Raw genomic sequence first — 71,711 nt, forward strand, 5'->3', positions numbered from 1 at the left:
TGTACTGTGAAATATGCACTCTGGGGAACTAAGTCTGAAACTGGGCATGGAGCTGTGTGCCTGGAATCCCAGCTACTCTGGAGAACCGAGTGTGGTAGTTTGAATAGGATTGACCCCCATAGGTATGCGAATGCTTGGCCCATAGGGTTTGGCACTATTAGGAGGTGTGGCCTTGTTGAAGGAGGTGTGTCACTGTGGGGATAGGCTTTGAGATCTTCTACGCTTAAGCTCTACCCAGTCTACAAAAGGGATTGTCTACACAGCAGCGAATTTCTGAGCAAACGGAAAAGACCTGGAAGGGTTCCCACATGTCCGCACATATGGTTAAGGATTCCTTTGGTGCTTGCAACTAGGCACCAGGCAACCCTGAGTAGCAGACCTCGGGGGCTCGCTCCGCCCTAGCCACGCCCACTCATGTTAGCGCCTAGGCCAACTTTGCCTTAGGACTCGCTCGCCCCGCCCACATAGCTCCGCCCTATATCAAGCCCCGCCCGAGTCCGCAGCCCTGCGTTCTCCCCGCCCCACCAGCGCGCCGCCGCTGTGCCACTCACTTCCTCTCGCGAGGACGCCCTGGCGTCGGCGCCGGAAGCTTCCTCTGAACGCGGAGGGCGGAGTGAGAGGGCGGGGAAGGCCGCTGGCTAGGAGTAGGCCTAGTTTGCGACTCTGGCAGGTACCGCTGCTGTCAGGACTTTGCGCCAAAGCTTTGTGGCCGGGTGCTCCGGCGGCCTTCCCGTGAGCGTCGTTGCAGGGCCGCACCCATGTTGCGCTTTCCGACCTGTTTCCCATCCTTTCGGGTGGTGGGAGAGAAGCAACTGCCACAGGAGATTATTTTCTTGGCCTGGTCACCCAAGCGAGACCTCATTGCTTTGGCCAACACTACAGGCGAGGTAAGTGAGCTGGTGAGAGTTCGCCTATGCTGGAACCCTGGAGCCTCAGTTTCCCCTTTCGCAGACATGGTGAATCACACATCTAACCTGTCCCTACATCTCAGCGTGGCTGTTAACTTTAAGAGACAATGTAAAGGACCGTGCCTTCCAAACATGATGTATATTCCATTTTCTGTATGGCCAGAAGAACAGATTCCCTCAAAGTTCTGCACACCCAGGTCTCCATGGATTGATTTGGCCAGGGATGCAACATCAGACCCCACCCAAAGTTGACTTTCAGATTAGTAGAGAATGAAGATGAACTGTCAAGGCTAACTGGAAATGTGTTTGTGTGTGTGCAGTTGCTACGGAGGATGTTTGGTTCCGAGTTCTTACATCTCTGTTGCGTCTAGCTATTTAAAAGATCTGTAAGTTGAAAGGCTGATGCTTCACAGGATTGCAGACAGAATGTGTGCATTGTCAGTTAGCATCTCTCACATTAGAAACGTGAACACGCGTTATCAAGTAAAACCAGAACGTACCCAACTTTCTGTGGAGGCTTACTATTGCCTGGCAGCCATCTTGAAAGGGACCCTTCATCCGTGCCACTTAACCCCCCTCACCTATGTAAAACTAGGTGGTAAGGAAGTCCTAGCATCCAGGGTAGTGTGCCAAATTGCATTATCGTGTTGTGTGTCATGGCACTGTCTCTAAGATCCATGGCTGGTGACATAGCTAAAGCATGGGCTAAGAAGTGCGGTCATTGTTGTTATTTTACTATGGCACAGCTACCTTTTGGTACTGTTTGTGTTACTTCTTTTATTTGTTGGACAGGCTTCTTAACCTTTTCAAAAAAGTAAGTTTAAAAGATATGAAAGGGGCTGGAGTCGTGGCTCAGCCATGAAGGGCACTTGCTCGTCTTATAGATGACCTGGGTTTGGTTCATAGCACCTTGCATGGGTGCTCACAGCTGTTGGTAGTTCCAGTTCCAGGGAGAACTGATGCCCTCTCTGGCCTCCTTGGGCACTGACTCCACAAATGTGGTACAAATATATACATGTAGGCAAAATACTTGTACATGTACTTTAAAAAAAGTGAAAATGGTAGAGTACAGGGCCAAGTTGGGTCTTCTGAGTTTACCCATTTCTTTGAAAATGTCTTACATTCATTTGGACACCGTTGTTCTGTAGATAGCTAAATACGCAAAAGTAGTAATTAAAATTTTTGTTCTGTGGGTCTAGGTTCATTTTATTTCTGCAGATGAATTTGTAGCTTTCTGCTGTCATATCTTTTCATCGTAGGTTTTACTGCATCGCCTTGCAAGTTTTCATCGAGTTTGGAGTTTTCCACCAAATGAAAGTACAGGAAAAGAAGTGACCTGCTTGGCCTGGAGACCAGATGGCAAACGTATGACAATGCTACAAACATCTATCTTTTATCTTCAAAAAGTATATTCTAAAGAGTACATTTTTCTTGGTATATTTTAGAATTACGTTTTTGTTTCTGTCATATAGGTCTTACTATATACTCGCTATGTAAACCAGGCTGTACTAGAACTTACAGAGATCCACCTGTTCTGCCTCCTAGATGCTAGGATTACAGACATGTGCTACTTACCGTATCTGGCCCTATATTAGAATTATAAATACTACTTTGAGACATTTTTTCTTTTTAGAATGTTTAAAATATTTTTCGTGAAGTTTGTTGTTGGCAAGGATAACTCTCTAAATGTGGAGTTAGGATCAAAGTCTGGTACATTGACAGAATACTTGGCCTTGGTTCTCTCTGCTCTTTTGTCCTACGCTATTTGATCCAAGGACCGTTCACCATCATGAGTCCATTCAGTGCCATCACAGCCTTTTTCTCCCCCAAATTCAGCTAGTACTAAATGTGAGGTTCATAAATCTTCTCTACGGAAGCAAGTTTACCACTCCTAAGGAGCCACGTGCCGTGACTGTCCGTTTCCAAAAGGTCTTTTCCTGCTGTCGTGGCTCAGATCATTCATCTTCTCTGTGTGTGTGTTCTGTTTAGTTTTTTAAATTGATAGTTTCTTGAGCAGTTATTCGCAGTGTTAACAATGGTAAAATGCTGTGGGCTGCATTGAAGTTTATCAGGGTGTCCAGCTTGTGGTCTGTAAGTCACGTGAGGCTCTGGATAACAAGGAATGTGGCCCATCACTAAAGTTTTAACATGCTCAAAACATTGGGGGTTTTGTTTCTTTGTTTGTGGAGGGTTTCTTTCTTTTCCATTTTTTTTTTTTTTTTTTTTTTTTTTTTTTTTTTGGTAATGTAATTGCATAGTCTTCTAATGTAAACTTCATAGTTAACAACATTATATCACTGTGGCAAAAGGTTGAGCAAGCCTGAAGGTACTTTAAGAAAAAAATAAATTATTTTTTATAAAATGAGTCTTTTTTTTTTTTTTTTTTGATAAATATAAGTACTTAAAACTTGTTTGAAAGCATGTCACCTAGAGATAGCTGTTTTGGTGAGCAGGTCTGACAGTACGCCCTGATACAGTGTGCGTACAGATGTATTTGTGTACTTTGATCTGAATTCATGCTATTTCGAAAGGTTATGTTCAGGCCAGTGGAAACAGATTTGCCGTGTTGAATGCTAAATGAACACGAACCACTGTGTCTCCATATTGTAATTTACATCTGTTGGCCATGATGCTTATCTCATTGCCAGCTTTCAGCTTTTATTAGCTTCGTGTAACCATTCTGAACATGTGGGTTAACTCCTCAGAATAATCCCTAAACATAGACTTTCCAGGAATGCTTTAAGCATAGCCATTCTCTACTCCTTTTTCTCAGAAGATGAATGGAGCATATAAAATAAGAGGAATGTGGGCCAGCAGGCTGCCTCTGTGCAGGTTACAGTGTTTGCTGCCAAACCTGAAACCTGAGTGTGATCTCCAGCAGCCACATTGTGACAGAGGAGAAATGATTCCCATAGACTATCCTCTGCCCTCCCACATGTGCACAGCACACACTTCACCCATAAGCACTCACAAATAAGAAAATAAATGTCATAGAGGAATTTGCCACCACCACCACCCCCTTCCCCACCCCCCCCCCCCCCCGGGTTAAACTTGCCGCCTCCTACATGCTCTTTTATTTTACTAATAAAAGAAAATAGCATTTTACTGATCTGAAGCTCTGAAATTAGAGGTTTTGTTATTGTTTCGTATTTTGAGATAGGGTTGCAGTTTGCAGTTTGTAGCCCAGGGTGGCCTTGGGCTCATGACAGTCCTCCTTCCTCCTACCACAGGATGCTAGGATTACAGGTCTAAGCCATCAGACCTGACTTATAAAAAATTTTTTTTGAGTAACATTTTGAGGACTTTATTATTCATCTAAAAGTATAGGATGCCCTGGAGAAATCATTAAAACCAAATGTGTGTTAAAATGTGTCTCATATAAACAGAATGTTTCATGTTTTTGTTAAAAAGCAATCTCTTCAAGTGTTTTAAGTTTTTTGAGAATGGTGGCTGGAGCCCTGCCTGGTGGTGTGCAGGTCTGTATTTGTAATGGTGTGGCAGGAGGATTACTGACTCTGAGTCTGAGGGATATAGCTTAGTAGTAGAATGTATGGCAGACTCTAGATTCAGTTTCCAGTACAGAAAACAAACACAAAACCATAAAAGAAAAAAAAAAGTCTAGTGTAGCCCCTCTCCTCAGGCAAAGTCGCATAGGGCTGTGAGGTGAAACTCACTGGTCAGCTGCATTAGGATGATAATGACTTACACAGGGGAGCTAACCAGGTGTTTCAGGCACATCAGAGGACAGATTCATAGCATTCAGTTATCCTGCTTCTTAGCATGGGATGGAATAAAGAGAATAAGAAAACTTCAAGAAAACAACACATGGAGCCCCTTTCTGTCTTGTAGGCTGTTTATGGGGTGTCTCTTGGTGATAAAGGGATAATCTTCTAGGACCTGTTAAATAGTTATTTGTTGACAGAAGGTCCCAGACTAGAGACTTTGTGGTGCAAGTTAGTAAGTAGAATCTGTGGGAGGGTAGTAGACAGGTGCGTTCATTTATTTATTTATTCATTCATTCATTCACTTTACATCTCAGTACCAGCCCCCCTCCTACCATTTCTCCCTCCCTTTTTCCTCTGAGAAGGGAGAGGCCCCCTTCCTGCCAACACATCAAATCCTGCAGGACTAAGCACATCCTTTTCCACTGAGGCCAGATAATGTGCCTCATTTAGGGGAACAAGATCCATAGGTAGACAGGTCATATTTGAACACTTTACAATAAGCTTAAATAATGAGTTTAATTGTATGCTTAGATCTCTTAGTTTTTAAAATCTTATTACGGGAATAGACACACTCATAAAAGTCTCACAAACATAGCTGCTTAAACAGGAACTGAACAAAAAACAACAATAGACCTGTTAATATGGACAGGGGAAGCTCAGGAGGCCTTTAACCTCTCATGAAGAACTATAGGCAATAAAGAATTTGAGTGCAGAAGAAATATCTTCCCCAGAGAAGAGCACACAATTGATTATCCAATACCAAATGGTCAGCCCTGAAAATGTACATGCGAGTAACATGTAGATTGAGCAGATTCTATTTATGTATTTAGGGGTATGTATGTATTTATGTAACAACAATTAATAGAAAAAGAGGCTATGAATTTGGAAGAGCAGGGAGGACTCTGGGAGGATTTGGGGGGAGGAAAGGGAATGGGAAATGATGACATAATATAAGCTCAAAAAAAAAAAAAAAGCTTCAAGGCAAAAGCAATTGCTTTAATTACATTTATTTCTGATGTGTGTAGAGTGCCTGTGCCATAGTGTATGTGTTACATCAGAGGACAGCCTATAGAAGTCTTTCCATTCTTTCACCTTGTGGGTCCTGGGGGGACTAAACTCTGGTTGTCAGGCCTAGTGACAAGTTTTTTCAGCTTCTGAGCCACAGGCTCTCAAAGAAGAATTTTTAGGTAGTTAGAATGTATTTGGAATAGAAAACTGGCTAATAAGTGATATGCCCAGATAATTTTCTATAATATTTTTCTAATTTATTCTGATTATTTTCTTACTTTGTAGTTTTGGCCTTTGCTCTTGCGGATACCAAGAAAATTATTTTGTGTGATGTAGAAAAGCCTGAAAGCTTACATTCTTTCTCTGTGGAGGCTCCGGTGTCTTGTATGCATTGGATGGAAGTGACTGTGGAAAGCAGGTAGAGTACCCCATGGTGTGGGTGGGTGTGTGTGGACGGGGGTGGAGGTGGGGGTGGGAGGTGATAGATTCGGGATGGCTGGGGAGGTTTGCAGAGCTTGTTTCTTACATTATTTCTCAGATGTGTCCTTGCTGTGTGGCTAGACCACTCTCAAACTTGAGATCTTCCTGCCTCTCAGCCTCCCGAATGTTGTGGGCATAGTAGACATATACGGGTACTTGCAGCCAAAACTTTCATTGTTTAGAATAGCCATGAGTGCTTGCGCTGGGAGTGTGCACACATTGCAACTGTGAGTGCTTGTGCTGGGAGTGTGCACACATTGCAACTGTGAGTGCTTGTGCTGGGAGTGTGCACACATTGCAACTGTGAGTGCTTGTGCTGGGAGTGTGCACACATTGCAACTGTGAACACAAATTGTTTGGAGTGGCTTTTCCTTGATTCGTGTAGACAGGGAATGCTTGGGTTGTAGTGAGGACAGTCCGAGGCCCCAGTGACACTGGCTCATGTTGGAGACAAAGGGTTTTGAAAATATTTCTTTTTTCCCAATAGTATTTTCTTCCTGATTCTCACTAAATAACTATCAAATGAAGTTAGAAATCATGAATTTTAATTGACAGCTTTCTTAAGTGGGACCTAACGGGGGGGGTGCGGGGGGGGAGGAACAGATGACAAGGATTTAGCCTGAGGTCTGAAGTTCATTATAGAGAAACCAAAGTGATCAGCATGTCTTCAAATAAGCAAGGCTTGCAAATAGTTATCTATTTGCAAATAGTTTTCTAGAAGGGAAGGAAACAAAACATGTCTTGTGATTTGTGTCCTAGCCCAGGTACCTGTTTCTGAACCAGTGCATTTCTAAAGGCTTAGGAATGTTCAGGGAGGTTCTAGGATCTCTTAGGACAGTACTGTGTGAAAAACATGATTTCTAGGTTGCTACTTTTTCACTTTCTCAGCCATTTATTTCCAACTGTATTTGGGAGTGGAATTGAGGAAGAGAAAGCAATAAAGATATTTCTGATCGATACACGGTGGTACACACCTATCACCCCAACTGAGAAGCCTGTTTTAGGTGCTGGAGCGATGGCTCAGCACAGCAGTTCAGAGCACTTGCTGCTCTTGCAGGGGATCTGAGTTTGGTTCCCAGCATCCACATGATGGCTCATAACCATCCATAACTCTAATTCCAGGGATCTGATGTCCTCTTAGGCAGAACATGCATACACACAAATAAACCCAAAAGAATTAAGAAATTACAGAGTATTTCAAGATTAATGGTATACTTTCATATACCCCCAAGGCTGCCACATCCCCAAGTCTGCATTAGTCATTAAGTGATACAATAATCTCAGTTGTTTTAAATTACTCTTAGTACTTTGTTTTCTTAGATTAGAATTCAAAAATTATAAGTTCTCAGTCTACCTGAATATTGAATACATACAAATATACTTCATTGGCTGACAAAAGCCATTTATTAATATTCCTCCATATGTAAAATGAGTAGACCAGTTTGTCATTTTGTTTTGAAACAAAACAAGAAAACCAAAACTTGCATATAAATAAATAGGGTGTCCCAGCCCTTTCTGTTTTTATATGGGGTTGTTAACAGTGTGTGTTTTACAAGGGTAACATATTTTTTTACATGTATTTATGTGGTAAAAATTCTACTAAGAATCTTTTCTAATTGCACTTTTAATGGGAAGAGAATTAGAATCTTTGCTGTTGTGTAATGCTTGGCTTCTGTTTCTTTTAGTGTTTTAACATCATTTTATAATGCTGAGGATGAATCCAACCTTCTCTTGCCTAAGTTGCCCACATTGCCAAAAAAGTACGTATCAGTTTTATTTCTTTGAAATGAGCCTTGCCAGTTTCTCTTCTGCTTTTAACATGGTACCAGTTTATGCATTTCTCAAGAGTATACCTTATCTGTTTTCTTCTAGTTACAACAGCACCTCAAAAATATTTAGGTAAATATACTTTTCTTATTTTCAAACAAGGTGGTCTTTTATTATTTGAAAGTTAATATTGAAGAATGACCCAATTTATGTTTTCATTTTAGTGAAGAAAATTCTGATGAAATTATTAAGCTCTTGGGAGATGTCAGGTAAATCCTATAGATATCTTATTTGATTTCTTGAAGCTAACATTTTGTATCTGAGGCAGTTTTCAGAAATGAATAGTTGATTCTTCATCTTATTACTTCACTGTTGGCATTGAAATCTCTGAACAGCATATGGATGGCAGTGTCAACTGTATGACCATTGATTTTTCTGAATTTTAATAATAATATAGTGTATCTTAAGAGGATGGATGTACTAGAGTTTTTAGATCTAATTTAAAATTTCTAAATTATTAAAGCCCATTTAAAGTAATTTTTATTACCTTCATGATGGAACTGATGGCACTTTGTGTTAGCTGGCAAAAGGATCATTTTGTTAGTGATTGCTGGTAAATAGAGTTGATGCCATATAATTTTATTATAAACAGAATTTTTTTAGGCTCTTGGAAATTTGTTATTCTTTTGAAAAAAAAAAAAAAACAAAAAACGAAAAACAAAGTAACAGGCCTTAGTAGTGGTGGACTTGCTGCTGTCACATCTGTGTATAGTGCAGCTGTAAGCGTAGGTCAACAGTCCTGCCTTGGGTTAAGAATGTATCCCACTTTGCTGTTGGTTGGGCCTCAGTTTGTTGCATTGTTCTCAATTAGGCTGAACATCCTTGTCCTTGGAGGAAGCTCTGGATTTATTGAGCTTTATGCTTATGGGATGTTCAAAATTGCCCGAGTCACAGGGGTAAGTTCTTTCAATTTTTCTGTTTGTGTTAGAAAGTAGCAGCTGATGACTTACAGAACAAGATGAGAGCAGGTTGAGTTTGTGGTGTTGGTGGTGGTTTTCATGAGTTCATGTTGAAATGTTCAAAGGTTAATTTTAGTAACATAGAATTAGTTTTACTGTGTTTGCAGCAGTCAGGAGCTATTGGTAGAAATAGTCAAGTGTTTTGCCTTTTACAGAATGATTAGATGGGCCATTTGATTAAGATTTACTGGTTTTTAACCCTGCAGGGGGCAAGCGTTGAAGTGGGTGTTGGGCATGAGAAAGCAGTCACAGACGCAGCCCTAAGCTCGAGTCTTCCAGTGCTGTAACTCAGGAAGGGAGAGAATATTTTGGATTCTATGGAATATGTTGGTTCGTCAGTATTTGATGTGGGTCCCCTCATGGGCAGAGGACAGACATCAGGTTACTGGTGTGTTCTTGGACCACTCCATAGGACAGTCAGGAGTCAGGGCTGTGCATTTCTACTTTTTAAAGTTCTGTGTGAGTTTTTGCTTCCATTGTTACAGGCAGATGCAGCTGTCAGTAATAGCAAATGTCTCTGGCATGATGGTAACTGTTTTGCAGATTGCTGGTACTTGTATTGCTCTGTGTTTATCAAGTGATTTGAAGTCATTATCAGTAGTCACAGAGGTTTCCAGTGGTGGCGAATCAGAAGTTTCGTATTTTCAGGTGAGTATTATAACTATCCCAGTGTCAGGTATATGACTTATAGAGCTTTCCCCTGGTGCTAGGAATTGAACTCATGGCAGCGCATGCTCTCTGCTACTGAGCCATACCCCAGCCCTTATGGGTTTTAATTACGTCACTGAAGTGTAATGAGTGAAACATGAAGGTCTCCTTGGGATTTCTAAATCTTGTACATTGAGTGATATTATAGTGAATGTTATTACTTGTACACTACAATTAGTTTGCATAGTTAAGACTGTTTTGATAGTCTGTTATCACCTTACTAATTGGTTATTTGACCAGCTTAGCTTTATACTGAGGTTTTTTGTTTTGTTTTTTGTTTGTTTGTTTGTTTTGTAGGACTTTGTCTCTCTTAGTAATAAAAGCTTATATTTATTGGTCACTTAATGTGACAAGTACTTCAAACACAGCAATATAATGGATAGGTTGTACTGTGTCCTAATTTGTAGATAAGACCGGGCAGAAGAGGAACTGTAGAGCTCACTGAGTTCTGTGTGTCATCACAGAATTGGAAAGTCATGCTAGGCTTTCTGCTTCTGGTCTGTCTTCTCAGCACATTGCCACATGGATTAAATGATCACTCAGAATAGGGAAAAATCTTTTTTTAAACTGTGGCTTGTGTTATAGTGTTATAGACTAGGATACTGCCTGGGCTTTTATATTTATATTATAGCTTTGCTTTGATAGGAAATCTTTCCAAGTATTTCTTCTGAGCTGTCCCAGTGTTTTAACTTAAGTATGTCTGAACTCTCAGAAGGAGGACCAAAAGAATGTGTGGTGTGGTATTTACACAGTCTGTTCAGAACATCAAAGAGCCTGGGACTATGGCTGTTTGTATTTGCTCTTTTTTGTGAGACTGAGAAACTGTTGATTAACAAGTTTGCATCTGAGCTCTAGTAAAGTGATTTTTTTTTTTCTGTGAGGTTTGTGATAAATTTGTTTTTTGTTGTAGTTTTGAGTTTGGTCTCATGAAATGTATGTAGGCTTGCCTTCAACTCACTGCATATAGTTGAAGATGACCCCCCATTCCTCTTCCTCCTCCTCCTCTTCCTTCCTCTTTCTCCTCCTCCTTCCTCTCCCTCTTCTTCCTCCTCCCTCTTCTTCCTTCTCTTCTTCTTCCTCCTTCTCCTCTGTCCTCTTCCTCCTCCTCCTTCTTCCTCCTCTTCCTTCCTCTTCTTCCTCTTCCTTCTCCTTCCTCTTCCTCTTCTTCCTCTTCCTTCTCCTTCCTCTTTCTCCTCTTCTTTCTCCTCCTCCTCCTGCCTGTACCTTCCAAATACTGTGATCACGGATCTTTACCAAGCTCAGACACAATGGATAATGACAGTCTCATTGAAATATGACGTATGCTACTGGTAGTCATGTGTTAATCCATAACCTTTGCACTAAGTTTTTATATTAATCTGTGGTCATTTTTAATGTTGTCATAATGGTGCTGTAGGTCACTGCATTTGTAGCTACAAGGAAGAGGGGATGACTCGGAGTTGTACTCTGGTTGGAAGTCCTGACCTACTGGTCAAGGGGCAGAGCTCTGGATTTTTCTGGCATGTATTCAGATAAAGACTCTTAGTTAAGGGCTTGTTTTTGAGCTGGATGTGAATAATGTGTCTTCAAAAGAAGTAAATGCTCCTGTGATTCATTTTATTTACTGTTTTATTTTGTAGCTTGAAACAAATCTGCTGTATTCCTTCTTACCTGAAGTAACTCGGATGGCCAGAAAGTTTACTCACCTTTCAGCTCTCTTACAGGTATGCATCCATAACCTGCTTTATGTTAGCCCTTTTCTGGAAGCTTCTGACTTCTAACTTTATGGAAAGCTTTTCTTCCCATAAAGAAAAACCATCGAAAGTTCATGTTGTAAAGCTACCTACAATAGGAGTGCTATAAACTAATCTTCTTATAATATTTATTAAAATGAAAGCAAACATTTAATTGAGGCTTTCCTGTCCAGCCCTGTTAGCTGCCTCCAAAAAAAAAAAAAAAAAAAAGAAAAGAAAAAAGAAAAAAAAGAAAAAAAAATCCTGTAAATCTCCTAAACTATTCATAATGAGAATGTAACTTAAAATTTTTTTAAGAAAAATTATTGTGCAAAAAGTGTCTTCATGGGCTGGAGAGATGGCTCAGCGCTTAAGAGCAATGACTGCTTTTCCAGAGGTCCTGAGTTCAATTCCCAGCAACCACATGGTGGCTCATGACCATCTATTTTGGGATCGATATATTCTTGTTGTGTGTCTGAAGATAGTGACCGTGTGCTCACATACATAAAATGAATAAGTAAATCTTTAAGGAAGAAAAAAGAATCTTTATACAACTCAGCTTTTTTTTTTCATAATAAATCTATCCTAAATTTGTTCATGGTTCTGTACTTGAGTAGTTTGGGCTAGGCTGATCCAGACGGGTCTGTTGATCTGTGCCTGGTGTAGCTCACCTTAAAGAAACTGGCCATGCAAACAGATAGGGTTCCAAGGCTAGAATGGCTGTGTCTCTGCTCCACATCCCTCATCCTCTAGCCAGCCTGCCCGCCGTGCTCATGCACAGGGTGATAGCTGCAGGACTCTCAACAGTGTGTGTCTAAGGATGCAAGACTTTGAGGCCTTGAGCTCAGTTTCTGCTGTGTTCTGTTAGAACAAGACACGGGCAGGCTAGGCTGTTTTTCCTGATTGAGCACCTGAGTACTGATCTTTTGTCTGCTTTATAAACTAAAGTCTTTATTTTGCTTGATGTTGAAGGTTTCTAGAGGTTTGTTTTTTCTTAGGGATCCTGTCTGACAGTTGAGTACCTAAACAAAGCAGCATTGTGACAGTATGTGTAAAATATAAAAAGCATCTTTCCCAGATACAAACTTGGGAGTGTGTTATTGTAAATTTGTAAGAATCACTGGATAATTTAGTTTCTTAATTGATTACCAAAGCTTAAGTCATGTTTTTCTTTTTTCCTATAGCTTTATTGAGTTAAAAGAGTAATTGAAAGTAAATTCTGCCAAAAAAGAATGCAATAGTGTGTTGTTTTGGTATTTTTTTACTGTACTTTTCTTTTTGTTAATAGTATATAAATTTGTCACTGACATGTATGTGTGAAGCATGGGAAGAAATTCTGATGCAGATGGACTCCCGTCTCACTAAGTTTGTACAGGTAATGTACTAATAACTGACCTTTCTTGTGGAGATACTGAGTGCATTTTGTCTGTATTTAGTTTATGAGATATATGAGTGTCAGAACTGGGCATAGTGGCTCACTCTATAATCCTAACACTGGAAAAGACAAGACAGAAAGTTTGCCACTAGTTCAAGGTTGATGTGGGCTACAGAGTGAGACCTTGTCTCAGAAAAAAGGTGGCAGGCTGGAGAGATGCCTGAGTAGTTAAAAGCATTTGCTGCCCTTGTGGGGGGGGCCCAAGTTTGAATTGGTTGGCTCACATCCAATGGTAATTCCAGCCTTAGAGGGATCTGATGCCTTTAGCCTTTGTGGATACCTATACACCTGTATTCATGTACGTGTGTGCATGCGCACACCCACCCATACACTTTAAAATAAAAACTTAAAAAAAATTAGTTTGATTTGCAAAATGCTATGGTCTTTATTTCTTTTGGGTGGTTCAGTACAACCTTAGTATTTAGGGGCGGAGTGCAAAAAATATATTAGTCAGTTTTCTGTTGAAGTAAGAGTACTGTGTCTTGTAATACATCAAGAAGAAAAATTTTTTAACTCTCAGTTTTAGATTCTGACAGTTCAGGTTATGTAGCATCATTTGTTTTCCATATATTGAGGAGTGTTCATACCAGGTGGCTTCATGGCAAGAACATGTTTCATAGGAGTCACACTAACACAGGAAGCCAGGTGGTGTGGTTGGGTAGTCTCTTTCTAACAATCACTCTTGGAAGAACTAACCATCGTCCCCAGAGTGTCAACTTCATTTCTTCCCACTGACTCACCACCTTCCATCTTCAGCTACTTCTTACAGTGTCTATCATGTCAGTGTCATCACGCTAAGGACAAGCCTTCAGCAGAGAGTCCCTGGGGACAAACCACATATTCAAACAGTGGCAGATTCTTTATTTCCCCTTTGGTACAGCTGGGTGGAGCTGTACTAAATTATGTTCCCATAATTTTGAATAAATATTATATTTATTATTATATGAATATAATAATAAATATATAAAATATAAACATTATATTTATGAGTATAAAATATGTATCTTTTTTATTTTGTCTAGGAAAAAACTACAACCACATCAGTGCAGGATGAGTTCATGCACTTACTGTTGTGGGGGAAAGCCAGGTGAGTGCACATAGGTGATCTCAACTTGACTTTCTTTTCTATCTTCTCTTGACAGTAATTATTTCAAGGTAGTTATTTCCTTTATAAAGATAAAATATAAAATTCTGGTAGAAAACCTCTCCCCCCCAAAAAAAAATGTATGTGAGTTTTTGGGATTTTTCTATGCACTTTTTATATAAATGTGATCATTTTGTGTATACATGTGTATGTATGTGTGTATGTATAAAAGTTGCAGAACTTTTATGTAGCCAAGATAATCTTTTTCTTCTGGCACCTTGGGTAAATTAACTACCCAGGGTACTAATTAGTATTTCCTTCTTGATGTTTAGAAGTGTTTAGTTCATTTATTTCTGGATTTTACTGTGACATTTCTCTCTCTTGATGGATAAAATACAATCCTTATTTGATTGATGCTATTTCTTCATGTTTATTTTGTTCCAAAATCCTGTTTGTACTTTGAAATTTAGGTTTCAAATGGCACATTCAGAGGTTGAATGGAGAGATTACCAAAATACTTTCTCTTTTTGTTATAGTGCTGAACTTCAGACACTCCTGATGAACCAGTTAACAGTGAAGGTGCTGTTAAAGTCTATATTTGTAAATGGCTGTGAACACATTTTTAATAGTTTTCTTTTTTGGGGAATGATATATAGTATCATAGTTACATGCTAAATGTATTTTCTTCTCTTAATTAGGGCTTAAAAAAGCTTGGCCAGTCTATAGAGTCATCATATTCCAGTATACAAAAATTGGTTATAAGTCACTTACAGAGGTATGGAAGTGATGTAGAATTTTTTTGATACTGCATTCATACATACATGGGATTGGTCATATTTCTGCTTCCTTCTCTCCACTGTTTGACATTATCTTTTCAAGCCTTTTCTAGCTTTTTGCATTGACATATTAGGGAACTTGGCATACCCAAGATTGAAGTCAGTAATGACAATTTTTTTGTGTGTGTGAAAATAGTTTTCTAACACTTTTAACCAGGCTGGACTTTTTGAGCATTTGGGCTTTTTTCTTATTTAACTATAAAATAAGCCACATAGCTTCTAATATTTTATATAGTTTTTCATTTAATATCTTGGCAGTTTGTTCTTGTCATCTTCATTTCACACAGGAGTTAGTTATGTGGCTGGCCCAGTGTTCCTCAATATTAGGCCAAGGCTTGCTCCTGGGTTTTCCAGGTCTCCTGCTGTTTCTGTGCATAGCAACTTGAGTGAAGTGGTTTGTAAGTGGCTGCTGAGTGTGTATTTTGACAACTCTTATGCTAGGTTTTTAGAGATACCCACAGTCCCCTGAGCTCCCTGAGTACCCTCTGCTTTGGCCTCTCGCACACCGCACTGTGTCTGTTTACTTGGCTTTACCCACTGAGTGTTACGTTCCTTAAAACTTGCAGTAACTTTGCTTTGGCCTTGAGCATGTCTGCTTCTGCTTTACCCATGCTCGGTACCTTTTGGTTTTCCAAGCTTGATAGCCTGTCTTCCACTCATGGCTCTCTCCCACCCCCACTCTCTTTTAAATAAATGTCTTTCCTTTGATTTGTTTATTTATTAATAATGATGCTGGGAATGGAATCTAGGGTCTTGGGCATGTTGGATAAACAAACTCTACTATTGAGTTCTGTCCCCAGCTCACCCAAGGACTTACACAACCTTCCTTTCTTCCTTTTTGAAACACTCTTACCTTCTCTTTACTTGAGTTCCTCAGTTCCTGGAGCAGATCAGGATCTTCCATTTCACCTGTGCATTTTCCCTCAAGGCCCTTGGGTTAGTAGGAAGATGTACTGTATGGCTGGTTGTAACTAACTCCCTTATTACACTAAATGCTTCAAGGACCTTATTATTTTCCACTGTGTCCCAGATCTGGAGGCTGACATAAAGTAAGAGCTTAAAAATATTTGTGAGGACAGGCTAGTGTCATATGTCTTTATTCCTAGTACTCAGGACGTAGAAGCAGGTAGATTTCTTTGAGCTGGAGGCCAGCCTGGTTTGCATAGTTCTAGGCCAGTCAGGGCTACACAGTGAGAGCCTGTCCTATAAACAAAAGTGTCCATTGTTGAACAAATGTCCATATGGTGAAGTGCCAGGGTTAGGGCTAGAGGTGCCGCTCAGTGGGTGGAGAGCTTGACAAGCACTACATATAGTCTGGTCATGGTAGAGACCCTAACCTGGTAGGTGTGTGTGTTCATCTCAGTTGTCAGGATGGACAAATGACGCTTCTAGTTCTTAGAAATAGTTTGGGTAAATAATTCTTTTCTGTGGAAAGAGTATTAAGATTTGTTTGATTTTATTTCTGAAACTAGCAAGTGATTGTTGACTACCACCTTGGTGATAGTAATGGTACGTATCTCTGCTCTTTTGCTAGTGGCTCTGAGTCTTTACTATATCATTTGAGTGAACTTAAAGGAATGGCTTCATGGAAACAAAAATATGAACCCCTAGGACTGGATGCCACAGGCATTGAAGGTATTGATTGACTTTCTCCATAGACTACACTAGGTAACGTTCACTTACTCAACAAGTGACCCTTTTTGTCTGTTTTTCTTTAGATGCTATTACTGCTGTGGGTTCTTTTATCCTCAAAGCAAATGAACTTCTCCAGTAAGTAATGTGCTAACCAGGAGTGTGATATGAGAATATTTAGTTTTTACTTAAATAAGAATCTGATTCTTTTAAGAAAATTTTTAATGAGACTATGTCAGTAGCACAGAGATCACTGTATTTTCCAGTCTTTACATCTTCATCCTCATCCTAACTCCTGTGTCTCTTTCTGTTTACTTTCTTTATTCTCCTAAAAGCTTATTTTCTTTCTCGTGCCTACCAGTTTTGTTCTTTTTTAGGTTTGTCTTGATTTTCTTGAACAATGTCAGCCTTGTCTTATTGTGTTGTGTTGTGTTGTGTAGTGTAAGGAAGTCCCTGTGTTCCTGAACTTTCAGCCTTTCAAATGCTGCAACTACAGTGCTCCCCATATCCCCCCTCCCCCCCTTAGACTCTTGTTTTCTTGCACTTTCTGTTTCTAGCACACCCTTCCCAGGCTTCTCCTTCTGAAGGATGCTGCACTGTCCTAGCATTCCTCTGCCCCACAGGTTGTCCCTTCACCCTGCACCCTTCTGTGCCTTGTGCTTTGCTTCCCTGTCTAGCTATTTGCGAAGACACGATTTCTCTTGTTTTCCTACCTTAGACCAGGGCTTTCAGGATAGCGTATCCTAAAGTGACTTACTCAGAAAGCAGGTGTGGAAGATCTGGAAACAGAGAGAAACTGTCCAGCTCTTCTACCCTCATATAAAATTGATGGTTTTGGTGGGACTTAGGATCTGAAGAAATGATTTTTCCTAGAACGTTCAAAGCATTGCTCCATTACATTTAGGAGGTTTTTTTAATTGCTGGTAGACAGTTACTTGCTTTCTGATGGCTTTGAAGTGTTATTTTTTAATTTAATTTCTTATAAATATTAGTCTTAATCCTTGACATCTTGAAGTTTCCCAGTAGCAGTTCTAGATGTGGGTCTTTGTATTCGTGACCTGATATTAAAGAGCTATCAAAACTTTAATCTTGCCGGGTGGTGGTGCACGCCTTTAATCCCAGCACTTGGGAGGCAGAGGCAGGCGGATTTCTGAGTTCGAGGCCAGCCTGGTCTACAGAGTGAGTTCCAGGACAGCCAGGGCTACACAGAGAAACCCTGTCTCGGAAAAACAACAACAACAACAACAACAAAAAAACCTTTAATCTTAGAACCTGACAGACACCCTAAAATTGGATGGTGTTGCCAAATGTCTTAATCCTAGAACTTGACAGGTGGAGGCAGGCAGATTTCTAAGTTAAAAGCCAGCCTGATTTACAGATCAAATCTAGGACAGCTAGGGCTACTCAAAGAAAACCTGTCTCAAAAAACCAAAACCAAAGAACAGAAAACCCCAGCTTTAATCCTGTTAACTTATTCTGGTGATTTCTCTTTTCCCTTATTAACTGAAGTTTTCTTCTAGAAATCTATTTAGACAGATAGTGGACTTGATGGATTTTTTTTTCTCAATGTTTCCTAAAGTTTTTCCTTATAATTTTCAACCTTGCAGTTTATTTTTTGAGAAAATTTCTTGGCCTAATTGTTCAATACTGCCACACATTCAAATGCCATTGAATACTTTTGTATGTTTTGGTTTTGTTTTTTTTTTTTTAGATAGGGTCTTATGATATATATTCTGAATTGGCCTTGAACATCCTATATAGCTCCGGCTGGCCTTGAACTCATGATGTTACTGCCTCTGTCTCCCAAGTACTATGATTATAAATGTATCTTTCACTGTGAATTCTTAAGCTGTGTTTTGAAGAACTAGAAACTGAGTATATAACTTTGACCAAAACTGATAAAAGTCTCTGACCTTTTTTTATTATAATGAAGTTTTGATTATAATGTGGTGAGACAGACAGTAAACCAATGGGTAATTGCAGTAAATAACCAGGCAAGGAGTGTGAGGTGTGGGAATGCAAAGATCCCCTTATATACATGGATTCCATATGTACACATCCAACCAACTGCAGGTAAAAATATTTAAGAAAGGACAGTGTATTTTTATCAGATAAGTACAGACTTTTCCCTTGCCATTATTCCCTGAATAATACAGGAGGGCTGCTAGCTATTTACACAGCATTTGTTTACATTATGATAGCCCTTGTAACTTGTCTAGAGATGATCACTTATATGCAAACCCTGCACATCCTTGGGTGTGGGTATCCTGGTGTTTTTATTGCTTTTCTGTTTGTATAATAAAATACCATGACCAAAGCCACTTAAGAAAGAAAGTGTTTAATTGTTCTTATGATTCCAGAGGGCCAGAGTCATGATGGAGAAATGAAGGCAGAAGTAGCTGAGAAGCAGAAAGCATGTTAAGAATGGCAGGAGTCTTTTGAAACCTCAAAGTCTGACCTCAGTGACAAACCCCAACAAGGCCATACCATTTAATTTTTCCCAAACAGTCCCACCAAGTGGGAATCAAGTATTTAAACATGAACTTGTGGGGACCATTCTCATTGAAACACTCAGAGCTTGTGTGGAAGAGGGGTCTTTTTACTAGTCCCCCTCAGGATGAAGGACAAATGCAAAGTCAAGAGAGGCCTCATGGAGAAGATGAAGTTTGGGGTAGGTAGGAAGGAAGGGAGGGAGGGAGTCCTGTTGACATTTGGAACGTCTTTGGCATGGTCAAGGAACTTCAAGAAGCAGTGTAGCTGAAGTGGATTGAATAAGCACAAGAAGTGGATCAAATTGAGAGGAACAAAGGAGGGTGGGCTGTGTATGTAAAACCCTCAGGCAGTGTAGAAGGCAGAGAGCTTTTCTTTGGGTGTAGAAGAGGCCTCTGGGCAATTGGGAGCCACAGCGTAATACTTGTCTTTTTTAAGAATTCTTTGCTGGTTAATGTTGAGAATAGATTATAGTTAGGCAAGGACAGACTCTAGTGGATGTGGCTTTTTTCTTTAATTTATCCATATTTAATTATTTTATTACATTTTTTATATCTTCCATAGTGCTTATTCTTTGTAAACACTTTTTTTGTGTGTGCCTTTTCCTTAGAAGACATTTGAGTGTATTTTCTAAGAATATGGTTACTTTCCTTCATACCAGAGTACAGTTTCCGGGACTTCAGCCTTGATGAAGGACTTTAGTCTACAGTTCACTTGGGGTTTGCATGAATTGAGTGCAGTTGAGGAAGGGGTGTGAGAGTTGTCGTGTCTCTAAGTCGGAGCTGCCTCTCGAGCCTGCTTGTGGTTTCTCTGGGCTGTGACCTTTGTTGCCGAGCCCTACCCTCCCCAGTCCTTAGCGTTCTGAATTTGTTTTCATTTTTTCTATTTGTAAGTGGATAGCCCCCCTAGCCCTCCTACCCACTGCCCCTTTAATGTGGGATTTGAAGATAGAGACTGCAGACACTGATGCTCAGAAGGCAAGTGGGATGAGGAATAGCATTGCTTTTCTTCCGTGAAGTTGTTTTGTGGTTCACCACATTAGCTGAGAGCACATATAAAATACTAAGCTGTCCGTCATTGCCTTTCAATACAAATTGAAGGCAGCTAAACTACTTGTTTTTTTCAAGTAAGTAAATTGCAGCATTGTTACACTGGCTTACAGATGGAGAAACTGAGGCAGTGAGCATTTTGATGTTAGGCTGATTGCTTGGGATGGAAAACTTTTAGAACAGGCAGAGAAACTTCTTGTTTTCATTGTTGCTGCAAAAGTTTTTGTTACATCACTTGGTAACTTGTAAGAAATTTTATAATCTATCAAATGTCTTTATAGAGAAAAGTAAGATACTGGTTTAGTTTAATTTCTGATGTCATAAAATACCCTGACTTTTTAAAAAGCAGATTGAGGGAGAAAACTTATGTCACAGTTGTAACAGAAGTCAAGGCAACAGGAACTTAAAACAGCTAGTTACATCACATCCACATTCAGGAGTAGAGAGAGACGAATGCACAGCTGCTTTCCACTCACTTTCCACTCCCGTGTAGCCTAGGACTCAAACCCATGAACTGGTGCTGCCCATAGTGGGCTCTGTCTTCCCACATTAGTTAACATAATCCAGGCAGTCCCCTCTGCCACAAGCCCACAGGCCTGTTTGAGTCTGGAGAGGCCCCTTACTAGACTCTTGGGAGGGACTAGTCCTATGCTGTGTCTAGTTGATGGTTAGCACTAACCATCACTGATGTTAATTCACTTTGCAGAGCTTGTGTGTACCATGGTTCTGGGTGAGGGGTGGAAAGCCAGGAAGGAAAGGTCCCAGTGTTACTTGCTTAGGATAATTACCTCATAGATGTAAGCTTAAGGAGTTCAGAAGTGGTTTCTTTAAGATACAGATTTACAGTACTAAATTTGGAGGTACATGTATACAATGCCCAGGGAAATTCAGTTTTTGAGAGATTTATTGTCAGAATCAAAAATAAGCTTAGCATGTGTATTAATGTTGGTTGGATGTGGTGACATTATACAATTTTGTGATGAAGATTTCCTTTTGGAGTTATTTTTTTTTTTAACTCACCAATAATATTTTTTAACTGAAATAATGTTGAAAATTATTTTTTTCTGATTTGTTTTTGAATACTGAAGAAAGACTATTATACTGCTTGTAGCAAGACCTTTGACCCAGTTACAATCTCAACTACCAGCCTTTTCTCTCTCTCTCTCTCTCTCTCTCTCTCTCTCTCTCTCTCTCTCTCTCTCTCTCTCTTTCTTTCTTTCTTCCTTTCCTTTTTTTTAAAGAACCAGTTCGCTTTTTAAAAAGTATTTTAGGGATGTGTTTGATTTGTAAAATTGGCTGTTCCAAGTGCTTAAGTGTCATCCAGACAGGAAAAAAATACAATAGTAAGGTGTATTATTTCTCATGACAGTATGACCTGCACATGATAATCTTTTTTCTCATTTTTTTTTAACCTTTTTAGAGTTATAGATAGTAGTATGAAAAACTTCAAGGCATTTTTTCGATGGCTGTATGTAGGTAAGTTGAATGGTAATATAAATCAGATTTAAAGTTTTTACCATTACATTTTTGGGGGCAGAAAAATGTTTTTCCTAATGAAAGAAACTCTTCAAAATGAGAGGTTTAGTTCAGTAAAGCACATTTAACCTTTGAAAAGTCTCTGTAATAAAAATTGTTTCTAGTGACCTTTACAGATAATTTTTTAAAACCCTTTTCTTTCCAGCAATGCTGAGAATGACAGAGGACCACGTGCTTCCTGAGCTGAACAAGGTAGTGATAGGAGCGTGGGCAGCATGTTCCCGCATGTCCACATCAGCACACTCTTAGTCAGTCAGCACCAGCAGATGGAGGCTACTCTCTCACTTTTCCCTACGAGTACTGTAAACAAGTATGTTACATAGCATTTACATTCTGCTAGGTTTTATACAGTGTACACATGCAGGAGGCTGTGCTTAGGTTATGTACCCTGCCATCTTATGTAAGGGACTCTGAAGTACCTGGATTTTGTATATGTGGAGTCTTGGAGGCAGTGTCCCATGGATAACTAATGACATCCGCTGTTGGTCCCCTTTACCAGGTGTTTGTGGTTGAGCTCAGCATTGCTGGTCTTGTGGTACTTTCGTTCAGTTACTAGCTGTCAGGATGTCAGCTATAGACACTAAACAGATCTCATAAGTCTTGGTTTTTTGTTATTTTTTTTTTAAAGAGCTTTTTGTGTTCTATATCTTTTAAATTCTGACACCACAGTATTACAGCTACCTATAATATCTGTGTGTCATAAAGTTCTGTGACTTATGACAAAGCATCCTTTTAGTCTCTACTTAAACTTCCTTAAGTCTTACATGCTTGTTTATTTTCCTAGCACCTAAACCACTAGCATCTAAGTCAAAGCTTGGTAAGCAGTAATTTTTAGTTGTCAGGATTGTGCTAGGTGTCCATGGCCTTGCCTAGGGCGTCTATGGAGTGAGACTAGAGTCTGCAAGCCTTACAAGCCCTCCTGTCTGAACTGTGTTAGAAGGCACAGTCTAGTTGGGAAGCTTTGTTGGTTTGATTTGTTTTCTTTGTCTCATTTGGTTATAGATGACTCAGAAGGATATCACATTTGTTGCTGAATTCCTCACTGAACATTTCAATGAGGTAAGAAATTTGTATTTCTATAGTTCTGAGAATAATTTTGTTAACCCTCAGTAGTGGTAAAAGGTAATTGCATTTAAATAATTTAGTTGAAGAAAGACCTTAGCAATTACTTTAAAAAAAAAAAAAAAAAAAAAAAACAATTGACCTAATGAGTGCCTGTACTTAGAAAACTCCTCTGCTTCCTTTGTGTATGTCTCAGTCTTTAGGAGAGTAGCTGCAACAGCAGCTGTCTTATAAAATACTTATTTTTTGTTTAAATTTACGATTGCTTTCTTTTTATTCTAAGCTAACTTTACAACTAACCTGTATTTATTCTGCAGGCTCCAGACCTTTATAATCGGAAAGGAAAATACTTCAATGTTGAAAGAGTTGGCCAGGTATGGACATTAGGTTAAAGTTTTTGATTTAAGAACTAACTTTTAAACTGAATACTGTTAATTTGAAAGGGAGTTGGGGGTGCATTGGTAGGGCTAGAGAGAGAGGCCATAGAAGGGATTGGTGGGGGAAAAGGGGAAAGGATGAAATGATATTATATTCCAATTAAAAAATTTAAAAACAGTATTAATCTATATTATCCAAAGTTTATGAAAATTTAATATTCAGATATATTACGTGTTTGTCTTTTTAGTAAAATGACCAAAGATATATGTTACTTAAATATTCTAAACAATTATTGAGAACCCCAAACACTTTAAGTCAAGTGTTAACTGTCACGTGTGGATACTATTGTTAGTGTTAAAAAGTAGTTATTCATTCAGTAATTAAAAATAATCCACTTGTCATTACGTTTTAATGGAAAATTTCAGTGGCCTGGCATATGTTAGCAAGTCTCTTTGCTGTCCAGCTAGTAGGCAGTTTAGGTCCTCTTATCCCCTCTGTGTCCAGTCTCTGCTTTCATAATGCTGATTTAGTTAGCACAGTTCAAGGATATGTGGACTCACACATGCTTTTTCTTGGAAGGGACCGCAGTGTGATAGTGGCTTCTCAGAGGTTAGTTTTAGTGTGGACTCTGAGATTCAGTGAACTCTCTATTGCCTGAGCCCTAAATCTGTTCATTTTTCTTTCATGAGGAATAATCTTTTATCCATGTTTGGCTTTGTAAAATCTGGTGGGTTTTTTTTTGTTTGTTTGTTTTTTTGTTATTGTTGTTGTTGTTTGTTTTGGCAAAGATTGGCTCTGTGAGATCATAGATCTATCTCCCAGGTATTAATATCTTATTGCAGGTCTGTCCAGAAGGTACATTGTTAGTCACTAGCCTAGTCAGAGGACTCATTAATTCTGTGAAGCTGTCAGACATAGCAGTGGCAGGTGCAGTTTCTTAACTTTGAATTCTTGCTTTAAAGCTTGTTTCTTTATTGAGAGATCTCACAAAGTTTGAACCTGCCTGCAGTCCTCTTGCTGGTATCATAAGTCTGGGCTATCACACCTAGCTGGAAGTTTAGATGTTGTATTGGCATGAAATACCTTGGGCTCTTGAGTGACAGACAGGGTTACTTTATTTTCCAGAAAGCATCTTCCTAATACCCAAGATGAATAATTACAGTTTTTCTTCCACTCACTTTTTCAACTAAAAATGCAATCCATATCTTTAAAAGTGTCTTGTCTTAGGTAAAACTAAAATACTTGGATAAGTGCTTCTCCTGAGAGTAACTTTCCTATGTGATATGCAGCAAAGTGTCATGTGCCTTCTTCCCATTCTGTCACACAGCATGTTAAAGGTCTGTACTCAGAGGTTGAGATTTAATAAAATATTTTAAAAGCTCTTTAAAGATAAATAAAACTATGACCATATGGTGGCTGGGGCTGCGGTGGGTGCCCTTCTGATCTGGGCAGTTACCTTGATTCACTTTTCCCACCACCAGTGCAAATGCCAAGAGACTGGTGTTTGGATTGTTACAAAACTATAGTTGATCGTTGGATCTTGAGGACTTGCAGGGGTCTGTGGGCACACTCTTGGAGCAGCTGCCCTAGAGTACATTAAATTACACTTAAATTTATAACTATTTAAAATTTTCTCATTAAAATGAAGCACAAACTTATCCTCAGTTTGTGGTCTCTACGGTAACCATTCTGAGCATCCACCTGTTACATTTGTTTGCTTGACATTTAGCAGACTTTTGTCTCCTCGCTTTTTAAACAGTGGACATGCAGAACATTTGGCAGTAAAGCTCAATAACGTTCTAAATAGAAAAAAAGTGATTTGGTGAGCTTCATTCTTTCCTGAATTGCAATGGTCCACTCTTGCTTGTAGTATCTGAAAGATGAAGACGACGACCTTGTGTCACCTCCTAACACAGAAGGAAACCAGTGGTATGACTTCCTCCAAAACAGCACCCACCTGAAAGGTACTTGTGCACTTCCTTGTGGATAACTGGGACCAGATCCTTAGTCACCTGTTGACGGTTGAGCTGGAAACCTGCTGAATGTTGTGTCTCTTATGTCCATTGTTGATTGGAGAGACATGACAAATGGGGTGAGCTACTCTCACGATGTGTGAAAACGCTGTGAGACACAGTGAGACACAGTGAGATGGCTTTCCTTTCATGACATCAGCCAGTCACAATTCCATCCAAGGGTTCTGATGATCACTTCAGTATGACACTGAAGACCTCCAGTGAGTGTCAGACACTGAAGGAGTGAGAGCTCACTCAGTATACCCACCAGACTGCCTAAAAAGGCTGGGCTCAAGGTTGCCTCTGCCTCTGCCTCTGCCTGGCAGGCTACAGGGAGTTTCCACACCTTCCTTTTCATCCACTTAGAAAAACTCAGGTTTCCTAATTTGCTTACTAAAAAAATAGATACAGGAAAGCCAAGCAGGAGATGCATGGAGTTGTTGTGGAGGAGAAGCCAGAGGTTCTAGGACCTCACAGCACTCTGTTCACTAGTCCAGAGTCTCTGCAAGCCCCAACATACAGGTTTCTTTAATAGCGATTTCATTACATAGATGTGATTGATTATGTCATTGGCAATTGGTTATTGAACCCCACCTCCACTTTATTCTCCCCCACCCCCCATGGTTGGCAGATAAAGTTGGAAAGTAAGGCTTCTGATCAAGGTTTCCTATTCTGAGGGCATCCAGGAGCCTTCCTGTTAACTTTGAAAATTCCAAGGGTTGCAGGAAGTGTTCTAGGAGTGGGAAACCAAGATCACATGCCTTTCTCTCATACCGTTCTGTTTGGTGCTTAACAGATGTCTTAGTCAGGGTTTGTATTCCTGCACAAAACATCATGACCAAGAAGCAAGTTGGGAAGGAAAGGGTTTATTCAGCTTACACTTTCACATTGCTGTTCATCACCAAAGGCAGTCAGGACTGGAACTCAAGCAGGTCAGGAAGCAGGAGCTGATGCAGAGGCCATGGAGGGATGTTACTGGCTTGTTTCCCCTGGCTTGCTCAGCTTGCTTTCTTATAGAACCCAAGACTACCATCCCAGGGATGGCACCACCCACCCTTGATCACATATTGAGAAAATGCCTTACAGCTGGATCTCATGGAGGCATTTCCTCAAGGGAGGCTCTTATTCCTGTGATAACTCCTGCTTGTGTCAAGTTAACATACAAAACCAGCCAGTACAACAGATTAATGTTTAAAATGCATTTTAGCTAGCATACCAGGTGTAAGGTGTTGTGTGTAGGGGATACCTGCAGAGCCATGAAGAATGGGCTTCAGAGTCAGACTCTGCACTCATATCTCTAGGAAGTCATTTCAATGCCTAGCTGCTGTCTGAGTTTGCTAAGCCTGTTTTGCTTAATCTGTAAATTGGAGAATTCAATGCTTGCTTCATACAATCATTGTGAGCAGCACTGACAACAGAAACATAATCTCACAGGGTTTGGGATAGAGTTCAGTTAAGAACTGCTTTCCTCTTGCAGAAGACCTCATTCTGACTCCCAGCACCCACACCAGAGATAAACAGCTGCCTGTAACTCCAGCTCTAGGAGACTCTGCTGCAAGCACCGGCACTCATTTGCAGACCCACACATGAGGACATAACTGAAAATAAACACCAAAACAAAAGAAAGAATTTCACAGAAAATGCTAGTTCTATATCACTTCTACTGATAAAGTAGCCTTTTAAAGAAGTAAACAGATATTTGTGTAGAGCAGTTTATTTCTTGTTTCTGTTCTAATGCTATACTCTCAAGGTAACACTGGATGCCCCCTTGTCATCATTTCACAGCAAAGAATAGAGCAGGGTGAGCTGTGCTTCATTATATGCCTGTGGTTCCCTACATGCTCCTGCTTATTAGACCCAGCACAAGTGCACCTGGGCTTGGGTGACCAGTTGTCCTGAGGTGGGTTTAGCCACTGGAGTGGTGGTAATAGGATACAGACACTATGATCATTCTTGATGAGGTACATGAAGGTATCGTAGTTCCAGCAAGAGGTACACAGGGCTGGCTCTCCCAGTGTTTTCTCCTAATTATTGCTTTGCTTCTGTTTTTGTTTGAATCCAGAAAGTCCTTTGCTGTTTCCTTATTACCCTCGAAAATCACTGCATTTTGTGAAAAGGCGGATGGAGAACATTATTGATCAATGTTTGCAAAAGCCAGCAGTAAGTCTGAAAGAAATACATGTCTTCATGTGGGAGTGAGAAAAACTGCACTATCTGGCCCACTTACATAAGTAACCATAATATATAACTGTTTTTTATTATTAAAATGGGCAATTTCTTAAGGTTCATCTTGTTAATTCCTTATATGGATTTTTAGTTTTTTGAAGTTTTAGTTCCAGAGCTGTTGTGTCTTGTTTTCACTGCTGAATGGTAGGTGTGGAGAAGCTAGTGAGAGGTGGGCGTCCTCCCGCGCCTCACTGTCAGCTCCTCTAAAACTCATAGTTCTCTCTCTCTTCCTTCCCATTCTGTCATTAAGGATTCTTACCTCAAAGTTTGATGAGAGGGATGTTTTTAAGACTTTAATAGTGGTACACACATTTTCTGTAGAGTATCTCTTTATGTAAGTGCACTAATTATGTCTTTTTCTCTTTTTGTTTCATGTTGGGGATGGGGTGTGATCAGGGTCAGACCTAGCATTTTGCACTTGTTTCCATAGACATTCTTAGCACTGAACTGCATCCCCACCCCTGATAATTTGTTTTAAATCTTATCTTATATAGGATGTAATTGGAAGATCAATGAATCAAGCAATTTGCATTCCATTATATAAAGATGCTAGGAGGTAATTCTCTTTACCCATTGTGTGCTGTAAGTTTAACAATGATTATAAAATTTTCTCATTTTGTTTTCTTGTTGTTTTAGTATGGACTGTGCACGTAGATTGTTAAAATTCCCATTTCTGTAAGTATTCTTCTTCATCCTGTATGACTAACACAACTGTGTTTTAACCCTAGGCAGCTTCATACTATATCTTACATTAAATTTTGTTCCATAGGTGGAATAATAAAGCTTCGAATCTTCATTATCTTCTTTTTACTATTTTAGAAGATTCGGTTTATAAAATGTGCATCTTAAGGAGACATACTGATATTTCCCAGTAAGTATTACTCTTAAGTTTGAATTGCAGAGATAAGATTTTATTATTTTTAACAGTTAACATGCAACTTTTTTCAGTGCTTTTTATTCTAAAGGATTTGTTAGTCCCACCCCTGTGTGTGTGTGTGTGTGTGTGTGTGTGTGTGTGTGTGTGTGTGTGTGTGAGTGAGTGTGAGTGATTATGTCCATGTATGTGCAGCAGAGGCCAGAAGAGGCATTGGTTCCCCTGAAGCTGAGTTGCAGGCAGTTATAAACTGCCCATTGTGGGTGTTAGGAGCTGAACTCTGCTCCCCTGCAATAGTAACAAATGCTCTTGACTGCTGAGTCATCTCTCTAGCCTGTTCTTGTTTAGTGACATTAACCTCATGACTTTACATTTGTCCCTTAACTGTTCTCCGTTGTAGTTTTCATATCACTAAGGTAGTAATACTGGTTTAGAGGCTTCTATGATTCCTTTTAGACTATAATGATATATAGATATTATATGCTGACTTTTTTTAGGGTCAGAAAAACGTCTGACAATTGAATCAGGATTCTGTCTTAACTCATTCAAAGCTGTGTTCTGGGTACATTATGAAAAGGGTTTTTTTGCCTTAAGCTAATGATATTTTTCAGTAAATGGGAGCCTCTGCCCATAAAAACTTGACTTTGAAATTTTAAAGAAAAATCAAGTAAACAGTTCCATTAGCATCATTGTTGTTGTTGTTTTGTTTTTCAAGACAGGGTTTCTCTGTGTAGAGCTCTGTGCTTCTGCCTCCTCAGTTCTTGGATTAGAGGTGTGTGCCACCACCACAGGCTCCATCACCATCTTAAGTGGTGTTAAGTCTCACTTTAAAGACAGTTTGGCCTCTCTCATATCCTCCTTTAACTACTTCATTCTTTGTTGTTGTTACTTGTTTGTTGGTTAGTTTGTCTTGAGACAGAATTTACTCTGGCTGTCTTAAAACCTACTTTGTAGACTGGGCTGGCCTAGGAATCAGAGATTTACCTGCCTCCTCAGTCCTGGGATTAAAAACGTATACCACCTTCCACCTTGCAAGTATCTAACTACCTTGATAACTATGAGATTTAAAGCCAAGATGATTTATCCTGGAATGCTCAGACTAAATCCCGGCATTCTGTAGCAAGAGTGTTATGTTTTCCAGCTGCCAAGTGCATTGTTTGAACTATCCAGTTTGTTTCATAAAGTCATTTTTATTCCCTTTTTTTCTTTAAGATCTGCAAATAATGGACTAATTGGTATTAAATTTGGGAGCTTCACATATGCCACAACTGACAAAGTCAGAAGAAGGTAAGTCTTGAGCCTGGATTACATGATAGGCACAGGTCCTGGGGTGGCAGTGTCTATGTACTCTAGTTATTGGGTAGGAGAGTGTCAGGCTCAGAGATGATGAGGGCAGAAGTGTTCTCTCACTTCTAGAGGAGTGGGACTTTTCATATTTTACCATAGAGGCTATTTTACTTAGAACTGGTGAAAACTTTACCCTCCACAGGAATTCGTGTGTCTTACATGCTATGCTTTCCTGTAATTCTTTTAAGCCAGGGAAGTGATGTGGTTCAGGAAACAGATGTCCTGTGAGCCTGAAGTCTTTGTTACTTTCTGCCGCTTTGTGACAGCAGCAGAATGAAGTGGTGGTCATCTCTTGGGTTTTCTTAGGGTACAGAGGGGTACTCATAACTAAGCTAGCCACAAGGCTTTGTGGAGGAAGAGCCAGCACTGAGCACTGGCTGGTCTGTTCTCACTGTTTCCTCAGCAGTGGTTTGAGTGATGCTTTGGAGATAGGTCTGTTCTTCACATGTGAAATCTTATTTTCACCTTCAGAATGTAACATGAGGTGTCACTTAGGAGATATTAGTAGACATAGGCTAGCTATTGATGTCTAGAGCTGTGAGCCAACTTCACAGGGTTTTTTTTTTTTTTTTTTCTCATGATTGCCTATCTTTAAGATTTAATTATATTGGAAAAAATTAATATAGAAGGTAATTTACTGATTTTTTTAATAGAAATTAATGAGATAATTTGTCTTGCAGAGAATGTCAATGTCTTAAATTATTTTTTTGGCCTTGAGCCAGCATGAAGTGATCCATGCAGTGTTTCCTTAGTGGTTGTGATCATTTTGATTTAATGGAACATTTCAATTCTAGCACTTACAGTTGTCTAGACGCCCAGTTTTATGATGATGAGACTGTCACAGTCATCCTTAAGGACTCCATGGGACGTGAAGGGAGAGACAGGATTTTGGTTCAGTTGCCACTGTCCTTAGTGTATAACAGTGAAGACTCGGATGAGTATGAGTTCACTGGGACTTACTCGACAAGGTATGTGTCTCAGAGAACAAGAGACTTTGCTGTTAGCCTGCCCCATCCTATCCTTTTCTCTTTCTGACAGCCTTGCCGTAGCTGGCCTTGAACTCATGGTCTTCCTGCCTTGGCCTCCCTCTTGCTAGAACTACAGTGAGTATCACCAGGATAGCTAACAACTGACTGTTTTTATGTGGTTTTTATTTGTTTCATTGAATTTTTTGTTTTGTTTTGAGAAAACGTCTTGCTATGTAGACCAGGCTGGTTTTGAATGCATGAAGACACATCTGCCTCAGTGTGTACTACCATGCTTAGAAACTATATTTTAATATGAATCAAAGATTTTTACTGTTTTAGGTATGTCAGAAAATTTTAAGTTAGTTAGTAGGGATAACTATTGAGGCACCTGAATGAAAATATTCCTACTTTTTATTTTTTGTTTTTTATTTCTATATTGTTGATGTATTAAACACTAGATTTCCCACATGCTAAGAAGGTGCTCTAACACGGTGCTATAGTCCAGCCTTTTTTTTTTTTTTTTAATGTTGAAATAGCATCTCACTGTGTATGTACTTTGGCTAGCTTGGAAGTCCCGAGGTAGACTAGGCTAGCCTTGAACTCATAGGACTCTGCCTGCCTCTGTCTCCTGAGTGCTGTCTTTAAAGGCCTGTGCCACCACACCCAGCCCTCCAGCCCTCTTTTTATTTAAGACAGTCCTACCAGGTTGCCCAGGCTGGTCATGAACTCATTCTGTAGCCTAGTAACTTGTGATCCTCTTGCCTCACAGGTTTCCAAATTGCTGGGATTACAGACCTATGTGCTAGGCTCAGCTTGCAGACTTTACTTTGTTATTTTGGTTTAACAATTAAAGAAAAAGGATTCCCAGGAATGAGGTGGCTTTGTTCCATTTTCAGATGCATTGTTGGCTTCAGTTAGTAATGGAATTCAGTTTAGATCTGTATTTAGTATTCTCCAGATGTAGGGCTTCATTGTTCATTTTGAGAGTATATGCCTGTTCTAAGGGGTGACTTCAGTTGACTCTGACTTTTAGGTAGTTTGATTCTCTCTAATTTTAAAAAGCACTTTCTTTGAGAGGAAGTCAAGCCTTAACTAGCGTGACATTCTTCGTGTTTGGCATGGCAGTGTTTTACAGAACATCTCACCGCAGCTGTCCTGTGGCGGCTGCTAGAGTTCTGTTGAGAGTGACTGTGGGTGGAAGAGCTTTCCCTGATACTCCGGGCAGGAGAGAGCTCCTTCTGACTCTGCTTGTTTTCCTTAGGCTTGACGAGCAGGGCAGCATTATTCCCACACGCACCATGCACTTTGAGAAGCACTGGAGGCTGCTGGAAAGCATGAAGGCACAGTATGTTGCTGGGAATGGCCTTCGAAAAGTGTCCTGTGTGGTAAGTACTGCAGACAATGCAGGATGGGACTGACAGACGTCCAAGGCCTTTGCTTGTGTCACTTTTTGAGTCATAGTTTCTGTTAGTCACAAGCATGGAGTAGCTTTGGCTGTATTAGTCTCTCATTCTGACAAAGCTTTCTAAGTAGGTAAAAGTGACTCTGGAGTTTGCTAATTTGATGAATTGTTTTACGTAGAGGTCATTTTACATAAAGTGAAAGCTGGGTTGAGTGGCATTGTGATAAATAATTAGGAATATAACTCCTGTAAAGCCATCCTTTGATTTAAGCTTCTGATTTTAATTCCTTAATACATGATGTTTTTATTAAGCCACACATGTAAGCAGTATTCCTCTGGCCTTGTTTACATTAGTTAAGTTCAAACCTCCGGCATGTGAGGGTGTTTGAGATGGACATCGATGATGAGTGGGAGCTTGATGAGTCCTCAGATGATGATGAGGAGGCTGGCGGGAAACCTGTGAAGATCAAGGAAGAGGTGTTGTCAGAGTCAGAGACAGAGGCTCAACAAGATGCTGCTGCCCTAGACCCAGACGTCGTCATCAAAGTGGAGAAACTTGACCCTGAGTTGGACTCGTGACCCAGTTTGACAGCATGTGTTAGTTACTGTGGCAAGAAGACATAGTGGGTGGACTAAGACGGTGTGGGTCACATTGAATTGTCTGTGTATCAAAGAAATAAATGGTAAATTTTATTTTTTCATACTCTGTTTCATCGTTGTGGAGGAGTGTGACTGTGCCAGACCCCTTCCTGCTGAGCTTGCTTTTTCATACTGTGCAGAGCCAGTGTTTGACGAAAACACAACTTTGATCTGAAAAAAAAGTCGAGTTATTTCTGTCAAAAGGTATTCTCATTATTCCTATGTGAGGGAGCATTACATTTGAATAGTGAACACCATTCAGCACTTAGGAACCTGAGGCAAGAGGCTGGAAAAAGTTCAAGATGAGCCTAAACTAAGTTTAAATAGCCATTTATCCCTGTATTTGGTGTATTTCATGTATTTTCTTTAAATATTTATTTTAAGTATTTAGTTTTAGACAAGTTTAAATTACTTGTCTTACTATGAGTCTGTCTCTCTCTCTCTCTCTCTCTGTTTCTGTGTCTCTCTGTATGTGTGCTTGTGTGTGTGCGTGCGCGTGCGTGTGTGTGTGTGTGTGTGTGTGTGTGTCCCCTCAGAGGCCAGCTGTGTCAAATCTCCTGGAGCTGGAGTTCTAGGCAGTTGTGAGCATAGGTCCTCTTAGAACCCAGGTCCTCTTAGAAGGGCAGAGAACAGTTTTAACTTCTGAGCCATCTTAGTAGCCCCTACAAAACCCTGCAGGTTTGTTAAGCATTTTAGAGTGAATGCAATGCATAAATTTACCTAACTTGGAAGGCTTAAGAGGGCAAATAATCATTATTTTTCGAATGAATTGTTCTTTCATAAGCAGCTGGTTCCTTATTAGCCAGTAATCTACCCTCATGACTTCAACGTTAAAGGCACATGCACAGTGACATCCTGTGGTTCCAGCAGAGGCATAAGTTGGAGCTAAAATTCCTAGACTTCCCTAGAGCCAGGACCAGTCCACTTCTTTGGGTAGGCCAGTTTACACTATGAAGCTGATTGAAGTTTCAGTCATTCCTAGTTATGGGAAAGTAGTTTGTGGTTAGTACTTTTCCTATGTAACAAATATGACCTGGGTTCCCATTTAAACTGATAACCAAAAATGTATAGTACCACTTACTACTATGTATACTAAGATCAGAACTGGGGCAAACACTTGAACACTGAGCTAAATCTAGAATAATTTAATCATAACTGTCTCTTCTTTAGTAGATAGAGCTACAAGTACTGAGTTTACACTTAGAATTAGTGAATCAAAGTGGAGTTTGAGAGGAAGGGTAGGGGCCTGGCCACACTACTATGCCTGCACTACAGCTCCTGGCTGTGTGGAAGGAATACTAGGTAATTGGTCCCTCTCTAGTGGGGCATTGGGCTTGAGGAGGAAATGAGGGCCTTGTGGCATGTGGGTGGTGGGCACAAGTGTGATACCTGACAAGATTAATTTGGAGGGACGAAGTAAAACAGAATCTCTCTAAATAGCCCTGGCTCTCCTGGAACTCACTATTTAGACCAAGCTGGCCTTAAACTCAGAGATCAACCTGTCTGAGTGCTAAATAATACACCTCCATGCCCAGTTCAGATGAACACCTTTTTATTTTATTACCATTATTATTATTTTGAGACAGGGTTTCTATATGGTCCTGGATGGCCTTGAACTCATAGAGACCACCTGTTTCTGCCTCCAGAGTGCTGGCATTAAAGGTGTGTACTACCATGCCAAGCTAGATGAATTCTTATTTACGGTATTCTATGCTGCTTTTTTCCAGGGTAGGTTATATGAAAGCTTTAGAAATGTAAGTAGCATACCTCCTTCTCGCTTTCTCCTTGCCTCCTTTTATTAACAATATAACTGCTGTAAATCTTTTTTTTCCTTTCCTCTTTTTAAAAAAAGTTTATTTCCATTGGTGTTCTGCCGACATGTATGTCTGGGTAAGAGTGTCAGAACTGGAATTGCAGGCAGTTGTGAGCTGCCATGTGAGTGCTGGGATTTGAACCTGGGTCCTTTGTAAGAATAGTCAATGCTCCTAACCACTGAGCCATCTCTCCAGCCCCAGCAAATCCTTCCTAATTCTCTGGCTTTGTAGTGTTGCAGCCCATACTGCCCGTTCCGGTCCGAGGGTCAGGGTCTAGCGAGAGAGAGAGAGTGGGGATAAAGGGGAAGAGACGGGAAGAATGGAGACAAGACAGAGATTCTGATCAAGTCTCGTTTATTGAAGGGAATTCTGAGCTATTTATAGGCTTTTGCCACGTGCCTTGTAGGCACGTGGATACCACGTGCCTTGCAGGTGTTGATATGACGTAATCCTTACAGGTGTCTATAGCGTGGACAGCACGTGCACCGCCATGCTTTGCAGGCGTGGATAGCACGTGCGCCTTATAAGCATGTATGGTGTAGATAGCACGTGGACAGCACGTGAACTGCATGCCTTACAGGTGTGACTACCACGTGCGCCTTGCAGCTGGGGGCAGTAAACAGCAACACAAAATATGTGGGATATCAGAGTGTGCTTCAGCTGTTGTAGGCTATTGAAAACCATATCTTTCGTCAGGGTATATGGTTCCAGATGGCTGCAAAGTTGATCTAGCCACTTTCTGCTAAAGTCGGCTCCCAACATTGTAGTTTTATTTCCTTCCCATTGTAGTCTTGATTGTTTTTTTCCAAATGGAAAATTTTACACTCATCAAATGCTAAAATATTTCATCTTTTAAAATCAGAATAGTTGAGTCTTAATACAAAGGGACACCATAAAGTATTACCTTGGGTCTATGGTTATATATAAATAGCAGGCTTTATATATGTGAGCTAATCTAGTGGTTTTGTACTTTGGGGGATGTCCAGTTAGTCAACATGCTAAGTACTTACTGTTAAAAGATGTTGTAGCTAAAGTTGGATTTCATGAATTCACTAGGAGATAGTCAGTTTCAGAGACACATTTTGAAGTTGTGACAAGTATCTATAGCCTTGCCATCAACCAGCCTCTTGTTTTGATTGTCTGCAGTGGGTTTTTTTTTTTTTTTTTTTTTTTTAGTTCTTGTAGAGCACCGGAAACTAGTGCATAGGATTATACTTTCGGGGTGGTAGCAAAGAATATATAAAATCAGAAATGACCTCATGAGGAATGTGCAGTTCAGGAGTGGTTTTGTTTGTTTGTTTGGTTTGATTTGGCTTTTTTGTTTTGTTTTGTTTTGTTTTTTTGAGACAGGAGTTCTTTGTGTAGCCTTGGATGTCCTGGAACTAGCTTTGTAGACCAGACTGGATTCAAACTCACAGAGATCCATCTGCCTCTGCCTCCTGAGTGCTGGAATTAAAGGTGTGAGCCACTATCACTTAGCTATGTTTTTGTTTTTGAGATAAGGTCTCACTATGTAGCCAGTCAGACCCAAACTTCACTACGCTCCAGCTTCAGCTTCCCCAGTGTAGAGTACAGCATAGGGGCTGGGAAGATAGCTGAGCAGTTAGGAGCTAACAGTTAAGGCTGTTTTTGCAGAGGATGTAGGTTCAGTTCCCAGCACCCACATTGGGGCTCATGACTGTCTCTAATCCAGTTCCAGGGAATCCGATGCCCTCTTGTGGCCTCTGCAGGCACTAGGTACATAAATGCATACACGTAAAACACTCATACACATGAAGTATCTTTTTAAAGAACATTACAACATGTTTCACTATAGGCAGTCTTGGTTGCTTCCTCACTGCTGTGACAACATACCCAGAAGAAACAGCTGACTAGAGGACAGGTTTGTATTGGCTCACAGTTCATCATGTCATGAACAGGAAAGCAAGGCAACAGACCTACTCTCTCATGTCCATGATGGTGGAAGGTAGAAGCGTGAAGTGGCAGAGTACTGATGCTCAAGGTGAGCCAGGCTACAGGGCCCAGAGGCTCACCTCCTCATGTGTTCAAGGCTTCTACAACCTCCAGAGCATCATTAGCTGGGGTCTAAGTGCTGAAAGACAGACAGGACATGTCACATTCAGACTCCCAACTAGAAATTTGTCAAGTAGCTAACTAGGAAGTGCACTGTTAGCATGGTAGGGAGGCCTTGGGTGTTTATATTGCTCTGTATTTTATATCTTTCTAGACCAAGATTTTCCACAAAGCACACCACTCACAGTAGGGTTTCCCAGTTAGTGACTACAGCTGCAAACTGATGATTTTTTACTCTTATTCCACACACTCAGCATATACGGTTAGGGCCCAGGCCTGCAACCATGGTAAAGTCTGTCTCAAGGTTGAAAACTACTTTGTTTGAAAGCTGTTGTTTAGAAATTAAATTTTGTAGCTGTAAGAACATAAACTGCTCTCTTACAGACTTTGGAAATTATTTCTTGTTCTTAAGAAATGATCTTAACTGGAAGTTAATTACACACGCAAGATGCTCACACATCTATAAATCTGTTTAAATGATGGAGGCATAATTGTACCTCAAGTCCCCTTATGCACTGCTGCGTGTAGAAATGACTCCCTTAGGGCCCCATTTCAGTCCTAACAAGATTGTGTCTCGCTGGGTAGTGGATGGCGGGTCGGCTATGTATGGCCATGCTGGTGATAAGCCATTACAGTTCATAAATGTCACCTATCCTCTGGTGTGTGCAGTCAAACTGAACTTGGTGCCCCAAGACGCAAAGGGCAATGTGTACTTATTGTTGTATGGATGATAAATCTGCCCCATGACAAGACTTGAGATGAAACTAGTGTTTACTAGCTTGTTACGTTTTCAAAGCTAAAATGAGAAGGCAAGCTTATTGTTTGCACGGCCTGCCATCAGATTTACAAGGTTCGCCTATTCTCCATGACTAAAAGCTTTAGGGACAATTTTTCTTCATTTCTGCATTACCGACTCCTGTTAGTGAGTGAACATTATTGTTATGTTAAGTAGTATTTCTTGCCACAGTTTAGATGGTAAAGCTGGGTACTTGGGAGTGAGATGGGATGAATGGGCAGTCACTATAACCACACTCCTCCCTGCAGACATGTCAGGGGAGCTGTAAAACCTGTAACCTCCCTTCTCCTCGTCTCTGCTTGCATTGCCCACTGTGCCAGGAAGAGGTGTGAGGGGGTCTCTTCTCGTGGGGATGGGGTTAGCATTTCCACGTGTCTGTGGGCAGCAAAGGGCTGCAGCCACTGCCCTCTGGCCCTATACAATACAAGATCATTTTCTCCTCTGCAAGAGCTGAAGGCACCATCAGAGCTGGGGAGGGGACCCAAGTGACTGGTTGATAGATTCTGTCAGGCTAGAGAAGTCAAGTGTACTAAATGCTTGTGGAAAGTGGAGAGAGGTAAGATCAAAGTGGGCTTTTCTCTGAGAAAACCAGCACAGTCATGTTGGAGTGTTGGTGCTGTGGAGAAATGTGAGAAAAGAGAATGGAATCATGGGTAGGAAGCTATGGTTAAGGGAGACAGAGAACCAGATGGTGGCCAGAGATGACCATGGTATTGTGGTATTAGGGAGCTTTTTTTTGACTGACAATGATACTAATGCATATTCATCCATCAATAAAAAATACTCTCTAAATGGAGAGTGGCCATTCTAGAGAAAGGGGAATGTGTGAGCGAAAGCCTTGACTGGGGAAGGAAGGGTTAAGACTCGTGGCCAGCTTCAACACAAGCACAGGTCTCTCCTGACAGGAAGGACATGGGGGAGGAGATGCCAGCAGATGGTTCTAGAGGGGCAAGTGCAGTTTTTTTCTGACATAGAAACTATGGTCTCATTGAGAGTTACTGAATAGCACTGTCCTTGACCAAATTCAAAGGCTAAGCTGTGCCTCATACAAAAGATCGTCACTTCTTGTTGATGTTTGGTGTTCCCGCATAGGAGGCAGTGGAGTGTCTAGCCATGCCTCCCAAGAAGTTGTAGGAATGTTTGTCCTAATAGCACAAGGTCTAGAGGAGGGACTAAAGTCTATAGGCTAGGAAGACTGGGTAAGTGGGGCTCCATCTATGCAGCCATGGGGAAGTCAGCAATGCTGGCCAAAAAGTTTCAGTGGCTGCTTTGAGGGCCACCCACATTCTTGTCAGTAACCCCTCACCCATGCTTTATAAATAAGCCCAGGAAACTCAATTCCCTAGAGGGAACTTCGGTGGAATCCAACCTCAGTTTGTCACTGGGACCCTTATAGGAGGACTCTCCCTCCAGGGCAAAAGTTCTCACAGCAAAAGTGGAGAGGACAGATATGAAAGTCACTTTAGAACGATGATATAAATTCACCAAGGGTGTGTGGCAGTTAAGGTCACCCAGAACAATGCAGCAATGATGGGGAAGGGGACAGTGACAATGGATTGGATGCAGAGGTCACTGATGAATGAGATTGGAAAGCCATTTAGTGTGCCCCACTTAATATGAGGCAAGGCTGGGCTCTAAGCCGGAGACCGGAGCAAATCTGGTCACAGACACTGATGGTGATTAAGGCCACAGGATGAAAGCAAAGGGTTATAGAGCCTACACAGCAGGGCATTGCCTTTCAGTCAACTCCAGTCTGGGACTTCTGACACCCAAGAGAATTCCATCCTCTCTGTGATCCTGATCCGTGATAGGGTTGGGGTCAGTTCTGATTTGTTTCCAGACCTGGAAGCAGCAGCTGTCACTGAGGACTCTAGGAAACAGCTGTTGATGGTTACTCTCCTGCCTCCTGAGCAAGCCCTCCGCTCAGAGGTTGGGATTCAAGATGCTAGGCAAACAGGACACAGAATAGAGAACCTCCCTTGTATGAAGGTGTGGGTCAGGACTGCCCTAGCTCTGGGTCAGTGTGGACCAAATGTCCACCTCTGGAAGAAGTGCCAGTCCGGACAACACTAGCCGCTCCGTTGAGTTCTGGTTTCCATGTTCCCAGGAGCTGGTGCAGGCTTCAACTGACTGCCTAGCAGACCCAGGAGTGCCCCAACCCTGGTGAACCTGGGAACCTCTGCATCTTCCAGATTGTATCAAATATCTGGGGCTCTTGGGGCCAATCCAGCTCTCAGGCCCAAGGTTCTGCTAAGGGTCTGCACCTGGACCTGCGTTTGCCTGGTTAAGGTTTTCTGTAGAGTCTGTTAAGGAAGAGCACGCTGCAAAGTGCCTTCAGACCACCATCTCATGGATCTCTGATCTCTGCAGTAAAAGGAATGCTGTTTATAGATCAGAAACACAGTGCAGCTCAGACAGGTTTGGTTTGACTTGGCCCAAACTTCACAGCTAGTAGGAATGGAATGCAAATCACAATGCTAGTCCTGGCTCTGGCTGACAAGTATTGCTGTCAAGGACTGAGCATTTAGTAAGAGCTCTTTCAAGCACATCTATAATAACTCATTCAACCCTTGCCCCCATCCCACAAGGAGAATGCTGTTATTAGCCTCATTCCACAGATGAAGAAACTGAGATGCATGGGCACTGACCGACTAACTTGCCATTGGGTGTTCTGCAGCCCTGGGGCAAGATGCTCAGCCATGCAGTCCAGCTGTAGAGTCTGCTCACCCAGCTAGCCTCGGCAGGCACCAGCTGTTCCCTGGCTCTGGGCTCCTCCTCCTGGTTTGCCCTCCACCCCCTGCTAGCTGCAGGACCCTAGCCACCGTCCTCCCGGAGCACAGCAGTGATGAGCCAGTTGCAACTGAGGCTGATCTTCACGGACTTAATTTGTAATGTTCCACCCTCAGCCCTGCTACGAAGCAGCCTGGGAAGAACTGATTTCGGCTCCCTGTGGACTGGAGATGGAATTTGCAGAGTTTGGAACAGAACTCTGGCTTCTGACCTCAGCTGAATCTAGTTTCTTTCCATGAGACACCACCATGCATGTCCCTGGCATCACCTTTGTCTCCTGTGGCGATCTCTTCTAGTCTGTCAGGTCTCAGAGAGACACAGCTTTCTCTGTCCCCAGACAGGTGACCAGTTCATGAGGCAGACAGAAGGGCGCTGGGCTGTGTGTCCTCTGCAGTCCATTTCCTGATTTGCCAAGATTATTTTGCATTTTGCTGGTGTGCAGACTTCAGTGTCTCAAAGTCCCCAGGGAAGACTGGGGCTTAAAGAGAGGAAATGGAATGCTTCCTAAATGAGCCAGTGAGCAAAGCTGATGGCAGACTCGGTGTTCGTAACAGAAACTTAAACTGCACGACTTGGTGACACACAGATCAGAAAGGCTCACATTTGACCCTCAGATGGAGACTTCAAACTATGGCAGCATAGTATTCAGAAAATAACTGGGTTTTAGTTTGGTTTGCACACGTATGGGAGGTGCATGTGTGTGTATGTGCTTTCAATGTCTGGGTGCTTTCTACCTCATACATGGAGGAAGGGCCTCTCTCTTGAACACAGAGCTCCTTTACTTGGCTAGTCTAGCTAGCCTGCTTATTCTGGGGATCCTATGTCCACTCCCTGAGCCCTGCGATTCCAGACAGGCAGCCATGCCATCCTGGCATTTGTGTAGGTGCTGGGGATCCACTCACTGGCCTTACGTTTTCAAGGCAAGTGTTTTACCTGCTGACCCATCTCCCCAGCCCTAAAAATGTTTACCAGCTATCATCTTCATCCAGTCTACATACAAAGAGACTTGGTGGGGAAAGACTATCTTGGGAGTGGGAAATGATCAGCAGTGGAGTGAGTCTTTCTGGAAAGATTGCACTGAGCAGGGAAGACTCACCTTGCATGGGAGTGCCACTGCCCAGTGGGCTGGCGAGTCCTAGATTAAATAAGGAGAAAGCAAACTGAGCACCAACTTTCATCTCTCTGTCTGAGATGCTTTCTGACTGCAGGTACAATGTGACCAGCTGCCTCGTGCTCCTTCTGCCATGCCTCCCCTGTCGCGATGAACTGTGCCTTCAACCATGAGCCAAAATAAGCCTATTCCCTTCCTCCCTCCCTCCCTCCTTCCCTCCTTCCCTTCCTCCCTCCCTCCCTTCCTTCTTCCCTCTCTCCCTTCCATCCTTTCTTAAGTTGCTTTTGTCTGGTAGCCTGTCGTGGCAATGGAAAGCTAACGCAATATAGGATAGCTCTTGCTCGCAAACTTCATTGCCTTCCTCACTGCCTGGTTAAATAATTATTCCGACTAAAGCAATTTTCCCTGTTTGAATGTCCTCTCTTTGGTTTTGAATCCCCTTAAGACTTTCAAATGACAAGATGTTTTTCTTCACTGGATGTTATTTTAGGGAAATGTCATGGTGCCCGTTGGCTGTGGCCAAGAATATTTCTGAGTTTTGGAGAAGTGGTCATATGGGTCGGCATCTCTGGGTGGCCTCCTGAGGTAGCCATTTTCAAGGGGAAGTCTCACTTGAATGCTCAGGTCTGAAAGGCTGTTTTAGAAGGAATCCCTTTACTTTTAGGCCATATTTCTAAAGCAGATTGTTGGGGAAGGGTCATAGATACAAGTATCCCTGAAGAGTGATCAGGAGCCATAGGCACTGCAATCTTCCTCCCTCTCCATTTTACTCCTGGGTCTAGCCTACAATACTGTTGAGTTTGGAGGCTGTTGCACTTGGCTTATGGGTGACTCAAGTAGACAATGCAGTCACACCGCTTTTGCAAACACTTGGTACTTACCTTGGTTCATGGGGAACAGAGAAATATAAGAAGTATTCATTAATGCCTAAGCATGGTCAGGTGCCCTCTGACTTGTTTGTTTTGTCACCATGCTCTTCTATTAAGCTTGAGGAACATCTGGGTTCTGAATCAGCAAGCCATGTTGAGAAGCTTCTGATTTTACATGAATGAAAGCCAATTTTTGACTCAATTGTTTTCAAAACAGAAAGTTTGATATTTTTAAATTTTCCTGGTATGTTCCATTTTTTCGTGCAATTGGTCATGCTATATCCACAGTCAGGAAGGAGAGAGCTATGTGTGTTTGTACTCAGCTCTTTCCTTCCCCTTTTACATAGCCCAGGACTCTAGCCAAGGGAATGGTGCCACCCACAATGGGCAGATAGTCTCTTCTCAATCAACCCAATCAAGACATTCACACACAGACATGACCAGACATAAGATAATTCTTCATCAGTGTGCCTGGAGAACTGTCTCTTAGGAAATTTCAAATTGACATGAGATTAACCATTACAAATAGTATAGCCATTTTAACAACATTGATCTTCTATAACATACACATGCCATGCCTTTCCTCTATGTGTATATGTCTCTGTTTAGTTTCTTTCCTCAGTGTTTTAAGTCTTCATTGAGCTTTTTCATCTATCTGGTTGAATTTATTTTATTTAAAGATGTGTATTTATTTATTTAATTAAATTATAATTAAATACATTTAATTCTGTAAATTAGATTCTCTTCCTGCATTCTGTTCAGATAATTCACTATTGTATAATAAGGGATTGACTTTTATATGTTGAGTTTGCATCTTTGCATCCTGCAGCCTTGCTGAATTTATTAGTTCAACAATTTTTCTTCTTTCTTTGTTGCTCTGTGTGTGTGTGTGTGTGTGTGTGTGTGTGTGTGTGTGTATACTCTTCAGGATCTTCTTTCCATACATTATACTGAGTCATCTGCAAAGAGTGACAATTGCCTTTTGATTTTATAGTCTTGATGTCCTTATTTTTTTTTCCTCTTGCTTAAGTGTACTGCTTAGGAGTTCCATTGCTGTGATGAGTAAGAGCAGTGAAAGACCCTTAGCCAGGCAAGGTGTTTCAATCTCAGCACTCAGGAGGCACAAACAGATGGATTGCTGTGAACCTGAGGCTAACCAGAGCATCGAGATCCTGTCTCAAAACAACAGCAAAATAGTCAACACCACCACCACCACAATAGCAATGACAACAGAAGGAGGAGGAGGAGGCAGAGGAGGAGGAGAAAGAGGAAGATAAGGAGTAGAAGGAAAAGCAGAACCAGCAGCAGCAGCAGCAGCGGTGGCGGCGGCAGCAGCAGCAGCAGAAGAAGAAGAAGAAGAAGAAGAAGAAGAAGAAGAAGAAGAAGAAGAAGAAGAAGAAGAAGAAGAACAAGAAGAAGAACAAGAACAAGAAGAACAAGAACAAGAAGAACAAGAAGAACAAGAAGAACAAGAACAAGAAGAACAAGAACAAGAAGAAGAAGAAATGGACATCTTTGCCTTCTAGTACTTTATAAAGAGAAAGCCTTCAGCTCACCACAATGTCAGCCATTGGAGTATTGTATATGTCGTCACAGTGAATCACTTTCTTTCTATACCTAACTGTTCAGAAAATACTTTTTATCGTGACGTTTCTGCACTGTAGTGGTTTTAATATGTTTGGCCCAGGGAGTGGCACTGTTTGGAGATGTGGCCTTGGAGTGGGTGTGACACTGTGGGCATGGGCTTTAAGACCCTCTTCCTAGCTGCCTGGAAGTCAATCTTCAACTAGCAGTCTTCAGATGAAGATGTAGACCTCTCAGCCCTGCCTGCACCATGCCTGCCTGGATGTTGCCATGCTCCTACCTTGATGATAATGGACTGAACCTGTAAGCCAGTCCCAATTAAATGTTGTCCTTTATAAGACTTGCTTTGGTCATGGTGTCTGTTCACAGCAGTAAAACACTAACTAAAAAATTAGTACCAGGAGTGGGATATTGCTATGCTGGGACTAACTATGCTTTTGTTTGGAAGAATGTGGATTTTGGAACTTTGGATTTGGAAAGCCATGGAATGATTTAAGTAAGGTTTGATGGGCTATCCTAGTAGGAATATGGAAGACTTTGTTGCTGAGGGTGATTTGAACTATGGAAGCCTGCTTCTAGAGGTTTCAGAAGAGAAGAATTTTAATACATGGCTGAAAGACTGTTTTGTGGTATTTTGGTGAAGAATGTGGCTGCTTTTTTGCCCTTGTCTGAAGAGTCTTCTTGAGACTAAGGTAAAGAGATTTATATTAATTGCATTGACAAATGAAGTATCAAAAAAGCCCATCAGAGGCTTTTTTTCCTCTGGTTAAGTCTCATGAAGAGCATTTTGAACAAGTGTAGAAAGCTTAGAAAGGAAAAATATAAAATATATGGTTCGAGTATTAAAGGGGCACCAGGAAATAAAATGGAGCCAAATCCTGTGTTCTAGGGGATAACAGATGAAGGGAGAGGGACTTTGGGGCAAGATCCTATCAAAGGAAGTTTAGATCCAGGCATGGTTGTACTCACCTTTAATCTCAGGAGACAGGCATGCAGGTCTCTGAGTTCAAGGTCAATCAATCTCCAGAGCAAGATCCAGGACATCCAAGCTTAGGCAGTGAAGGACTAGAAAAACAGAAACCTGGTGATAATGTCATAGAACCAGGGGTCATGTTCCAGCTCCTGCAAGCAGCAGAACTTCGGCGCTTCAGCCATGAGTCTCTGGTTTTAAAGTCAAAAATAAAAGGGATTACTGGGAGAATTGATGCTGGTTATCTGGCACTAAGAAATTGGTGGTGATTAAGAAGAGACCAGTGTCATGAAGAGATATCTTCTGGGAAGTGTTTTCTGAGAGCACAAAGAAGATGTCTTCCAGAGACAGCCAAGGTTGTATCTTGTGCTGCAGCTGTACTTGGTAAAGCGTAAGAGTCTCCCAGGTGGTACTGGTTTTGAAGCATGAAGGAGTCACGAAGAGCAGCTGAGGCTCGGCACTGTGAGAGGCCATGGAAGGCCATTGGTGAAGGTGCAACTTCAGCTGTAGTTGATGACCCAGAACTGAAGGGGTTATGTAAAGGATTTGAGGCTTGGCACTATGAAGAGAGCCTATTGATGAAGCCTAGTTGAGCTGGAAGACCTCAGTGTATTGGAGATGCCAGTCCCATGGGATGATCACCAAGAACAGCAGCATCAGTGGAGTGGAACAACCTGAGTATAGAGTGCTACAGAAGGCAAACTGGAGAAGTGATATCAGCCTTTTGGAGGAGCCCAGAAGATCATATGTAGATCCCAGACATTGAAACAAGAAGCTGTAAACTTGAAGTTGCCTTGGAGAGCCAAGATGCCAGACCTGTGGGATATCTGCTGAGGAAAGCTGCTAACAGGGAGTGGAACCAGTCCAAGAGAAAGAAGTTTGTTGCAGTCAACAAAGATGAAAAGAGGAGTTGGACATCTGAAAACAGCTTTGACATCAGACATGGAGATGAAGAGTTCGGAAATTTACCCAGCTGGTTTCCTGTCTTGCTTTGGGGATTACAGTTAAATGATTGGTTGGATCTCAGGACTCAGACTTTGAACACTGGAGTTTTATCATTGTTGAGACTGCTACAGACTATGTGGACAAATGTATTTTGCATTATGCTGTTTAGATATGGCCCACATAGACTCATGTGTTTGAACAGTCTATGGAGGCTAGGGAGTGGAATGTAGTGTTTTGAATATGTTTGGCCCAGGGAGTGGCACTGTTTGGAGGTGTGGCCTTGGAGTAGGTGTGTTGATCTGTATGTGGGCTTTAAGACCCTCTTCCTAGCTGTCTGGAAGTTAGTCTTCCACTAGCAGCCTTCAGATGAAGATGTAGAACTCTCAGCTCCTCCTGCACCATGCTGGCCTGGATGCTGCCATGCTCCTGCCTTGATGATAATGGACTGAACCTTTGAACCTGTGAGCCAGCCTCAATTAAATGTTGTCCTTTATAAGAGTTGCCTTGGTCATGGTGTCTGTTTACAGTAGTAAAACCCTAACTAAGACATGTATTCTATGCTCTGGGTGCTTCATCCCGTTACTATGGTGAATCCTGTTTACTGACTTGGGTTTGTTGAGCTGTCCTTGTACACTTAGCATGGATACCACTTAACTGTGGTGAATAATGTATTTGTTGTATCGCTGGATTTGATTTTCTGTGGCTTCGGTGAGTATTTCCCATTTATGCCCACTGTGAACAATGGCCTACAGTTTTCTCCTTTTGTTGTATGTGTATCTGGCCTTATTGTCAGGGCAATGTTTGCCTTGTAACATGAGTTTGGAAGAATTATTTCCTCTTCAATTTTTGGGGAGTAATTTAGGAAGAGTTCGTAGAGGTTCTTCTTTGAACATTTGGTAGAATTCAGCAGTGGAGCCTTCTGGTCCCAGGCATTTACATTATTTTCTTTACATCTACTTTATGTGTGTCTGTGTGTGTATGTGGTATCACACACACACACACACACACACACACACACACACACACACACACACAAAGTCAGAGGCTGACTTATAGGAGTCAGTTGTCTAATTCTATCAGGTGTTACAGGGATCAAAATCAGACCATCAGATTTATTAGCAAATGCCCTTAGCAAGTGGGCCTTTCATCAACAAATTGGGCATTTTCTAATGGGAGACATTTGCTTTTTCAGAAAGAATTCTCTTTATTACATTTTAATTTTTATTCTTGTTATTTTGTGTATGGGGATAGAGTGCCATATAAGTGGGGGTCAGAGGACAACCTTGAGAGTCAGTTCTCCACACTAAATGGGTCCCAGGAATTGAACTCAGTCAGAATTACAGGCAGGTGCCTTCTCCTGATGAGCCATCTTTCCATCCCTAATGGGAGAGTTTTTATTACTGATTCAATCTCAAAATGAGAGTGGGATTTGGGTTTTCTGTTGTGCTTTGAGTCAATCTTTGTGTTAGAGTTCCCGAGAAAAACAGACTGGATGCAATGCATGTGTATTAATAGGAAAATTATTACACTGGCTCACAGGGCAGTCTGAGTAGTCCAACAGTGGCTGTCTTCTTATGGAGGGGCTAAAACCTGACAGCTGGATGCTGCAGCAGTCCCAGTCCGGGGAGTGTTGAAGTAATTATTTAAAACAGTGGCTCCCAATCTTGCTTGTTCTTAATCAGCCGCCATCTTCCCAGCTAGCCTAGGCCTGAAAATATGCCACTCAGCTCAGGCTGTTGGCTCAGGGGGCCAGAGACACCGGCCCTGCCACCCATGAGATGCCAGCGTGGGAGATGGCTCTGCCATGTTTCCCACGCTGAGCCCAGACCATCCCGCCATCAACACAGTACCCAGTAGAAATGAGACTGTAATGTTTAAAGATCATCCAATAGCTTTATGTATTTGGTAACGCTCAAATAACAAGAAGCCCACACAATTAGAAGTGTTAACCAATTCACTAACCTAGATATAAGTTGTTACCCAGGACTGCTCCCAATACATGCGTGATTCTCCATCACTCCTCCATCTCTGCCTCCCTAGCTCCTCCTCTTCCTTCCTCTTCTTCCTCTCCTTCCTCTTCTTCCTCTCCTTACTCCTCTTCCTCTCCTTACTCCTCTTCCTCTCCTTACTCCTCTTCCTCTCCTTATTCCTCTTCCTCTCCTTACTCCTCCCACCTTAGCTCCTCCCAACTTGTGGGGAAAATATACCGATACAGAGGAGAGTCTCTGGTCCATGTTGGAAATCTGTAAAGGCTGGGTTCTATTATCAATGCAGCAGCAGCTGCAGCAGTAGCAATGACACCAATAGGTTAGGTGTCTTAGGGTTTTTATTGCTCTGAAGAGATAGCATGACCATGGCAACTCTTACAAAGGAAAACATTTAATTTGGGGCTGGCTCACAGTTTCAGAAGAGGTTTAGTTCATTATTGTCATGGTGGGAAACATGGAGGCATGCAGGCAGACATGGCGCTGGAGAAGAAACAGAGTTCTACATCTTGTTCCTTGAGCAGCAGGAGACTGCCACACCAGGCCTGGCTTGAGCATATAAGAGATTCAAAGCCAGCCTCCACAGTGACACACTTCCTTCAACAAGGCCACACCTCCTAATAGTGCCATTCTCTATGGGACAAACATTCAAACACGTGAGTCTATGTGGGCCATGCTTATTCCACAGTAGATGAACTTGCCAGTGAGTTGTGCAAGCAGTAGGAGAAAAAGGGGGGACTCTTTCCCCTTAGAATGCCTGTCATCTAGCCTGCAACCCAAAGGTACTGCCCACACTTAGAGTGGGTCTTCCCCACTGCAAATAATCTCAAGAAAATCTTGACTGGTGAACCCAAGTGCTTATCTCTTAGTTGACTCTAGATCCAGTCAAATTGACAAACACCATTAATATCAGAATCCTGGTGTGAAATATGTGTCCAGGAATATGGCCCTCTCTTCTAGGTTATCAGATGTATTTGCTGCGATTATAAACACTTTAAATGTTCCTTTGTATTTCTGTGAAGTCTATTGTTGTCTTGCCTTCCTCATATTGGGTTTAAATGAATTGTCTTCCTTTTAAAACTTAGTCTAGATAAAGAGTGCCAATTTTTATCTATTTGAAGAATTAACTTTGCTTTTAAAATCTTTTTATTGTTTGTTCAGTCTCTCAGTTACTTCTGCTTTGTTTTTTGTTGTTGAAATTGTTTTGCTTTGATGCGACTCATTGGGTCTCTCAGGCTGAGCCCAGATTTGAGCTGCTCCTGCCTCAGCCTCCCAAGTGCTAGGGTTGTAGGCGTAGCAACACCAGGCCCAGCTTCTGTTCTGGTTTTTATGCTGTGTTGATGATTCATCTGTGTGGAACAACCTGGGCTGAAATATGAGCTTGTTTATTTGGGATCTTTCTGCTTTTCTTGTGTGTGTGCTGGTATGCAACCTATGGGCCCTGTTCATGGTAGGCAAGTGCTCTATCCCTGAACCATTCTCCCTACACACCTGAGTTTTTAAAAATGCTGCCTTTGGTAGCTATAAACTTTTCTTTTAAGACTGTTTTTGCTACAATGAAAATTTTCATTTTGGGTGGGGGGAGACTTCTTTGTTTTTTCTTTCTGTTCTCTCCTTTCTATGTATTCATACGTATTAATTACTTTTCTGTCATATCATTTGATATCATAAAATACCACCATTGTGACAATTTATAGAAGAATTTATTTTGTGCTTATAGTTCTAGAGGTTAGGGTTTATGATGGTGGATACAGCAGGGGAAGACATGGTGACAGGAACAGGAAGAGTTCACATCTTGAACCTCAAGTAGGATACAGAGAGAACTCAAAATGGTGTGAGTCATTTGAAACCTCAGAGCCTGCCCCAGTTATACATTTCCTCCAGCAAGGTCATACCCCCTAATCCCACCACCATTACCACCACTGAAATAGCCACTAACTTGGGTACCATGATTTCGAATGCATGCAACTTATGGGGACATCTTATCCACACTGCCGCATCATACAAACAGCTTCTCTTATGCCTCCTGTTTCTGTCCTACAGTCTTGGGGTTCTATTGCTGTGATAAAACAACATGACTGAAAATAACGTGGGAGAGAAAAGGTTTTACTTCTGCCAACAGTTTCCACATTACATCACAGTCCTCCATGAAGTCAGGAACGAAGCAGAAGCCATGGAGGAATGCTGCTTACTGGGTTGCTTCTCCTGACTTGCTCAGTTTACTTTCCTATACCAGCCAGGACAAGTCCAGTGGTGGCAATGCCCACCACCCGCAGTGGACTGGACTTCTTCCATATCATTAATCCAGAAAATGTCCTATTAAATTTGCCTACAACTAATCTGAGGGAGACATTTTCTCAGTTGAAGTTATTCCCAGGTGTCTTAGTTTGAGTTTCTATTGCTGAGAAGAGACACCAGGACCATAGCAACTCTTTTAGAACATTTTAATCGGGGCTGGCTTACAATTTCAGAGATTTAGTCCATCATCATCATGGGGGAAGCATGCCACAGCTCTGGTGCTGAAGAAGGAGCTGAGAGTTGTACATCATTTTTTATCATTTATTTGTATGAGTACACTGTATCTTCTGATGCATCAGAATGTGTCCAATAATGTAAGGGCATTACATTATCATTGTGAGCCACCATGTGGTTGCTGGGACTTGAACTCAGGACCTCAGGAAGGCCAGTCAGTGCACTTAACTGCTGAGCTATCTCTCTAGCCCCAAAGTTGTACATCTTGATCCTCAGACAGCAGATGGAGGCAGTGACATACTTCCTCCAATAAAGCCACACCCACTCCAGCAAGGCCACACCTCCCAATAGTGCCACTTCCTGTGATCCTATGGGGGACATTTTCTTTCAAACCACTGCACCAGGTAATGCTAACTTGGGTTAAGTTGACAAAAACAAAAACAAACTGCAAAAAACAGGAAACAAACTAGCCAGCAATCCTACTTAAAAAAAAAAAAAAAACAATCTCATTACTTTTGTTCTATTTTCTGAAATATTTGTTCTCGGCTTTATTTTCCACTTTACCGATGGGCATTGGGTTGATTCCAGGTGGGGGCTATTAGGAATGAAACAGCCATGGCATTTATAGTAGATGTATTTGGCTAACATCTGTGGCCATTTCTGTTGGGTACCTAGGAGTGGATCACAAAGCAGACACCAATAGTTTTTTTTTTTTTTTTTTAAAGAGATTGTATCAATTTATACTCTGCAGGTAGTATTTATAAAACTGAAGGAAGGAGCTTTGGGGGCCACACTGTACTGAACGTGTAGTACTCAAAGACCAGCTTTCGGGTCGCTCAAACATTACAATGGGGTGTTCATAGCTGAGAAATTCCTCCGTGTGTCATCTTGCCTCCCAGAAGGCTGCTTGCCTCTCCAGTGTGTTTAGGAATATAAAATACATAATAGGGACTGGGTCCCAGCCTGGTTCACAGAGAGGCACCCTATCTCCAACCTCCAGTTCTGGTACATCCCGACTTTACAATATCCTATAAGTCTCAAATTGTAACACTACTGAACATATGTGATTCAGCCCCTCAGAGCCTGTGTCATACAGCTGACCAGGGGCTGTGTGACCTTTTCCACTTACATGGTTACTTACTCGCGTCTCCCCCACGTGGCATTTATCTGTACTTTAGATTAATAGATAACACCCTTCTTTCAGTGGCTGCAACAGTATACATGGAAAAACTTTGGCTCGGAGTGAGGATATCGAAGTTTAAGTCCCAGTTAAACATTTAACTACGGTGTTGACTGGGGTCAGTTACTTTACCGCTGAGAGTCTGTGCCTCACTCTCGGTAGATCTGCCTTGCAAGGTTAGGCTCTTGATGCAGAACGAAGCAGAAACCTTGAGATTATTGGACACTTGATTATGTTAAAATTCAGATTTGATACATCTGGTCATCAGAACCTAAGGGAGATAGATGATTTTGGTAAGTTGTAGATTGTATTAGAGGCTAGGACAGCAACAGCCGCCCTTGTGCCTAAGGAAGGGGCCAGTGCAGAAATCCATCTGACCGCTAGAGGGCGACATTAGTTCATTTGCATAACCGACTCTAGCTTGTCCAGCCTGCCCCTCATGATGCTTGCGAATGTCACTTATCATTTGTAGGCCTGATAATACTTTTCCTTTATACCCTTTTTCTTTTATTACTTAAAAAAATCATCTTTTATGGCCATCATTCATCTTGATTTTTGGTAACTATTAGTCTTATTTCATTTGCTGTCTTGTCTTGCATTAGTAGGAGAAAGTATTTGAAATAAAACTGTGTTTGCCTAGCATTGACAGGGCCCTGGTTCAACTCCGGTACTCCCAAATAGGTAGACAAATGAATGAATGAATGAATGAATAATAATTTACAAAGAGAATTCTCCACAACTTGAAGCCTGTGTTGGCCAACCAAACTTTTCTTTTCCTGATGATGAAACTCACCGAGACGCCAGCTCTGAGACCAGCAGCAAGCAACGTCACTGCCATGTCTGTGTTTTCAGAAGAAAAAAAGTGTGGCCACAGGAGGACCGGCTGCAGGAAGAATCTGTTTATTTTGATGTTCATGATAAGGTCAATACATGAATAATAAAACTCCCCGAAGGCTGAGTACCCAACAAATTTATTATACTAATGTTTATATAAACTTGAACACGCTAGGGTAGAACCCCAGGCCCTGACCTCTCCCCAGACTCTTAGCTGACCTTCTTACAATTCTAGGGTCACAGCATGGGCACTTCACTTAGAAGCAAGATATGTTTGCCCTGCAAGCCTAATGCCTGAGTCTGGGCCTCTGGAATCCATGGTAAAAGGATCCATTCCCCAGAGTTATTATCTGATCTCACATGCATGACATGGAACATCTGCATTCACACAGACACACAACAACAACAACAACAATACATGAAACATACAGCCCAACTCTACCCTTTAAACCTGATAGGTAACCCCAATAATCATTCAAAACTCATAATATATTCCAAATCGGAGAGGGTCTTGGCTTAGGACTCCCTAATGACCCTTTTTCTCATCTTAATAAATAGCAAAGTACTCAGGACGCCTGCTAACCCCAGAGTGATCTACTACCTACCCCTCCTCCCTCTGCCCATATGCCCCTCAGCACCTCTTTCTGCTCTTTCTGCATTCATTCCAGCCATGGGCCGGCATGGCACCTGCTGCAGCCTCTGCCCTGGTTATGCCCTCTTCCAGGGACACTCTCCCTCACACTACTGCCTTCCTGCCCTCCTTCCCATTAACTCTTGAGCTCCATTGGAACCTTTCTTTCAAACTCAAGTTCCTTCTGCAGGCTCCCTGCCTTCCCCAATTCACACAGAGTTTTCTGCGCAAGGCCCTTCTATGTGCAATGGTACTTTGAATCTGAGTTCAGGTCTCTATCTGAGAACAAGAGTTCTTGGTATTTTCTACACTGGTATATTCCAAACTCTTGCTGCATAATACTAACTGGGTGAACTCCGGTAATGGCTGGGGACACAGTCCAGTAGTAAAGCTCTTAAAAAAAAAAAAAAAACAAAAAAACAAGCAAGCAAAGAAACAAACAACAACAGAACCTCTTTTAGATTTCTTTATTTTATTTTATATGCATGAGTCTTTTGGTTGCATGTGCGTTTGCAGGAACATATGCATGTGTGTGTGCCTGTGGAGGCCAGAGGTCAACCTCAGGCAAGGCAGGGTCTCTTAGGGGGTCACTGGTCCTGCTATGCTGCCTGGGTAATGAACTACAGAGACCTGCCTGTCTCTGCCTTCCCAGTGGGCACTAGGCAATAAAGTCAAGTCTTCACACTTACACCGATGACTCCTCAGCTGAGCTAGGTTCCAACCTCTATTTAAATGAGTAACCCACAAGCTATATACTCAGCTGTTGCTAATCCCTGTGCTTTCTAACTGGGCCATGGACCTGGACTCCCAGGCCAGCTTCTCACGGTTGCTGCCTGCTGCAGCTCCTGCCCCAGAGAACTGCAGCTTCATGCTCCCTGTAGTAGGAAGTTCATGCCAGTGTGGCCCTCTCCCTTGGCTGCTCTTGGCTTGGGTTGAGCAGTTCCAGGATGTGTGTGTGTGTGTGTGTGTGTGTGTGTGTGTGTGTGTTACTTCCAGTCTCCTTTAATGTCTTCTACTTCCACAGTCTCTATGAGGCTGTGTGTCCTCAAAGCCTTTAGCGGGACTAGAGAAGGCTCTGGACTCTAAAAGTTGGCTGGCAATTGCCATTTAAGTGTGGTGTGGAGAGAGCCTCCAAGAAAGCAGCCAATGCTCAACCTCCAGACCACTCATTTCTCCAGCCCTGAATCTAGGTGATTTGCAGTGCTATATTGACTTTCTGAAGACTGGAAGGCTTCAGTGCGGAAATACTAATACACTTGATTGCAGCATCTCCCACAGGTCCCCCAAGGGTCCAGAGATAGTCAGCTGCACATCACAAGCTGTCTAAAATAAGAGAACGGGGTGCCTGTGAGACAACGCTCCTGCAGGACCACATCCTAAGCTGTGTGATTGCAGTGAGCCCCATTACCTCCTAGACCAGCACGTTTCTTCTGTGAAATCGCAGCAATGACATGCTCTCCCAGTACTGGGACAGGGTCTGTCCCTTGCTCTCTCACCGTCTGTATCTCCCATCACCTCCTACATACTTTTTTTCAGACCACATCTCACATCTCCCTCAGATGTCTCCTTAGACCTCTCCTGGCTTCCTCTGTCACAGAGCTCTCTCTCGATCTCACTGTGACTCTGTCTGACACAGACGCTCTCTGTATTATGTCATGGAGTTGTTTGTGTGTAAGTTACCTGTCCCCGTGGGTATACGCCCTGGGAGACCATGCTTTTCCCCCTGGCTCCCTGTGGAACTGCCCCATTGGTGGGCAGTGCAGAGCCCAGCTGGTGGTATTTTTGTGGATGAGGAACAGAATCAGGTGCTGAAGGGCAGCGAGACCAGGACAGACCACCTGTCTACTTCAGCTTCTGGTCTAGTCTTCCCTGAATCCCACACGGACTTGTCAGTTCTCTTAGTGTTAGAAGAGGCTGGGAGGCAGAGGTGAGCTGTGGGAGGATGGCTCTGATGGAGAAAAACAAGAACTGGTTTTGGTTTCCCTTGAGATCCCAAGGCTAAACTGATGGCATATTTTATTAAGTGTATTTTAAAGTAAAGTTTGGGCAGTCACTTCAAGAGCACTACTGTTGGCCTTCCTGACACCCCAGGAACCCCACGGGTAGCCCTGATGGGAAGTCGGAGTGGACAGTATCCCCAGCTTTCTGGCTGAGACTTGATGACAATTCCTGGGAAAGCTTTGATTCTGGATAAGTGTCCTCAGGCTTCCTGGTACCTGTTATTGAGGACAGTCACCTGGTGAGAAAAACAATGTTGCCCCTGGTCCTCCATAGCACTTGAAACCTCTCCAGGGAGTCAGGAGGAGAATGTCAAGGACTCTTGATGACTTCAGATCAGATGATCAGAAGGAAGGAGCTCAGAGCAACCACAGGATGGGCATGGGTTGGGCACGGCAGGGAGCTCAGAGCAACCATGGGGTGAGCACTGCGGGGTGCCAGGCCAGTGAGCTCACCACCTGGGATGTCTCACTGAGCTGCCAGAGCAGGACTAGAGGACTGGAAGCCGGGCAAGTGAGCTGAGGTAGTTAACTGAAGGGCGATTGAAGACAGTAAGCCCTAGGGTCTCAGAATAAAGTTCACGAAATATCAGAGACCTTAAAATTTTATGTGTGATTTCAACTATCGGAAGAGTAGAGCAAGCGTCAGCATGAACTATTGCACTGCGGGGATATGGGTTTGAACGGGGGCTGTGTCTTCTAATGTAACAAATGACAGGGATGGCTCAGTGGGTAAAGGCACTTGCAGCCCAGCCTGAAGACCCAAGTTCAATCCCAGGACCCACATGGTAGAAGGAGAGAACCAACTCCCAGAGGCTGCCATTGATTTTCATATGCAGTGCCATAGAATGAGTGCACATGCAAATACCTATCCATATGTCTAAAAAAAAGACAAGATCACAGACTGGACTGAAGTTCCTTTGGTAACCTCTCAGTCCTTTCTTCAATCCGTCTCTCTGAACGTGCTTATTCCCAGGCACGTGCTTACACTGTGACTATATATATTGTCTTCATAGTATGTATAAGATCATGTATGTTTTTAAGTCTCTGTGTCATAGATAAAACACATACTTATTACATGATAGAATACATACTTATCAACTGTTATATCACTACACCTATCTAGCCTTCTGAAGCTTACCTGTGTGTGTGATTCAATGCCCGTTTTGGGAGCTTCACTCAAAGTGACACAGAGAACAGTTGTAGTCCCTGTGAACCTGCCATTCACAGGGTCCACCAGTGAACTTACACGTTACAAGCTACTGGTCCAGACTTCTGCCGTGAGCATGTAGAGTATTGCAAGTTTGGGACATTGTGAATAATTCTTCAATTAACATTTCCTTAGCCCATCTCTTGTGTGCTTGTGAGAGTTTCACTAGAGTGTTGGTCAAATTGTCACGCCTTAACCAAATAAACAGATAAGCAAGCGAGGAGGGCACTGCATGGTTAATCTTTGCTGTCAAACTTGACTGGGGCCGGGCGGTGGTGGCGCATGCCTTTAATCCCAGCACTTGGGAGGCAGAGGCAGGTGGATTTCTGAGTTCGAGGCCAGCCTGGTCTACAGAGTGAGTTCCAGGACAGCCAAGGCTATACAGAGAAACCCTGTCTTGAAAAAAAGAAAGAGAGAAAGAAAGAAAGAAAGAAAAAGAAAAGTTGACTGGATTTAGAATCACCCAGGAGACCAGAGGTGGGTCTCCACAGGTGTCTTAAAGGGGGTTAACTGAGGCAAGATCCTGTGGTCTGGAGATCCAGACAGAACAACAGAACAAAAAAGAAAGAAAGAAAGAAAGAAAGAAAGAAAGAAAGAAAGAAAGTCCGCAGAATGTTTGCCTCTGCCTTCCCATTCCTGTTAGCAGGTCCACTGTGAGGACCCTTCTGTACTCTCTGCAACTAGGGGCTTTCCCCAGACTCTCCTGCCACAGACAGTGCCATCATGCCTTCCCTGTTTAGAACTAAGACTCCGCAACCATGAACCCAGGTAAGTCCTTCCTCCATTAACTTGTTCCTGGACAGTGTGTTGTCACAATGATGACAAGGATGGAGTTTCACGCACATATGCCTGCTGACAGAACTACCTCACAGGACTGTGCTAGGACAGTAGAGTTGCCTAAAGGCCTCCGCAGACTGTGCAGACAACACTTGTGTGGCTACACCACCTTTCTTATTATCCTCCCTCGATCCTTACCAACTCCCCCGACCCCCACATCCCTGCTAGTCTCTTTCCCAGATTCACGTTTGGCTTTTGTTTTGTGACTTACTTAGTTTTACCTGGGGCTTCCGTGCAAGCATTGAATTGGAGCTGTCCACTGGAGCTCGGGGGTGAGGGGTCACCAGTGGGTATACAACTGAAGATAGTGACTCACTCTCCCTCCTCCCCCTGATTCTATCATAGCAAATAGGTCAGCAGTGAGGAGTCAGGTCCCTGGATCCTGCCCTCCATCTATACCTGCCTGTCAACAGCCTCTGCTCCGGGGCAGATTCAGTGCAGGTATTTATAGCTGCCGTGTGTGTGACTCCAAGGACTCTATCTTGCCCAGAAGGTGGTGTGGTAGATTGAACGAGAAATGTTCCCTGTAGGTTTAGGTATTTGAACACTTGACCCCCCAGTTGGTGGTGCTGTTTGGGAAGGTTATAGACTTTTTAATAGGTGAGCCTTGCTGGAAGATGTACATCATGGTGGATAGGCTTTGAGAGCTCATAGTCCCGCCCACTTCCTGTTCTTTCGCTCTGCTTCCTGTGCGTAGAGGAAAGTGAGACCCATTCACTTCCTCCTGCTGTCTCACCGAGGGATGCCAGTGGGATGGACTCTATTGGTCAGGAATTTAAGCCAAATAGACACTTCTTCCTGTCCTTGCCTTTGTAAGGGTGCATAGCGGTAGAACAGTAACTAGTATAGATTTCACAGCCTTTCTAGTCTGCTAGCTCTTATGTTAAAAAAATTAATGAATAATCTTTCTCATTTTGCTTTTAAAGATCCCCTTGCTTCAGCTCCGTTCATCACTCAATACCACGGTACACGGATCTCCACAGAATGTCCATTCCTGACTAAATCCAATACAGCAAAGTGGGGAGGTGTCCCTCTGTTGTATTGATTTCAGAGTGGAGTTGTCGGACCAAGGGAGCTGCAAAATGCAGCCTCACTGCTTACTGCTAAGTCGCTCTCCACAATGAACAACGCCCAGTTAAACTCTCCCAGCAGGGCTAACGGTGCCTGTCACGATGATTCTCTCTTAGTGCTTCAGAATAATTTATGTGCTAAAGGAAATGTGTTGTTAGCTGACAGTCTGGAGGACTTACCCGTGGACAAGGCACATCCACATCACCTGCCTGAGTCTCCTAACTCACCCTGCTAAGCACTCTCGGAGCTTCTGCTTTCTGCAGGTGAGGAAACTGAGATGTTCTCAGGCTCCTAGAGAGGTGGGGGGGGGTGCTGTTGCTGGACACAAGCCTGTCTACCCACCACTGAGTCCTGCCTACCTCCTACCAATCCCTCTTTAGTCCTAATGTCTTATTTCTGTAGAGAAGGGCACCACTGTGTGAGACAGTGAGGGATACAGAGACTTGAGCACACAGGTCTGCTCCCTAGAAAGACCTCTTAGAGGTGCCCTCGGGTACGTGGCATGTCTACTGAAAGGCATTTCCCTTCTACTGCTGCATTGTTTCCAGAACCTTGGCATGTGACCTTGGGGAAGAGGAGACTTGAGGACAAGCATTTATACACTTAGTTTTATTTTATGTGTATAGGTGTTTTGCATGTGTGTGTACTACATGAGTGTGGTACCCACAGTGGCCAGAAGAGGGCACCATAGAGCTGGAGTTACAGATGGTGGTAAGCAGCCATTGCATGTTGGGAGTGGAACCCAAGCCCTCTAGAACAGCCAATGCTCTCAACTGCTAAGCCATCTCTCTAGGGGCAAGAAGGGTATTTTAGCCACCCAAAGTTTCTGGTCACTGCTAGACACTATGCTCCGTGCCAACTCTGTCTCATCCATTTAGTCACAGAGAGCATTCCCATACCCATTTTGCAGATGTAGGGAGGAAAGCTGGAGGGTCGTTGCCCCGTGTTCTTATTCTCACAAACACCCTTGGTCTTCTGCATTTGTTTTTCTTCCTCTTTCTACACCAAGAGAGATGTTGAGGGGGTGGAGCTTGAGGGCATGGAGAGCTTCACTTTATGTTTCTACTCAAGGCTCCTTCAAGCTGCCAGTCATCTTGTGTGAGATATGGTTGGCATCTGACATCAGTTGGAACATCATAGCGACTGATTCCACATGATTCTCATCTATAGCATTACCTGTTATAACATTATTAATTTTGTTTACCTAGCTGAGGCAATGCTGGTCCAGCATCCTCACTGTAAACTGTACTCTGGAAAGAAGTCATCTGATCTGCTTGACTGGATGTGAATTAGACAGAAAGATAGGGAGAGAGTAATAATAAATAAAGATGGAGGAGTCCCAAGACCTATTCCTTCCTCAGCCTCCTGACTTGAGATAAAAACCAGGCTGCTTTTGTATCCTCCCAGCAGGTCCCCTGTTGATAGCTCAGCAAATTCAAGATTGACTCAGGACACGGGCACACAATAGTTGCAGACCATCTGGTCTGTCTTCAAACTGACCAACCCCGAGGTAGGAAAGGAAAGCTTTCCGGAGGCTTTAAAATCGCAGCCCTCCGGAAGAGACTGGACTTCCGGATTTTCAGTCCCCCATTAGCTTCGCAGAGGGTCTTTTTGTCTGTCTGCACCTGTGCTTTCTCTCCCTCAGTAAATGTCTTTCTCCAGCTTCTGGGTCTGTCTGTGGTGCTTGAGATTTCTCTTCTGCTACCTGTTGCGATGCAGAATTTTCCTGCCTTTTAATTCTTTAACTGGCAGAGAGAAACCGAACCCGAATAAGACTCCTAGACTGTGTCACCTGAGCCAGGTGAGGCTTCCAGAACCTTGGTGTGAATCCGTGTGATCAAGCTTCGTGGTAAACACTTGGAGAAAGTCCAGAGAGATAGAGCTTCTGGGGTTACTAAGAACGGAGGTGAATTTTTCCTAAGGAGCTGTGTCGGGGAGAAAGAGAGACTCCCTCTAGTGGTCATCTGTGGGAGCACCAACTTGGAACCCTGTTGAAAGAGTGAGCAATTAAGGCACTTAATCTTTCTCAGTCCAGACAAATAGGTGTGAGAAGAGTTGCCAACGTTGCCTTCTCTATCCTCGTGGGACTGAGTGTCCACATACCATCGTGGCTGTCTTGACGAATAAGTACCAAATTCTAGTCCGTGTTTGTGTGTGCGTGCCTGCGTGGTGTGTGTGTGTGTGTGTGTGTGTCCCTTAAGAGTGCTTATATGCAGCTCTGGGAATTGAAGCCAGGACTTTAGCCATGGTGGGCAAACTGCTCTGAATGGCATCTCTAACCAGCACTTAATATATATTTTAACACTGCCCATCCCTCGCCCCTAAGATTCTAAGTCCGTTATCAATATTGACCTGTGATTCACCCAACAAGTCTATGAATGATGTGGGGGAGAGAGACTAGAAGATACACATGGGGAAGAACGAGAGAAGGGGGCTTGATCTTCGTGGCTTTGGGGGAACCATCATTCCTTCTGGGTGCAAACTTTCCTCTGTGAATATTTAATGTCACCTATGCTCCTGCCCTTAATTCCCCGCCCCTTGCTCTGTAAGTAATCTAACCACTCATTGGTTCACCCAGAGGGAATGTTAGTGTTGTCATTCCTTGTGTTGTCATTGGGACTTAGGAGGAAGAGGAGGGGCAAGTGTTGTCCATGTCTGCTCCAGGGGAGGAATTTTAGTAACAGAGGGACTTTAAGAAAATGTGGCTTAGATTACCCTCTCCTTTTCTGTCGTTTATATGTCCGCTTGTTTGTGTGCGCGCAAGCGCACAATATGCGCATGCGTATTGAGGCCAGTGGTCACTGCTGTCATCCACCTCGTTTTCGCGAGAAGTCTCTCATTGGCCGAGAATTCACCTAGTGGGCTAGGCTGCCTGGCCAGTGACCCTCCAGAATCTGCCAGTCTCCGCCTCACCAGCATGGAAATTACATATGCACACCGCCACACGTGGCTCTCTAAAACAGGTTCTGGGGGGATTTGAATTTGGTCCTCATGCCTACAAGGCACATTTATTGACTGAGCCATCACCCCAGCCCTTTGCCCATGTTTTTTTTTTTTTAACTTTCTCTGTAGAGAAGGCAACATAGACACCCCACCATTTAAGAGATCAATCTGGCCCCAGGAATAACTCAGTCACCTAAAGTGATTCTGATTTAGGGGATGCCACAATTTGAAGACCATGCTCCCATCCCGTGCTTCTGTGAGATGTAGCTGTGGATCCAGTGCCAACCCTCCCTGGCCAGTGCTGCAGCAGATCTGAGAGCTGAGGTGAACAGAGGCGACAACCTCAAACACCCATGTGGGACAGGAACACTCTACTCAACGGCACCCCATCTGCCTCCCTTGGGTAAGAAGCCTGCTTGCCCTGGTGATGGACAGTTGGGGAGTGGAATGCAAAGATACAGAGACAGGCTTGCAATCTTCATGGAGATCGGTTACACCTCTGAGTCCACCTGAGCCGAGATGCTGACTCTGGCTGCAGGACAGATGCTCTGGGAGCAGGTCTGATCCTAAGGGTAGGCAGACATATGGAGCCTGGTCTTCATTAAGTTGTCCTGTGATAATTCAGCCATAGGTGTGGGCCTGTAGCTGTGATGGCCGGCCATCCCAGGTCCTTTTGTATATGGATGTTTTGGTCTCAGTCAGTTCCCACTGTGATCTGTCTGAGCTTGAGCCATTCTGCTCTGCCTATAGAGCAGACAGGGAAGCTGGGCCTGGTGGAGCAGGCCTGTATTCCGCCTGTATATCATGCCTGCTCTAGGGCTTCTTAGGCCTCCATTGTGATTCAGCTTCTCAATTTAGAGGAAATACCTGTTTAAAAAAAACACAGGGGTGGGCTGCTCCCTGTGGCTATACTGGTTTATCTAGTCCTCACAGGAGGAAACCTCAAGCAGGAAGCCACCACCAGTGAGATTTTTTTAGTGCACACCTCTGCCACGGGCAGGAGACATGTGGGATTCAGAGCTCGTCTTTGGGAGAAAACAGTCTCACAGGAGAAGTCCTGTGCAAAAAATAGCCACTGTGGCCAGCATGGCCGGTGTGGAACTGTCTGCAGGCTAGGTACAGCTCAGGACTGTCAGTTCTGTCTGGGAAGAGTCATTTGTGCATTCCTGTGTGGGTCACTGACTCGGTGAGCAGACTCTGAGTGCTCAAACAGGTTAGAGGGGGACAGTTTAACAGTGAGAAGGCAGAGACGACTCCTTTCCATAGTGGTGACAATGCGATTTAACATACGGTTGTCATCCACTCTGTATCCTCTGTCTTCTGGAGAAACTTGTAGATAGCGGGGAGTTTGGCTTTCTGTTCCCATGAGACCTGTGACCTGGACTCCTCCACTGTGCATGCTCAGTAAATACTGAAGGAATGACTTGTGTGCATTTCTGGCATCTTCTCTGTGCCAAGTGCTGGGAATGTTATAGGTGAGAGCCTGGGCCCTGGCTCCAGGGCTCCTGGTCTGGCCAGGAGAGGGCCCAGTACACAGCTGCTTCACAATCTCATGTCCCCAGGATGGTGTAAGCACAGAGGGGCCATGCCATAAGAAGCCAGGAAGGCTTCCTGGATTTTAGTTCTGAGGAATGGGTTGGTGAAGTGACATTTTGGGAATTCTGAAATTTTGGTTTCTTTAAAAACAAACAAACAAACAAACCACAGACATACTCATTTTGATACCAAGTGTGGGATGTGGGGCTGCTTCAGACACAGCAGATGACCATGATTTGCCTTGTGGTCTAGCAGAAGCATGGTTTTGCCAGCTGCAGATAGTTTCTGTGATTGTGTGATGTTTGGAATTCTAGGAACTTTTCAGAAGGTATATAAATTTGAGGTCCCTGAGGGTGGGGCGGGGTGGTTGTTGGTTATTTAGGGAGGTTGGTTGTGTTTTGTTAGTAGCCATGGTCAAAGAAGAAAGAAATTAAAATCTGAGATATTCATTCATTCTCTTTCTCTCTCTCTCTGTTTCTCTCTCTCTCTCTCTCTCTCTCTCTCTCTCTCTCTCTCTCTCTCCTATCTAATGTTAGGGGGTAAAACAGTGGGGATAAAGGGTGGGAAAAAGAAGAAGCTACAAAGAAGCAAAGACCAGGTACAGGTTGGGGATTTGGGTAGAGAAGAGGAGGAGAAGCTTTCTAGGTAGAAGAAGCAACATATCCAAAGGTTCAGAGACTTGGGAGAATACTAGCTTTTAAAAAGGCCAGTTTCAATCAGAGGTGTAACCCACTACCCAACCTAGATATAACAACTATCTTTGACTCGTGGAGATACATGAACATCTGCCTCCCTGTCTCCCCCCTCTTTCTCTCTTTCATCACCTAGCTTCTCCTCTCCTTCTTCTCCTCTTCTTACTCCTTCTCTCCCTCTCAGTACTCCTCCCACCTTAGCTCCTCCTACACAACACCCTTCCTGTTAAAATGAAACTTTTCTCTCAAAATACAATTAGAGCATAATTATGCCAATTTGTACCAGTGAGGTATAGGATAGTCCTAATACCCAGTCCATCCTTTTGTTGACCAACCAGCACCTCTGTCATCTATCCTAATTAAAACATTTAGTTCTGAACCTGGCTTTAGGATGAATGTCAGCTGATGACCATCCACTCAAATCTTTTTTCTCAAGGTAAATAGCTATAAGTTTTCAACCCCGTCAGAAATCCAGAATGACTGAGTTAACTATAATTGTGGGAAGCACAAAGCATAGCTTCTAAAACTTAGCCAATTTATAGAGACCTCTGAACACCTGGACACTCGCTCTACTTCAAAAAGTTGGAGCATCTGTTCTTCTGCCTTCTGGCCCAGGATCATCTGACAGACCTTAGTGCTGCAGAATTATTAAGGGCTGATTACTCTGTCTAGGCAGATATAACAATACCAAACTTATAAAGCCTATTATTAACATTTTTTTAAAAAATGTATAAATGCAAAAAGGAAAATGGGGCATGGGATAGGGATTTTCTAAGGGGGGGGGGGAATGGGGAAAGGGGATGGCATCTGAAGTGTAAATAAAATATCTAATAAAAAAAAAAAGGCCAGTTTCTGTGTGCTGGGCGGGGCGGGGCGGGGCGGGGCGGTGGGGGGGAGGGCACTGAACTTTGAGCATTGTTTCCACTGGCCTTGCCTTCCCCATTTCTCAAGTTCAAGAGCATGCTTCCGTCTGTGTTAAACATGTCACCAGGTTGGTTGCGCCTGCAATTGCACACTATAAACACATTCGAGAAAGGTGGCAGCGGAGATGAATTGAGCGCCACCCAATTGATGCCTCACAGTTCCTATTAGCCATGGAATCCCAGCAAGTACCGTGAGTGATGAGTGTTGCTAATATGCCCATTTTAGAGGCTGGAACACTGATGCTCAGGAAGGTTAGGTTACTCCTCAGAAATCATAAAGTAATAGAGTCAGTTTCTGTTGAGGCCCGCGATCTGCCTCAACGCTTTGGGGCTAAGTGCTCTGGTCAAGAGAGAGAGTGGGGCTAGAGGGGCAAGCGACTTGAAGAATGGAGACAAGACAGGGTGTGTGGTCAGGTCTTAATTCTTGTCCCGTCTCTCTCTCGTCTCACTTTATTGAAAGGAAATCTGGGGTATTTATCAACACAAGCAGGAGAACACAGGTGAAAACACTTTACCACGTGCAGCTACAGCTGAGGTCACTAAACAGCAAAACAAGCTATGTGGGATAAACAATATATTTATCAGAGTGTGCTTCAGCTGTTATAGGCTTTTGAAAACCAAGTTTTTCATCAGGGTATATGGTTCCAGATGACTGCAAAGTTGATCTAGCCGCTTTCTACTAAAGTCGGCTCCCAACAAGTTTCAGGATAGAAGTCCATCCATTCCAGAGCCTCGGTGTTCAACTAGTGCGGGGAACAAGCCTCATTCTTGCTTGTCCTGGTTCCTCTGAGGGGGTACTTTGTCCTGGAGAACAGTTAGTTGCACAGAGTGTTGATACTTTGTGCATGGTGGTGGAGGGGAGAGATAGCGTCCACTTAGCATCCTGCCCGTCGTGCCTTCATGCTCCAGGAGAGGTCATGATTTAGGGCCAGTGAGATGGTTCATTGGGTAAGGACTCTTGCTCTGAAGCCCAACATCCTGCCCAGCAATGATCCCCAAAACTCACATGGTGGAAGGAAAGAATGAGTTCCTGTTGTTGTCTGATATTTGCACACAAGCACTCAGTCACTCGAACAAACACAGAGGAAAAAAAGAAACAGAGGAAAATAAAGAATCTTGTGGTTTACTTGGGGATCAGCTGCTAGTTAGTCATGGTTAGTCTGAGAAAGAGAAAGGACCACTAGAAGACACAGGAAAGCCCAGCCTCACCCCGCTGGCAATTACATCACTCATTCCTTCATACCATCTGTACTGGGTGGTTTTGTGTGTCAACTTGACACAAGCTGGAGTTATCACAGAAAAACAAGCCTCCCTTGAGGGAATGCCTCCATGAGATCCAGCTGTAAGGCATTTTCTCAATTAGTGATCAAGGGGGGAGGGCCTAGCCCATTGGGGGTGGTGCCATCCCTGGGCTGGTAGTTCTGGGTTCTGTAAGAAAGCAGGATGAGCAAGCCATGGGAAGCAATCCAGTAAGCAGCACTTTTCCATCATCTCTGCATCAGCTCCTGCCTCCAGGTTCCTGTCCTGACTTCCTTTGGTGATGAACAGCCATGTGGAAGTGTAAGCAGAATAAATCCTTTCCTCCCCAACTTGCTTCTCGGCCATGATGTTTCATTGCAGCAATGGAAACCCTGACTGAGACAGCGTCTACTCAACAAATCTCCTGGCTTTGGGTGCAAAGCTGGGACGGAGGACATGAGCTCCATGAATGAGACAGGAACTTTCTAGTTTGACTTTCTCATGACTGCTAGTTTCCTCCTGCCGCCTCCCGTGGCTCCCCTGGAACCCACACCACTGATGTTCTCCCCTCCTTTTGACCTCCCTCAAATGGAAACCAGGTCCCCACTGTTGCTGACGTGTTCTTGGAATAAGGGGACTGCTTTCCCTGCACCTTACCACCAGCTCAGAAGGAGACTGTCTCAAAAAAAGTCAAGCCAAAACCAAACCACAGTAACAGCAAAAGCAGGGCCATAGCTCGGGGATAGAGCCCTTGCCTGGTATTTATGAGGCACCGGTTGCCAAGCTGAGCATGGCAAACAAACAAACAAACAAACAAACAACAAAAAACTAGATCTGATGGTTCAAGTCTGGAATTCAAGCACTCTAGAGCTGAGCTAGGGGGATGTCAGGTTTGATGCACAGACAGAACCTTCTCAATTACTTAATTTAATTAAGTAATTAATTACTTAATTAATTTAATTAGTAATAAAGTGAAATAAAGAAAGGCTTAAATGTCCCTGCACATCACATTTGTAAACCAGGAGCACATTTGACCACTTGGGTGTCTATGGGGGAGGAAAATCACTCGAGGAAGGGAAAGGTTGTCTATCACAGGGAGACAGAAAGACAGAAGCTGAGAGGGTCTGAGGCAGGAACTAGTGTCAGATAATGATGGTGGAGAGGAGGGACAGATGGGACAGACCGAGGGGGCAGAAATGACAGGACTCAGAGTCCGATGGCTCACTGCACACAGGAGCAGCGCTGCTTAGAGTGAGAAATGACTCTGAGCTCGACCATGTGAGGTCGCAAAGATGCATGACAAGAGAAGTTTCTAGGTGGTGAAAAAAAAACTAATAAAGGGGTGAATTCCACAGAAAATTGGAGTGCAGGAAGAGGAGGCAGCTGCTCTTGAGGGAAACAGAGGCAGAGATCTAAATGGAAGCCACTGGAGACCAAACTCACTGCCTGGACTGTCGATTCTGCTCCCTTGGCTCTCCGGCCTCTCCCCCACCTGCTTTACACACCCCTTGCTCCCCGCTGCCTCTGCATGGCTGCTTTCTCTTTACCGTCCCTCCAAGACACTTAGCCATGCTTTCTCCACTGACGTTTATTGCTGTGCTTCTTCATGTCAACCTCCGAGGCAGCCACAGAGCTTCACACCCCTCTATCAGAGCCCAACCTTCTGATCCCCAGGGATTTCCATACTGCACAAGTGTTTGCTCATATTTTGCTCTTCCCACTGACCACAGTTTTTCATGTGTGGGCCCCCAAGCCAGGCCCATTCTGGCCCATGGTAAACAATTAATTGTCAAAAAAGTATGAGTGACTGGATGGCTGCAGCTGAGTCCCTCTAAGAATCAGGTCTGTGTTGTCTAAGCCATCGGCTGCCTACTTTTCCCACAAGGCACCTGGCAGGGACATGTCAATCATCATGGTCATCACTGAAGATCTTAATTGATTCCCCAAAGCCAACAAGTACACTTCTATTGCTCATTGGTCTTTCTAAAGGAATGCCTGGTTTCTGGGGGCTCAAGTGTTGCCTCTATGGTTAAGAGAGCTTGCTTGCTCTTCCAGAGGTCCCGAGTTTGGCTTCCAGCACAAATATCCAGCGGCTCAAAATCATCTGTAATTCTAACTGCAGCAGATATGACACTCTCTTCTGGTACATGTGCACAGGTGATATACACTCACACAGATACATAAATACATACACAACACATAGTTCAACAGTTTTTCTTCTCGTCTTTGAAATTTTTATTTTTGTTCTATGTGGATGGGTGATTTGCCTGCATGTATGCCAGTGCACTGCACACACGAAATACCTGTGGATTCCACAAGAGGGCGCTGGATTCCCTGGAACTGGAGTTACAGACATTGATGAGACTTCCTGTAAGGGCTGGGGCTGGAACTCAGGTCAACCAATGCTCTTAACCACTGAGCCATCTCTCCAGTCCCCATAAAAATAGTTTAAAAAGTAATCTAAAATTATAAAAAAAGAATGCTAGGTTTCTCTTCTCATGATGGTTGTCACTGAAGGGTAGGACCCAGCCTGTAATATAGGGGTAGTGAGTGAGCTTGGATTAGAATTCGCTGGATCGGGTTTTTGTTTGTTTTGAGACAGTGGCTCGTGTAACCCAGGCTGACAGTCACCAGGAATGACTTGAGATAGTTAATATTTCCAACTTGACAAGATCTAGAATTACTTAGGAGACAGCTTCTTGGTGTGCGTGTGTGGCATTTCTAGATTAGCCCGTAAGAGATTATCTAGATTGGGTTAGTTGAAGTGGGAAGACACATGGGCAGTCCCCTTCACAGGGCTGGGTTCTGGGCTGACTGGAGAGGGGAGAATGAGCAGCGGATAAACATTCCTCACCCTCTGCCTTCTGGGTGTTATTCAGGTGACGGGCTGCTTCCTACTCCTGTAGCCAAATCTTCCTGCCCTGATGGACTGACTGAACGCCTGGAACTGCAAGAAAAAGCATCCTCCCATTCTTAAATTGCTTTTGTCAAATACTTTAATACAGCCACAAGACAAGCCCTCCTGCCTCTGCCTCTGGGATTGCGGGTATCCTGCACCGCACTCCGTCCCACACCGTGCTGGGGGTTGAAAGCAGGGCCGTGTGCACGTAGGCGGGCCCTCTACTAACCCCATCTGATCAGGGTTATCCACAAAGATTGGAGGAGGTGGGGGATCCTTTACTCAGAGCCTATGCTCTGGTTTTCGGTCCCCAGAGCTGAGTGAACTTGTGGCACTCGATGGATCTCCCTTGTAGAAGAGATGGTGACGCTCCTGCTACCAACCAGGGCTCACTTAATAGATACTACCAGGGAATAAAATGACTAAGAAATGGCACTACTCTCAAAGATGCTACAGACTGTTGGGAAAACACACTTTTTGCATTAAATACAAGAGAAAAACAAAAAATTCATTGAAGTGTGGTTTTTTTTGGGGGGGGGGGGCGGGAGGCGGGAGAGACGGCTCAGCAGTTAAGAATGCTTGCTGCTCTTCCAGAGGATCTGACTGAGTTCAGTTCTCAGCACCCACGTTTGCTAACTCAAGCCACCTGTAACTCCAGCTCCCGGGGATCTGACAAAAGCCTTCTGGCTTTCATAGCCATCTGAACATGCGCACGCGCGTGCACTCACACATGCTTTTAAAATCAAAGTAGAAACCACGAAGCTATAAGATCTTCAGTGTAGTTTAGAATCTAATCAAGAACAAATGCAAACACATTTTAAAATTTATTTAAAATAGTTTTTATTGCTTCCTTCTCCTCTGGACAATGAAAAGGAGAGCCGATGAGAGGAAACCAGACTCACACACACAGAGCTGTGGGTTCGCGGCTCTTGCTGGACTTGGGCAACTCCTGAGATAAGCCAGGCATGACAGGGTGGAATGGTGGGAAGCAATGTACAAAAACGCCTATGTTTTCCTTATGATGGACACGTAAAACATAGAACAAAAGGTGAAAAATCGTTCAAATCGAACCATTCAGAGATGTAATGAATTTATCATCTTGGTAATTTAGTCTTTCCTGTTTGTTTATTTACTTATATATATTTATTTTTTGTTTGTTTTGTTTTCAAGATAGAGCTTCTCTGTGTAACAGTCCTGGCTGTCCTGGAACTCAGTTTGTACACCAGGTTGGCCTCAAACTCACAGAGATCTGCCTGCTTTTGCTCCCAAGTGCTGAGATTAAAGGCAAGTACCACCACGCCTGCCTGGTTGTTTGTTTGAGACCGGGTCTTTTGGTGTCCTGGACCGTGTATGTCACCACTCTATAGACCAGGTCTCACTCACAGAGATCCAGCTGCCTCTGGCTCCCAAGCGCTGGGATCAAAGGCGTGGGCCAAAAAATAGCTCTTTTCTATTTGTTTCAAACAAGAAAACCTTTTCAGCTTTTTCTTTGTGTTTAGGGATTTTTTTTTTTTTTTTTTTCTAAGAACAAAGCATGGTCAGTGTGGAAACAGCAGAAAACATAAACGAGAAAAAGACAGGAGAAGAGAAATTGCGCACAAGCTCCCTGAGCCAGGTCTCAGGTTACAGTGTGTCTTTCCTTTGGGTCTCAAAAGCTTCCCCTCCTCTCATTTTACACACAAGATAAACAAACAACCTCAGTTTCCCCGCTCCCAGCCTCCCTTCACGTTTTGTACCAAATTGGAAAACAGACCGATAAGTGAACGCAAATATAAAGAAAGAATAGGGCTGAGAGCCCAGCCCACAGCATGTGGCCCGGTGTGGGAGCTTCTGCTTGCAGACAAGGCTGTCCAGCATCTGGGTTCTCTGAGCCACACTAGACAAAAAAGACTTGTCTTGGGTTACATGTTAAATCCAGGGAGCAAATCTTACGCTGTTTTAAGCAACTTTATGATTTTCTATTGGATCACACTCATGGCTATCCTGGGCTTCATCCAGCCTGTGGATCATGTATTGTGACAGGCCTGAGTTCTAAGCCCCACTCTGTCTGTCTGTCTTTTGTTTGTTTCTTTGTTCTTCTTCTTTTTTTTAAAAACAAAACAAAACAAAAAAAACAGAGCTGGGCAGTGGTGGTGCACACCTTTGATCCCAGCACTTGGGAGGCAGAGGCAGGCCGGATTTCTGAGTTCCAGCCTGGTCTACAGAATGAGTTCCAAGACAGCCAGGGCTACACAGAAAAACCCTGTCTTGACTCCCCCCCAAAAAAACACCCCCCCAAACAAATAAATAAAAAAAAACCACAAACAAACAAAATCCCCAGAAACAGCCCTGTCTGCTTATTAGGGAGCAGATCAGTAGAACACACAGCCATCCTAATACTGTGTAGCTCAATTTTCCTTGCTGGTGATCTGTCATTAGCTGGGCTGAGGGAGGCCAAGGAAATGCACGGGGCAGGACGTGTCCTGCCGTTCTCTGTAGAGTAAGAACAGATTTTGAAATGACCAGTCTGCCCCTTTCTAAGATGTCCTGTACCTCGGTGATGGACAAACTCTCCCTGGCAGCTTTGTATGGGCAAAGAAGAGATGGAGCAGTACCCGATGCCATCTTAACCTTAAGTACTCCACCTCCAGTTTCTGTAGCAGCTGGGAGTTCTCTCTGTGCAGGAGAGTGCTCAGAGGGAAGCAGGAGGCGGAGGAGGGATGAGTGGAGGGACTGGAGTTTATGATGGCTCTAGATTGATTGGATGAGCATGCTCTAGCTCATTTCAAAGGACCCGAGGGATCCCAGGCAGGGCAGTATGGTCCTGGTTTGTTTTGCCAAGGTCTAGACGTCTGGTGCATCTGAATCACTCATTTCCTGCCTTCGTAGCATCCACTGTGCCCTGTGCTGGAAGCTGCTCTGAACTCCAGGATGAGGAAGAAAGATGCAGCTGGTTCCAGAGTCAGACACAAGGTTTATTTGTCATCTTCATTCCTTCCCACGCCCCACCTCTACTGTTTAAGAGCTGACTACTTTTATTTCAATTTAACATATATACGCTATCATTCTAGAAGTTTAAAAAAATATATTAGTTTAATTAAAAACCATTTTTACGGTAAAGTTCATAGCCTGCGAAGCCACGAAGCACATTGTTTCTTCTCTGTTCCTATAGAATATTAAGGGGATGGTCCCAGTACTGATGGGACAGCTACAAGCCATGCTTCTTGCCATGATGACAATGGACTGAACCTCTGAAACTGTAAGCCAGGCCCAATTAAATGTTATCCCTTATAAGAGTTGCCTTGGTCATGATGTCTCTTCACAGCAATGGAAACCCTAACTAAGTCATCACCCTTATCCATGGGACCTTACTAGGCTTCTGGTGGATGCTGGAAAGCGCAATACCAAATTCTATATATACTGGTTTCTCCCCTAAATGATTTTAAAAACTCAATTTATAAACTAGGCAGAGTAAGTGATTCACAACAGTCACTATGAAATAGGGAAATTAAAATAACTTTGTCTTGAAAATAAAAGTAGTCTATCTCAAATTATCACACGCCTTCATCTTTTCATGTAAGTTCTTTACATTGTATCTCAATCACCAAGGTGTTACGCTTGTGCTGGGAGCTGGGATGACATCAATGGTACTTGAATGTGATCACTGTGGTGCTGTGCCCAACAAGCTGACAACTGAGATGGCTACTAAGTGTCTAGCAAGAGGGTAGTATATGGGGCTAACTAGATGGCTCAGTGATGTAAGAGCACTGGCTGTTTTTCCAGAGGACTGGGGTTCAATTCTCAGCACCCACACGACAGCTTACACCTGTCTGTAACTCCAGTTTCAGGGCTTCTGACACCCTTACACAGACATACATGCAGGCAAGACACCAATGCTCAGAATGTAGCCTAGTTGGAAACATATTGCTGTAGCTGAGCATAGAGCCATATGCCTGCAATCCTAGTACAAGGGGAGGCTAAGGCAGAAAGATAGACAAGAGTTCAAGGCCATCCTGGTTTCTGTAGTGAGTTTC

At 42.9% G+C, this 71,711-nt stretch overlaps 1 protein-coding gene across 1 annotated transcript; it reads left to right on the plus strand.

The window, feature by feature from the left end:
- The first annotated feature begins 597 nt into the window (after positions 1-597).
- On the plus strand, positions 598-32,351 carry Anapc4 (anaphase promoting complex subunit 4). Its single transcript, XM_034508427.2, has 28 exons — positions 598-887; positions 2,168-2,273; positions 5,927-6,059; positions 7,807-7,881; positions 7,994-8,020; positions 8,113-8,157; positions 8,760-8,844; positions 9,451-9,555; positions 11,235-11,318; positions 12,616-12,702; positions 13,785-13,849; positions 14,383-14,425; positions 14,545-14,621; positions 16,217-16,317; positions 16,401-16,452; positions 21,274-21,329; positions 21,535-21,581; positions 22,392-22,448; positions 22,769-22,825; positions 24,700-24,793; positions 26,904-27,001; positions 27,562-27,623; positions 27,704-27,742; positions 27,837-27,938; positions 29,154-29,228; positions 30,083-30,256; positions 31,518-31,641; positions 32,013-32,351. The coding sequence occupies exons 1-28, from the start codon at positions 759-761 to the stop codon at positions 32,235-32,237; spliced, it is 2,424 nt and encodes an 807-aa protein (XP_034364318.1). The 5' UTR covers positions 598-758; the 3' UTR covers positions 32,238-32,351.
- The last annotated feature ends 39,360 nt before the right edge of the window (positions 32,352-71,711 follow it).

The sequence above is a fragment of the Arvicanthis niloticus genome, chromosome 7, assembly GCF_011762505.2.
Source record: "Arvicanthis niloticus isolate mArvNil1 chromosome 7, mArvNil1.pat.X, whole genome shotgun sequence".
Lineage (NCBI taxonomy): Eukaryota > Metazoa > Chordata > Mammalia > Rodentia > Muridae > Arvicanthis > Arvicanthis niloticus.

Excerpts from the sequence above, each read along its gene's own strand:
- Anapc4 (XM_034508427.2), top strand. The coding sequence starts at position 759 with ATGTTGCGCTTTCCGACCTGTTTCCCATCCTTTCGGGTGGTGGGAGAG. Across the intron at positions 8,021-8,112 it reads AGCACCTCAAAAATATTTAG|TGAAGAAAATTCTGATGAAA; the intron begins GTAAATATACTT and ends TTTTCATTTTAG. Across the intron at positions 16,318-16,400 it reads GGATGCCACAGGCATTGAAG|ATGCTATTACTGCTGTGGGT; the intron begins GTATTGATTGAC and ends GTTTTTCTTTAG.